General features: G+C 41.6%; 4 protein-coding genes and 1 pseudogene across 7 annotated transcripts; 2 read left to right on the top strand and 3 right to left on the bottom strand.

The window, feature by feature from the left end:
* Positions 1-15,990: 15,990 nt before the first annotated feature.
* Positions 15,991-21,855, top strand: LOC127779265 (probable DNA primase large subunit). 4 transcript variants are annotated; one of them, XM_052305997.1, is made up of 20 exons: positions 15,994-16,307; positions 16,424-16,485; positions 16,700-16,803; positions 16,936-17,017; positions 17,095-17,154; positions 17,244-17,298; positions 17,418-17,437; positions 17,542-17,625; positions 17,715-17,779; positions 18,034-18,082; positions 18,165-18,212; positions 18,334-18,423; positions 18,499-18,558; positions 18,657-18,716; positions 18,978-19,052; positions 19,129-19,214; positions 19,445-19,538; positions 19,622-19,729; positions 19,820-19,901; positions 21,248-21,855. In XM_052305997.1, exons 1-19 carry the CDS (start codon positions 16,151-16,153, stop codon positions 19,850-19,852), a joined length of 1,392 nt encoding a protein of 463 aa, XP_052161957.1. In that variant the 5' UTR covers positions 15,994-16,150; the 3' UTR covers positions 19,853-19,901; positions 21,248-21,855. The 4 variants fall into 4 exon arrangements, 3 of the variants coding, with proteins under 3 accessions (XP_052161957.1, XP_052161956.1, XP_052161954.1); XM_052305996.1 differs by lacking the exon at positions 21,248-21,855 and adding an exon at positions 20,841-21,152; XM_052305994.1 differs by lacking the exon at positions 21,248-21,855 and adding an exon at positions 20,737-21,152 and having other exon boundaries at positions 15,995-16,307.
* A 4,069-nt stretch (positions 21,856-25,924) lies between these two features.
* On the bottom strand, positions 25,925-33,617 carry LOC127780179 (phospholipase SGR2-like; annotated as a pseudogene).
* Positions 33,618-38,630: 5,013 nt separating this feature from the next.
* On the bottom strand, positions 38,631-40,144 carry LOC127779798 (NAD(P)H-quinone oxidoreductase subunit 1, chloroplastic). Its single transcript, XM_052306700.1, has one exon. It carries the CDS (start codon positions 40,142-40,144, stop codon positions 39,581-39,583), a length of 564 nt encoding a protein of 187 aa, XP_052162660.1. The 3' UTR covers positions 38,631-39,580.
* LOC127779797 (NAD(P)H-quinone oxidoreductase subunit H, chloroplastic) lies at positions 39,937-41,461 on the bottom strand. The gene has a single exon (XM_052306699.1). The coding sequence runs from the start codon at positions 41,325-41,327 to the stop codon at positions 40,146-40,148; it is 1,182 nt and encodes a 393-aa protein (XP_052162659.1). The 5' UTR covers positions 41,328-41,461; the 3' UTR covers positions 39,937-40,145.
* A 13,426-nt stretch (positions 41,462-54,887) lies between these two features.
* LOC127779532 (glucose-6-phosphate 1-dehydrogenase 2, chloroplastic-like) lies at positions 54,888-60,645 on the top strand. The gene is made up of 10 exons (XM_052306333.1): positions 54,888-55,199; positions 56,625-56,860; positions 56,943-57,037; positions 57,149-57,263; positions 58,046-58,251; positions 58,388-58,537; positions 58,616-58,736; positions 58,957-59,186; positions 59,586-59,786; positions 60,166-60,645. Exons 1-10 carry the CDS (start codon positions 55,043-55,045, stop codon positions 60,419-60,421), a joined length of 1,767 nt encoding a protein of 588 aa, XP_052162293.1. The 5' UTR covers positions 54,888-55,042; the 3' UTR covers positions 60,422-60,645.
* Positions 60,646-72,089: the final 11,444 nt, after the last annotated feature.

Here is a 72,089-nt window from a genome sequence, read left to right as displayed (position 1 = left end):
CTCAAAGTAGGCAGAAGAGCTACGCCGATGTCAGAAGATGGGAATTGGAGTTTAAAGTGGGTGATCAAGTACTTCTAAAGGTATCTCCTACCAAAGGTGTTGTGAGATTTGGAACGAAAGGTAAACTCAACCCCAGGTATATTAGTCCATTCTCGATAGTGGAAAGAGTTGGAATCCTAGCCTATCGCCTCGAGTTACCAGAGTCCATGAAAGGTGTACATGATGTATTCCATATTTCTATGTTGAGAAAATATTTGACAGACCCTTAACATCATATTACCGTAGAGCCGGTGACCATTGAGCAAGATTTTACATTTGAATCCCGTCCTGTAAGAATATTGGAGGAATCTGAGAGGGTGCTGAGGCATAGAACTATCAAGTATGTCAAGATTCTCTGGACGCACCAGACAGAGCGAGAAGCAACCTGGGAACTTGAGTCACAGATACGGAAGAAGTATCCGAAGTTGTTCACACCTGGTGATTCATATAAGTCCTACCTATGAGTTCCTTTCTGTACTTGTTCGAGGTATAATTGGACAAATTCGAGGGCGAATTCGATTGAAGGAGGGAGGAATGTAATACCCAGTGTTCTAGAGTATGGTTGGGCGAATTCGAGGGCGAATTCGATTGAAGGGGGAAGAATGTAATGCCCCGAGTTTCGAATTAATATATTTCATGGAAAATTAGAACAAATGTTGACGGTCCTTAAATCATAATATTTGACCGTCAATACCTGCATATAATGAAATAAAACATGGTATCCAACTTAGTGGTAGGTATCATTATTAAACATTTTCACTAGTGTTGGTGAAATATGTGTATGTAGGTAATTTGAGGAGAAAACACATCCGTCATATGATAAAATGCACCTCCGCGCATTCAGGACGTGTTTACATGTATTGGAGGCCCAATAAGTTAATGAAAACCATTTAGGATTGGGACAAAACATAGCACAGGTTATTGGGGGCCCATTAAGCAACCTCCCGGCCGAAGGAGAGGCCGAGAGCAGTGTTTTTGGGTTCGGCCGAACCCACTAGTTCGGCTGAACCCGTTCTAGCGCCGTTGATCGCCATTTTTGACGTGGACGGCCCTGATTACTTCCTGATGGTGGTTCCGGGCTATTTTGGACATTTCGCATAAGCTGTAACCATCATACTTGCCTATAAAAGGAGTAGCTCACTCTCATTTCCAACACACAACTTTGAGCTAAATTATAAGAGGCTCTATTGTATCTTTTGTACATTAGAGATTGATAGAGAGTGAGGGGAAGCTCTGGAGGAGTGCCCGGAAGTTTGGCGCCCATCCGACTTCTACCTCGACGAGTGTAGCTTCGTAGGAGGAATTCTGGAGGAGTACCGGAGCTATCGGTACACTCCGCTCCGGGTTCGGAAAAGTTCTTCTATAAAGTAAGCATTCGTGTTCCTTTCTTATGTTATTTAATTACTTTGTCCAAGTAAGATAGATTTCCATCTTTGCAGGTTCATTGTTTAGTATTCATGCTAAGTACTCTAGTACTAGGACTCCGGATAGAGAAGGAAGTTCCTGCGCAAGTATTAGAGTAGTACTTAATAACTTAGGCGTGGTGTCTAGGTTAGAGATTACCTTTGTTTGTTGTGTATCACACGGATTTGTCAGAGGTAGACGACAGGTGGTGACAGCCCTGAATCCCACGCTAGTAATCCTCCACGTTCGGGTACATAATAGAGCTATAGCCGGTACCACGCTGGCAGACCAGTAGGGGTCGGTGCCCGAAGCAATAGATAGGAATTTACCTTTGCTTAGCTTAGATAATTAAAACACATAGAAAGTCCTCTCTAGTGTGCCTACCTATAGTTGACGTCCTTGGATAGTCTTAGCCTTAGGTAGATTACACATGTTCTCCTGAGTTCGATATCCTTTTAGGGTCACCCGAAGGTGAAGTGCTACAGCGGTATTCCGTGCGCTTGCGGATTTTTCTGTGGTCGTAAGAAATACCAACAACAAACGCACGCAAAAGTTCAACTTTTAAACCATTGTTCGAATAGGCGATCCGGAACCAAGGATGTGTAGAGCTCGTCGAGTAGTGCAAAATAGACTATAAATTTATAGTAATCGGAGTACGAACGAAGTCCCAGGGATTGAAATGACGTGGGCCGTTAGATCTCCTTTTAGTCTCTTTATATATAAAAAAAGAAAAAAGAAAAGGAAAAAGGAGAGCGCTACAGCCAACCATAGCCGCCACGCGCCTGCGGTCTTGCCACTGCCGCCCTCGTCCTGGTTGCCGCCGCCGTCTTTGCGCCGCCACCACGGCCATAGCCAGAGGCCACGGACGTCGTCATCTATCGCCACCGGTGGTTTCTTTTCGTTTTGCTTCTTTGCGGTGAGTTCCTGCTACTGCTCCTTCTTCTTTCGTTTCCCTGCTGTAGCCGATATGATGGCTTGTTGCTGCTGCTGCCATGATCTGCTACTGGCTGCTGCTGCCGCGATCTGCTTTTTGCTGCTGCTAGGGCTGCTGTTGGCTGCTGCTGCGTGTGGAGATTATGAATACCCCATACCTACACGGCATGTATAACCGACTGGGTATGGGGTGCCATGTATAGATAGAATATCTTTAAAGGGACTCGGGTTAAATATTAAACTTGTATGTCAAGGAAATATCCAGGGTTCTAGTCGGTTACGATTGTATTTTATCTGTAACTACCTATTCCGTTAGGGATATGGTCTGTACTTTGTAATACAGACTCCTCCCCTATATAAGGAGGGGTCCGGGTGCCTCTAGGGGCACGATCTTTTCTCCCAGATCATACAATCAATAATATACTCGGCAGATCAATCCCCGGACAGGAGTAGGGTATTACTTCTTGAATCAGAAGGCCTGAACCTGTATAAAATTCCTTGTCTCTGAACCCATCTACTTTTCCAGCTTGATAGCCACACCCTTTCAGTATTGCCGAAATCTTGTTTTGACAGTTGGCGCGCCAGGTAGGGGTAGCGTCAAGTTCTTCGCCGACTAGTACGATGGGTTCTGTCTCCGGCATCAACGACTTCGTCTTCCCTCCCGGGCAGGCATTCTGATTCGGCGGCCTCGACTTCATCACCAACGACTTCGGCAAGATTTCTCTCCTCGACTCGGATTCGAACCAGTCGGGAAGAGGCCAGATCTCTGCCCCGTTCGGTATCCCGAACTCGGCCGAGGTCTACTCCAAGATCATCTCTCCCGAGTTGGCTTCAAACCACTCGGACGAGATCCAATCTACTCCAACACGACCAGATCAAGATGATGGGTCCTATCCCCCAATCCTGATGAGAGTTCCCGACGATCTAGCTGTTGTCTTCACGACCAAGGCGTCTCCCATCCGAAGACCTAGACGGGATTCGGCTTTAGCCCAGATCCAATCTAGCTCTAGGGAGGTCGGCGGTATACTCCAACCTCTCGGGACGGTCTCGACTGAAGAATTGGATGGCTACCTCAGCTCCCCCGGCGTCAGTTCCCGACCAACGGAGATCCTCGAGTACGACGACTTCGGCTACCACTACGACTACAGCAACTTCAACGGCTTCGACGATGGCTATGAGGACGACTACACGCCTCTCTTTTTCGGCGTATTTATGGCCGACAACGAGACAGCAGAACAACGCCGAGCCCGAGAAGCGGAAGAAGAGCGCACGCGACAAGAAGCCGAATGTTGCCGACTGGAGGAAGAACGACAACAACAAGAGCGAGAACGACTACAGCGTGAACAACAAGATCGCGAACGGGTTGCGAAGGAGGCTAAGGATCGACGACAGCGCGCCTTGGAATCCGGGCGACGAGCACGAGATCTCATCGGGCAACAAGACGTCGACGGGACAGCGGTTTTCCACACACCCCAGCAAAACGCGGTTGCAGCAATCACCCTCCTCGACACCCTCCTCAAGGAAGATGCGCTCAATCAGGCCGATCATGTCGTCAACATCTTGAATCAGACGAAGACCATGATCGCCGCCTCAGTCCCGGCTAACTCCGCAAGCACCCGCACGCCGACTGGCAGCCGAGTCCTCCCTCTTCGATCTCAAGACTATCACCAACCAAGCCTTAGCGTCGTCGGCACCGGATCTAGTCGCAGGAGCAGGGGTCGCGACGAGCGATCTGTCCATTCACCTCCCGAACGACATAGGGAGCGCCGAGTTGAACGACCTCGCAGGCACCCCATCGATCTTCGCGATACCATCAACCAGCGCCGCGCGGCAAGAGGCTACGCTCCCCACCGTTCACCAGACTGCTACGACGACGACATGGATGGTGTAGCTGCCTTCACGGCTGACCTGCGTCGAGTGGATTGGCCAGCCGGCTTGAAACCAACTGGAATCAAGAAGTATGACCGCACCACTAACCCGGAGTCCTGGCTCACCGTCTACGGTCTCGCGATCCGCGCTGCAGGAGGAGATAGCAAAGCCATGGCGAATTATCTGCCTGTGGCCCTAGCGAATTCTGCCCGGTCCTAGCTTCACGGGTTACCCCGTGGCACAATTGGATCTTGGGCGGAACTTCGCGAACACTTCATCGCCAATTTCCAGGGCACCTTCGAACGCCCTGGCACTCAGTTTGATCTTTACAACGTTGTCCAGAAGTCCAGAGAATCCCTGCGAGATTATATCCAACGTTTCTCTGAACAACGCAGTAAGATATCCGACATCACCGATGACGTCATCATGCCGCCTTCACCAAGGGCATTCGCCACGAAGATCTAGTCGGCAAGTTCGGGCGTAAGCCTCCCAGGACAGTCAAGCAGATGTTTGAAAAAGCTAATGAGTATGCCAAAGCCGAAGATGCTATTTCTGCGTCCAAGCAGTCGGGGACCACTCGGAAGCCGAAGAAAGATACGCCGACTACTGGGGGGAGTGGAAGTACTCATCACAAGGATCGCAAGCGTAAGCCCGAGGAACTTGTGGCAACTACTGCGCCATCCTCCCGACAACGTTCGCGCGTCAACACCTTCGACAAGATCATGAACTCCCAATGTCCGCACCATCCAAATTCTAACCACGTAACCAAAGATTGCTTCGTCTACAAACAATTTGCAGAGCAGTACGCCAAGAATACACGCAAAGGCACTGACAGAGATCAAAGTACGTCAAAGAAGAAGGATGACGAAGATGATGCCCCGACTGATTTTCAAGACCATCGCAAGGAACTCAACCACATCTTTGGCGGACCCCTGGCTTATGAATCCAAGAGAAAACAAAAGTTGATTGAACGAGAGATCAATGCTGTCCAGCCCGACATGCCCCAATATCTTCGGTGGTCAGAAACGACAATCAAGTTTGACCGCTCGGATCATCCCGACCGAGTGGTCCACCCGGGGCGGTACCCCCTGGTACTAGACCCAGTGGTTCGCAACGTCAAGCTCCGCAGATCCCTCATCGACGGTGGCAGCGCACTCAACATCCTTTTCGCCAAGACCCTGGATGACATGCAGATCCCTCGAGAGGAACTAAAGCTGAGTAACGCGCCCTTTCACGGAGTCATCCCAGGGCTATCTGCTACACCACTCGGCCAGATCACTCTTCCGGTTACTTTTGGCACTCGGGAAAACTACCGCATGGAAAACATATGTTTCGAGGTTGCTGATTTCGAGACGGCGTATCATGCCATACTCGGACGCCCGGCGCTAGCCAAGTTCATGGCCGTTCCGCACTATACCTACATAATGATTAAGATGCCGGGTCCTCGAGGAGTCATATCCCTTTGGAGCAACATCAAGCAAGCCGTCACATGTGATAAGGAAAGTTGCGAGATGGCCCAGACCCGTGAGATCGCGCTCTCCCGAGAAGAAATCCGACTGGCTGCGTCCACAATAGGCGAAGGAGAAGTGCCCGCGACCAAGATGCCCAAGAGTGGAGAAAGCGACGCCAAGACCAAAAAGATTTCTTTAGATCCCTCTGATCCTACTAAGACTGCTGTAATAGGCACTGAGTTAGATTGTAAATAGGAAAGCGCGCTCATCACCTTTCTTCAAAATAATAAAGATATCTTTGCGTGGAAACCATCTGATATGCCTTGTATTCCTAGAGAGGTGATTGAGCACTCTTTACATGTTAAGGAAGACGCTAAACCCATCAAGCAACGACTCCGCCGTTTTGCACAGGACAGGAAGGATGCGATCAAGGAGGAATTGACCAAGCTGTTAGCAGCGGGCTTCAATAAAGAAGTCCTTCATCCCGACTGGCTGGCTAACCCAGTCCTGGTTCGGAAGAAGACGGGGCAATGGCGCATGTGTGTCGATTACACCGACCTCAACAAGTCCTGTCCCAAAGATCCTTTTGGGTTACCTCGAATTGACCAGGTAGTTGACTCAACGGCCGGCTGCGAGCTACTCAGTTTTTTGGATTGCTACTCGGGATATCATCAGATCCGACTAAAAGAATCCGACTGCTTGAAGATCTCATTTATTACGCCTTTTGGGGCCTACTGCTACATCACCATGCCCTTTGGATTGAAGAACGCAGGAGCGACCTATCAACGCATGATTCAGAGATGTTTTTCAACTTAGATCGGCCGCAATGTTGAAGCTTATGTTGATGATGTAGTCGTCAAGACCAAGCAGAAGGATGGTCTGATTGCGGATTTAGAAGAAATCTTTGCAAGCATCCGCGCTTTCAGGATGAAACCAAACGCTGAAAAGTGCATCTTCGGAGTACCGTCAGGGAAGCTGCTTGGATTCATGGTGTCTCATAGAGGCATACAGGCCAACCCGGAGAAAATCAATGCCATCCTCAACATGAAACCGCTGAGCTCCCAGAAAGATGTCCAAAAGCTGACTGGTTGCATGGCGGCGCTCAGCCGGTTCGTTTCACGACTCGGTGAGCGGGGGATGCCCTTTTTCAAGCTGCTGAAGAAAACCAACAATTTCCAGTGGGGACCCGAAGCACAAAAAGCTTTTGAAGACTTCAAGAAACTTCTCACTACTCCACCAGTTTTGGCCTCACCACATCTGCAAGAGCCACTATTGTTATACGTGTCGGCGACTTCTCAGGTTGTGAGCACGGTCCTGGTTGTTGAGCGTGAAGAAGAAGGCCATGTTCAAAAAGTCCAACGACCAATCTACTTCGTTAGCGAGGTTTTGGCCGACTCCAAGACAAGATATCCTCAGGTTCAAAAGTTATTATATGGTGTCTTAATTACCGTCAGGAAATTATCTCACTACTTCCGAGGTCACTCGGTCACGGTGGTCACATCGTTCCCACTCGGGGATATACTTCATAATCGCGAAGAAAATGGACGAATCGCAAAGTGGGCCTTAGAATTGATGTCCCTGGATATATCCTTCAAGCCACGAACTTCGATTAAGTCCCAAGCTTTAGCCGACTTTGTCGCCGAGTGGACCGAGTGCCAAGAAGACATGCCCGAGGAGAAGATGGAGTATTGGACCATGCATTTTGATGGGTCGAAGAGGCTTTCAGGCACTAGAGCTGGGGTTGTTTTGATCTCCCCGACTGGAGAAAGATTGAGCTACGTATTATGGATACATTTTTCTGCGTCCCATAACGTGGCAGAGTATGAGGCGCTGCTTCATGGATTAAGGATCGCGATCTCTTTGGGCATTCGGCGTCTGATCGTCCGTGGAGATTCTCAGTTGGTTGTTAATCAAGTCATGAAAGAGTGGTCCTGCCTTGATGATAATATGACTGCTTATCGGCAGGAGGTACGCAAGTTGGAAGACAAATTCGACGGACTTGAGCTCACTCATGTTCTTCAGCACAACAACGAGGCAGCCGACAGATTGGCTAATTTTGGTTCAAAGTGAGAAGCAGCTCCTTCTGACGTATTCGTCGAACATCTTTATGAGCCGACTGTACCAAGGAAAGAAATAATCGAGGCCGCGGACACCCAAGATGTAAGCATGATTGAAGCCGACTGGAGAGAGCTCCTCATAAGATTTTTGACCACGCAAGAACTCCCTCAGGATAAAGATGAAGCCGAGCGGATCTGCAGGCGCAGCAGACTCTATGTCATACATGAGACCGAGCTGTACAAGAAAAGTCCATCAGGAATCCTGCAACGCTTTGTGTCTTTGGAGGAGGGAAGACAATTGTTAAAGGATATACATTCAGGCATTTGTGGCAATCACGCTGCCGCACGAACCATCGTTGGCAAGGCTTATCAGCAGGGTTTTTTTCTGGCCTACAGCTGTATCCGACGCCGACAAAATTGTGCGAACATGCGAGGGTTGTCAATTTTTTGCTCGACAAACTCATTTACCATCTCAGGAGTTGCAAACCATCCCGTTGTCTTGGCCGTTTGCGGTTTGGGGGCTTGACATGGTCGGCCCGTTCAAAAAGGCAGTCGGCGGTTATACTCACCTCTTTGTGGCTGTTGACAAATTTTCCAAGTGGATCGAAGCTAAACCGGTCATTACAATTATGGCACACAAGGCTAGAGATTTCTTCATCAACATTGTACACCGGTTCGGGGTACCCAATCGGATCATCACTGATAACGGCACCCAATTCACAGGCGGAGTATTCAAAGATTTTTGCAAGGACTTCGGCATCAAAATTTGTTATGCCTCTGTAGCGCACCCCATGAGCAATGGACAGGTTGAACGTGCCAACGGCATGGTACTCCAAGGAATAAAAGCGCGAGTTTTCGACCGATTGCGTCCTTATGCCGGCAAGTGGGTAGAACAGCTGCCGTCTGTACTTTGGTCCCTACGCACCACTCGCAGTCGAGCTACGGGCCAGTCGCCTTTTTTCCTAGTTTATGGAGCGGAAGCAATGTTGCCGAGTGAGGTGGAATTTGAATCTCTATGATTTCGCAACTTCAGCGAGGAGCGCTATGGAGAAGACCGAGTTGATGATATCAACCGACTGGAAGAAGCCTGTGAAGCAGCCTTAATTCAGTTGGCTCGGTACTTGCAAGGGTTGCGTCGTTATCACAATCGCAATGTTCGCTCACGAGCTTTTTTAGTCGGCGACCTGGTTCTGAGAAAAATTCAAACTACACAGGATCGGCACAAATTATCTCCCTTGTGGGAAGGACCGTTCGTTATATCTGAAGTCACTCGGCCAGGTTCTTATCGACTCAAACGTGAGGACAGTACTCATATCAACAACTCTTGGAATATTGAACATCTTCGTCGTTTTTATGCTTAGGCATTACTTTTGTATTTTCCTCTTTGACTTCTAACATCAAGCCTTTCCTTGAGTTATCAGTCGGGGGCTACTATAATAATAACGGAGTGTGATTTTTATCAATTCAATTTGCTTACTCGATTTATCATTGCCCTGTTTGATTTTTTGGCTTAGTCAATGAGGACTGAAAGTTTTTTAATAACTTTTGTGGGTTTTAGGCTCAACAAGGTTTGATAAAAACTTTTAAGAAATCAGGAGCTAAGTTTGGAATATCAAGCACAACATAAATTCATCAGTATTGTACAAATTGTGCCTCCATCATCATCAAAATCACTGCTACAATATAACATCAATCGGTGTCAGTTTTTTCATCATCGGAGTTATTAGAACCAGTCGGCCGGAGGTCGTTATCCTGGAATCTATCAATTACATCAACGGCTATCTTATCGGTAGCTTTCTGCGCATCGTTGATGAGGTCAAGGGCGGCTTCTTCGCTCGTCCCATCTGCGAATCCATCATTGGCATCGACATCAATCTTCGGATACAAAGACTTGGTCATTACCAACGCCAGACTCGCTCCCATACTCCCAGCTTCCTTGATGTTCTTAAAGTATGTATCCGGAGCAACTCTTAGCTTGTCGAAGATTTCGGAAGCATCGAATGCACTCGGACCATTGTTATTAAAGAACATAGCCTGAACGAGTGGTGTAGCGGCGTTGGCAACCTCATCTCTAGCTCCCTCAAGCCTCTTGATTTTGTTCACCAGGACATCAAATTGGGCTTGGGACTTGATTTTGCGATCTGCACAAATATACTTATATCAACAAGTGGGCGTAAAGACATGAGGAATTAATCACTAGTACCTTCAACATCTTTCAGAGCCGAGTCTCTCTGCTTTGCCAATTCAACTCTGTCTTTCTCCAGAGTTTGGATCTGCTTCTCTAATTCAGAAATCCTGGCAGCTTGTACTGTATTGTTTCCTGATTAATTGATATGACAGGGATGGCAACATGAGTAAGTTAGACAGAGGTGGTACTTACCTTTTGATGAACCGAGTAGTTCAAAGTTGGACTCCTGGAGCTCAGCAACTCGATCCCTCAAATCATGCTCAGTTTTTCTGGCGAGCTCCTTGACCTCGTGCAGCTGGTTCCTAGTGGCCTCGAGAGTTCCAAGATGAGGAACTAACTTCTCAAGAGTTGTGGCCTTCGCCTCGTTCCTGAGATGGATTCTCTGCAATACAAATTTATCGGCATTTGATCCAAATAGGAAGCAGGATAGTTGCGGCTGCGGATAAGGAAACTTATATTTACAATGCGAGTGGCTTGGCTGAGTGCCTTTTTCAGCAAGCATACTTCCTCATCTTCTTTTTGTCTGTTTATCACGATTCCCTGAGGTTGCTTGTCGTCATCCCACCACTTGACTAAAATGGGTGGGCATGAATCTTCAGCTGATTGAATCCTCAGGACTTCTTCTTCATCGCCGATCATCGGGCCTTAGGCATTTATGGATAAGTATGAAGCAATTGAAGAAAAGTCTGACATACCAAATTGAGTTCGGAGGATGTGTTTACCTGTGATTATTTCTGGTCGGGGACGAGCAGGCCCTTGTACTTTAGCAGGAGAGCTAGACCCTGGATCGACATTGGCATCTTTTTTAGGAGGACTGTCAGCTTGAGCTTCTACTTCGGGGATGTCCTTGTTTTGCTCTGTACCCGACTGGTTTCCACTCGGGGGCTCCTGATTAGCGTCGACCCCAGCTTCGGCCAACTGGTTTCTAGTCGGGGGCTCGTTGCTGGGACCTACATTGTCGGTTGCCGGCTGTTCGTCACTCAGGCGATCCCCTGCAGTCGGCTCGGTCTCTTTTGAAAAACCTGTCTCCATGCCAGTCGGTTCGGAGTCTTTTCTAGAAGGATCTATGTCAGATGGCTTCCTACAAGTTTGAGTTATGCTATCAGTATAATTTTAATGAATGAGCGTCAATCCAAGGAAGACCGCCAAATAATTTGTACCTGGAAGACTTCCTAATTTTCGGCATGGGACGACTGGATGTTTTCTTCTTTGGGTTAGCCTGCCTTGGATGTTTTCCAGTCACCCCTTTGCTGCCAGCCTTTTCAGCATCATCGTCGTCACTCAGGACCAATTTCCTCTTACGGAAATCTGATTGGTTGGCCGACTGAGTGGTGGTGGGATGAGAGTCAGAACGGATTTTTGGCCCTCCAATAGTTTGGCTAGTCTTCCCACGAGGAGTGCGGCGTTGGGTAATCGGAGGATCAGACTTCATCAAGGTAAACTCCTGTATATTACAAGTTTTTAGTCAACCTCGCGGAAGATAAAAGCATGCTTTTTAGAAAGGCTGAGATATTAAATACATACCGGTGGAGGGGGGTTGAAAGCATTGTATGGTACAACTGGCAGCAGATGTGAATAGCTGACAACGATAGCATTTGAGAAGATCTTGTACATTCTTTCCTTCATGACCTTAAAGTCAAGAGAGTCTGGATCTTCACGATTTGGATCATGTTTGCCATCAAATTCAAAAGCCGTGCGGGATCTCTCTTTGATTGGAGCTAGCCGACTTTTGATGAAGTGCTGAGTGATCTGCTCTCCCTGCAAACCTTGTTCCTTCAGTTTTAGCATGCGCTCCATTAGTTCCACTGCCTGAGCAGCTTCATCTCCCATAGGCAATGAATTCCATGTGTCCTGGCAGACCGGAGGGAGACAGGAGTACTCGGGGAGTGCTGGTTCAAGATTCTGAACGTAAAACTAGTTTGCGTGCCAGCCTTTGTTTGAGGTCTTGAAGGGCATGGAGAAATACTTTTGACTTAGTGTTCCTCTAAGTTGGAAACCAGCGCCCCCAACAACGCATGGTTTGCTCTTGTTCGGCTGGGGCTTGAGGAAGAAGATGCGGCGGAACAAAGCAAAATGAGGCCTAATGCCCAGAAAAGCTTCGCAGGCATGAATAAAATTGGCGATATGCACTATGGAGTTTGGATTCAGATGATGCAGGCTAATTCCATAGAAGTTCAGAGTTCCTCGGAAAAATCCTGAAGTTGGAAGAGAAAACCCGCCATAAAAGAAGTGAGAAAACACCACGACTTCATGTGTATCGGGGGTCGGGAATGCCTCGCCGAACGCTGGTCGCCACCTGATGATCTCCTTCACTGGAAGAATGCCGTGCGCTACCATTTCTTTCAGATTCTCCTCCGTCACATCGGAGGGCGCCCACTGACTCTCAAAACTTTCTCTCTCTCTTCCGCCATGGATGCGTGTTGAATGGTTTGATTTGGTCCGAGATATAGCTGGAGGGGAATGAGGAATCGGAGCGGAGGACGCGCAGAGAAGTTTCGTGGGATTTTTGAGAATGGATTGGGGCGGATTGATGAACCCTAGCTTCGTCGGTGCAGTTTTGAACTGTAGCAAGGAGTGGGGAAATGGCAAGAGTCTCGGCGGGGAAGATGAAGCGTCTCTTGGACTTCGGTGTTTTGTTAGGGTATCGGGAGTACTAATGGGCCTGGGCCTGTACAGTACTTCAGCCCAATATTATTATCAGCGTGGCCCGTTGTGATCCCTAGGGACTTAGGCACTTTTTGCTTTGGCAATTTGTGCTCATAATGATGTGACCCGATGCTGCTAAAATCCTTTTTGATGCAGTTAGATAATTCTTTGGAATTACTACGATGCAAATAAAAAGGTGCCCAACAGAAAAGTGTTATACTAATTTTGTAGGCCTTTTAGGCTGCAAATGCTGTTCAGGTTTTCTTGAGATGATTGGTTTTAATGCAGTCATCCATTCGGCATGTTATATGCTTATTTTGATTATGGCATGAGTCATAGCCTAGGCTATTTAAACTCATCTTTTATCAAATTTTATGCCACGTTTGATAGGTCTTTTGAGAGTTTTTACTCGGCCTTTTATCATCTGTATTGATTTATAAATCTTTAGAGTGCTTCTCGCTCAGGTTTTTCTTTATGTTTCTTTGGCGCATTAAAAGCAGTCGGCAGAAGGTTTTATCAGATGCTGCACATGCTTAGCCTTAGACCGTTTGGTTTAAAACCACTCGGATGGATGTCTTGATGCACTCTGACTATATGTTTAGTTTTATTTAACTAACCACATAGTCGGGGGCTACACCTAATTAGGTGCATCTAGTCGATGCACCTGATTTTTTCTATTCTTCAGCCTTCACAGTCTTTGATTTTATTACTCGGGAGACCAAAACAGAGGAAGTTAAAGCACTCGGATTGTCTTTTTGGATTATGAGAGAAGACTATTTCGTCGACTGTAAAGGTCTCAGGGGCTACTATGGAGATTATGGATACCCCATACCAACACGACATGTATAACCGACTGGGTATGGGGTGCCATGTATAGATAGAATATCTTTAAAGGGACTCGGGTTAAATATTAAACTTGTATGTCAAGGAAATATCTAGGGTACTAGTCGGTTACGATTGTATTTTATCTGTAACTACCTATTCAGTTAGGGATATGGTCTGTACTTTGTAATACGGACTCCTCCCCTATATAAGGAGGGGTCCGGGTGCCTCTAGGGGCACGATTTTTTCTCCCAGATCATACGATCAATAATATACTCGGCGGATCAATCCCCGGATAGGAGTAGGGTATTACTTATTGAATAAGAAGGCCTGAACCTGTATAAAATTCCTTGTCTCTGAACCCATCTACTTTTCCAGCTTGATAGCCACCCCCTTTTAGTATTGCCGAAATCTTGTTTCGACACTGCGTGGTCAGAGAGGAGAAGGGTGTAGGAGAACAACAGGAGGAAGAAGGGAAGGTAAAGGCCAAGCAATTTTGGGGTTTATGGTGACTTCGCAACTAGTGGGTTTGTTCTTAAATTCTAGTATCCTCGCTGCAACGGTACTTTTGTTTACTTTCTGGAAGCATAATATTCAAATAGAAATTGATTCGGTAGCCGCTTACGCAATTTTTTTTAGGTTCTTGTTTACGGGCTGGGAAACGTATTTTCAAATCTGGTAGTAAACAATCAGGTTTCGGGTTATGCATCCTAAATAAAGTTTGTAGTAATCGTCGATATATTTCTAACACCGCTGGTTTCGCTCGATTCCAATAAACGGTTTAGGAGAAACAACAGAAACAGTATTATTGACCGGGTCTGTTTTAACATGGACAATAATTAGTTTTACTTCATCTGAGACCAATAGAGGCTTAATCTGATTTTGTGCCCAACATGAAAGATTTAGACAATTTTATCTAAATGTCTGAAGTTGTATTATTTGCTAGATTATATTCCGTTAGACGGCATAAAACAGTAATAGAACTGCTGAGTATTCTTTACTCACTCTTGTGCTTAATTTGGTTTTTAGGTACCAAATGATATCGATCTGCATGGGACGAGAGTAGGACCCTTGGACTACACATTTTATTACACTATTGAAATTTGGTTTTAGATCATGATTTTGCTTAGTATAAGTTTTGCGTAGAACTTGTAATGGTCAATTAAAGTTTTGGTTCACATTTCCTTGTGGAATTTATGGAGTTAGGATGGCTAGCAATGTGCTGATTAATTCGTTATTGATTTATCTTATGACTTCCTGTCGTGGATGTCCCTATTTTTAGGTGAGGCTCTGCCAAAATTTCTAATAATTTTGGGAGTTAGTGGTTTTGAGTGTATTTTGGTGTGGCACTTTAGGTACGTGGTTACCTAGGATGTTACAGTTGAGACCAACATCGATTCGGAGTCGGCACCGGCGTCGCTCGGGCTGCCCCACGCCGTCGCCACTCGGGCCGCCCAGCACTGTCGTCGGATGGACCGCCCCGCCAGCCGCCGCTGCTCACCTCCAGCCTTCGGCCTCATATTGTTCTGCCGGTTGGGAAAAAAAAGAGAGGAGAGAGATAGAGTGGAGGGGAAGATGAAAGTGAAAGAAGAAAGAGAGAAAGAGGGGTAGATGAAAAGTAAAAGAAATGGTATTGGTGGGACCCACTATAATCAACTTGCACAGTAGAGCATTTAGCTTACAATGTTCTTAGTCTACGTGGCATGTGAAAAACAGCAAAAATGGAGGACACCCTGCTAATACCCGAATGCTAGAGCTGCTGGAGCAGTGTGGACTGGTTTGGATCGCTGCTTCACTAGGGAGTTGGGTTGGAGGGGGAACGCTAGTTGGCGCGTATGCGCCACCGGCGTGCATTTTTTCTAGGGATAAGGTGGTTAGACTAATCTTTTAGTTTTAGATAATGACAGTTTGAGATAATGATGGTAGTAGATAAGATTTTCTTTTTCCCGCGAGATTTTTTTAACGAACAAATTGAAAAAGAAAATCTATATCTGAAGTCAAATTTTCAAAATTTTAAACCTATATTTGAAAACTTTCAACTCGAAATTTGAATTTTTAATTCAAATTTCAAAAACTTTCAACTTTTCATCCCAAATTTGAAAACTTTCAACTTGAGATTTGAAAATTTTCAACTCAGATTTAAAAATTTTCAACTCGAGATTTGAAAATTTTCTACTCAGATTTGAAAACTTTTTAACTCAAGATTTAAAACTTTTAACTTGAGATTTGAAAACTTTCAAGTCCAGATTTAAAAATTTTCAAGTAATGATTTAAAAAGTTTTAACACAAAATATTTGAAAACATGCGTGCTGAAAATTTAAAAAAATAATCAGAAAAAAGAGAAAAAGAAAAGAAAAAATCGTGAAAAAAAAAAACAAAAAAACGCAGCGCCGGGGAGGGACCGCCACCAGCTGGCACGCGCCAATTAGCTTTCGCGGGGTTTGGAGCAGTTTTGGACTGGATGTCAACCCACTAGCTGACTAGAAGGACCCAGCTGTTCGCCACGTGTGCGTGTTGCCTTCCACGTCAGCCTTGCCCTTCATCAGGCTCAGGAGCTCTAGCATCGTCAAAAGTCCTAGCGGCGGGAAAAGCGCGGCAGTTTCCCGCCAAAACGCCACCAAAATCCCCAATCTCGCGCTATCCCGCGTCCCACAAACGCGCCGACGGAGAGACGGGAGGGGAACGGGAGGGCTTAGCGCGTCGCTCCCAACGGTGATTCGAGCCAAGACCTAGCCGCCGCCATGGAGATCGTGAGATCCCACCGGCAGATCGCGGCGGAGGCGGCGGCGGGCGTAGGATGTGGCGGCGGGTCGGGAGGCCTGCCAACCTACCGGGTGGCGCCGCAGCTGGAGGTGCGGTTGGAAGAGTTTGAGCTCTTCGCCATCGACCGCCTCCGAGGTGCGGGCGCCTCCTCTCCCCTCCCCACTGTGGCGGCGTTTGTAGAGTCCTTTTTTCCTTTCCTTCCTCGCATTCTGTGAACGATTTGACATCTAGACTGCTGCTGTGTTGGTCAGTATTGAAGGGGATCGCCGACGGGCTCTCGCGAGGGAAGAGACCGGAGGAAATGGAGAAATTGGTGAGCCGTCCTCTCTCTATATATCTCGTTGCAATTCTACCACGGAGATGCGAATTCCTTCATGTATTTGGGGCAAATTAAATTCCATTTCTTGCTGGACTTTTCGATTTCAATCTTGAACATAATTTCGCGGTTAGAGTTTCAAGCTCTAGTTACCAAGTTTACCATATTTTCTTTAACAGTAATCCTATCTGTTTTCCCTCCTTGTGCTTAGATCAAGGAATTGTGGAAAGCCCATATGAGGCACCAGGATCCTACAGAGACTTTGAACAAGGACATAATATCTCACTTTGTTCTCCGTCTTGTCTACTGCAGAACGTAAGCTTAACATTCGTTACACTTGAGTACTTGACATTCCATAGACAGTAAGCCGGTGGTTTGCTTCTGGTGCTTTCAAGTTTGAACCTTTGACTAACTTCTCAAAGGCTTTGTGCTATACCCGCATTCTAGGGAGGAGCTGCGGAAGTGGTTTCTCTCCATGGAGACTACGCTTTTTCGCTATCGCTTTCGACTCGAGAGTCCTGAATCACAGGTGACTTTCTGTCCTTTTCTTGCATACAAGGAAAGCTATCATGCTTTAACCGTTCCTTGCCACACTGTATTTTTCAGAGGATGCTTATGAGTGAGTTTCAACTTCCATACAAAGCATTGCCACACTCGGAATTTGAGGTATGTGTTATGGTCACTCTGTTGACTTGGACCTTGATGATTTCAGTAATATTTACAGTAGTGAGATGTTCTTGTTTTCACGTTTTTAGGCTGTCAAAGACAAGTTGAGCCAAGTTGCACGCACCATTGGTCAATCTGCAGCTGGTATGGAACATCTTACTATGTGATACCTGTTCTTTATGTTGTTTCAGCACAATGGTGCTTCGCTGCTTGCAGGTGTGATCTTTCACTTGCTAAGTTTGTTCTATGTTTTCGTTTTGCAGTTGAATCTGTGTTCTTCAAGGTATTTGCATCAGTTTATTTTACCTCTTCAATTCCATATCCAGTAGAAAAAAATTGTTCGTGTGATTACCCAGTCTAAATAAACCTTGTTCGTATCCATGTAAGGTGCCTTTTGAAGAAGTTCCAGATCTTGTTGCCAGCCGCCGAGTATTTCTTTCAAAAGGATATGCTTATGTTGCGATGAGTCAGGTTTGCTGCGAAAACGAGACTGGAAACTTCTATGTACTTTTTGGATGTTGTTTCCTGCCCATTCTAAACATACTTGTATAATTTAATAGGTTGTTTCGCTTGTGGTTACCCAATTCCGCTGCAATATCTCGAAGGCACTTGTTTTAACAAATAGGTACATGGTACAAATGTTCTACTTTACTCTGCCTAGCTACATATCATGTCCGGGAAGTGTGCTTTCTTAGTTCTTTGCTGGAAAAATTGTTGCACTCTTAGGTGATATAATTAGGAACATTAACAGCATTGTCTACTATTTGCCAATAATTTACATAGAACAAAAGCCCCTTGACAGTTGGATTTATTTCTCAACTTAGAACACTCTTTAGTACAGGCTGTACTAAGCTATAATATAAATAATTCGATGTACAGAAAATGGACGGCCACCATTAAGGAACAAGAAAAGGATAGGTTGACTCCTGTGAGTATCAATTAACCACTTCCCGTATTCCTCCAGACAATCTTTTCATAACTTTTATAATCCACACTTTTTATCTTAACAGATTGTCGAAGCATTGAGTAATGCATATTTTGGACCTGATTACTCTCAGGTATGTTGCTTTATCTATAGGTGTTTTTCCAGATATTGTTAATGGGATTTTCTTCAATGCTAATGTTTACTATATTTGTTATTAATTGTCTGGCTTATCAACTATCCAATATTCTATACAGCCAAAGGATGCTGTTGAGATTTCTCTGAAGGATATTGACCAACTGGCTAAAACTTCTTTCCCTCTTTGTATGCGCCACATGCTAGAGAAGGCAAGGCACCTTAAAAGTTCACATACTTTGCTTACCTTATGATCAGGTTATTTAGTGATTGCTTTTATTTTTCAGTTGAGAGAAAACCATCATCTGAAGCATGGGGGCAGAATGCAGTTTGGTCTTTTCCTTAAGGTAATAACTTAATGAATTATCTTAATACTGGTTCTGTTATCAGTGAACACTTATTTTATTTATGTCACATTAACTTGCTTCTTAAAACTATGGTTTAGGGAGCTGGACTAAAGTTGGAAGATGCTCTAGCATTTTGGAGGGCAGAGTTTTCTCAGAAGGTGCCTAATTTTCTTTCAGAATGTAAACAGCAACTATGTTTTGGAAATATCACATGCAAACCTTTTCTGTTTCTTTACAATACAAGTAAGCCGTGTCAAGAAAATTTTCTATAGGATCGTGTACTGCATTCTTATCTATAGTGTTGAACATTGAGTTAACCAGTAAGAAGCCCCAAACTAAACAAGTAATACCCCGTGTTGCATTGTGCAAGCCATCACAAATTATATTGCTTCACTGATGTTGGGTTTTCTTTGGATAAGGTTGGCTCTGAGCGATTTGACAAGGAATATGCCTACAGTATCAGGCATAATTATGGAAAGGAAGGAAAACGAACAGTAAGCCCCTTGTTCTATTTTTGTTGCTTGTTTGGATAATCAACTTATTCATCTCTCAGACAAATGGCTCCTCCAGGATTACACTCCGTATTCATGTCAAAAGATTATCTCTGCAACACCTGGTGTTGGTGATCACCATGGTTGCCCTTATCGACATTTTGGGTATAATCTCATTCTACCATGCCATTAACAGAGTAGTTAAGCATTTATTTGTTTTATGGTTAACTTTCTGTTATCAGTAGACTATTTATCGAATATGTCAATGGGACATGGGATTTCATATCCTAAAACTCTCTGTTAGCTGTAGACTATTTATCGAATATGTAAAAGAACCTACAGCTGTCACTGTCTTTGTGAGTTACATGTGTCCTTTTCTTGTGTGATATTTCTAGTGAAGACAACTTGAGAGCAGCTCTCAATAAAATGGGAATCAGTGGTCATCCATTAGAAGAGATAATGGATAAAGTGAAGAACAGGCACTACCAGGTACTGCACCTGACAGTTCTACCTTTAATAAGCAATCTTCTAAACTTCGTCTGCTTGAACCATCTGAGTTATGAAATACACAGCTAGCTTGCACGATGACTTTCGAGGCAGAACATGGTGTCTCATGTGATACTGGAATCAATCATCCTAATCAGTATTTCAGTGAAAGCCAGAAAGTCTTGAAAGCAAAGGTGAGTCACCATAGTTGATTTGCATCCATTTGTGCATTTTGTCAGCATATGAGATGTTCAAATTGACAGTAATTTCGTTTTATTCCACAGAATCAAGCAGTGCAGAGCCAAGGAACAACCTAAACTGTAATGCTGCTGGCAAAAGTCAGTCCATCCAATTGCGGAATTTCAGGTTTCGACACTACTAGTCTGTCAGCTGTTGCGATGCATTGTTTTCTAATATCTACTGGTTATTGGCAACAAATTTCTAATGTTCAATTGTGCGAACATAAACATCATTCTCACCCTTTGCTTTTTTATAGCTATTTTTCAGTATTCAGCAATCAAATCCATGATATGTGTACAATTGGCAGCAATTCTAAGTTATTTTTCTTTTAATTTCTGTTTTTAGTTTTGATGAAATAATTTTGCTGTTTTTCCATATGAGATGTTTTTACTCCTAGATTTAACCATGAATTAAAGTTTTACTCATGGTCACATTGGACGATTTTCAAATGCCCATTTTTTGATTCAGCGGTAGTTTCTAGGTTTGCACTACAAATTTTCCCATTTATCTTTGGCTTCTAAATTGCCCATGAAGTTGTGGCTTTGCATTCTGTTCAAGTGTGCCTCGTCGTTTGGCCTGTCTATTGTTATTGGAAAGGGGATATAACTCTATGCTAAGTTCTGATCTAGATTTTAAGAGAGTATTTTTCTGAGTTGGTTTCTATGAACTTCCTGCAAAATTCTTACTCTAAACAGGGTTCAAATATCAGAACCTGCTATTCCTAAACTAAGGATCATTGCTGTAATTTATACACTACACTAGCAAGACTCTTTAAAACTTGTAGAATAATAATAATACCGATTCATTTGCTAATACTACTGGGATATCTGTAAATAAGATTTGCGTTAATTGTGTAATCATGCCCAAAAACAGCATGCAGAATTTTTGCATACAAGGTAATTTCTTTCCTAGGAATGCTACAACTAATTCCAACTGTCTAATTATTCTATCTACTTGACAGTTCGTATCAAGATTTCATCCTTGCTGCTAATGATATGGAGAACAACAATTACTAATCTTTATTCTGATGCCTAGATGGAATTCTATTGCTTTGCACGGTTTCAGAATTCCAACGGCTGAATATGTCATCCCCCAAAAGTGATGGATGTCCCTGTAAACATGACTTGAGCACAGAAAGTAGATAGAACCGTACAAGTACGTACTTGTCAAAACCAAAGGAAACCATGATTATGGATATCAAATTATTGTTTGTGTTGGTAAGTGGTAACTATGTAACCATGGTAACTATGACCAGGGGGAGTTGTGAACACCTCATCAGTTAAGTTGCGCTGTAATGTTTCTGTAATCGAAAACTTGTTCGACAAAACAATTGCGCTTCCAGATATGCAATTTCATTAATCTGCTTGAACTATTCGATCTGGCTGCCTTGACCAGTCTGGGCTCATGATCCTGACTAGCCAAAAAAGTCTGGAGGTAACCATTCAATAAACTGTGGGGCACTGATGCTGCAGGAGTTCTGATGCTGTGGTAGTGCAAGCAAGCAACCCCGGCGGCCACGGCGCACGCGTAGAGGAAGGGAGCAGCCCCGGCGGCGACGGGCACGGAAGGAGGAGCCATGGCGGTGGGAACGCGCAGAGGGAGAAGCCCCGGTGGCAGCGCGCGAGGAGAGAGCAGCCGCGGCGCGCGCGGAGGGAGAAGCGGCAACGGCGGCGGCGCGCACGGAGGGAGAAGCGGCAACTGCAGCGACGAGCGGGGAGGGAGGCGGAGGCCGGCGCGCGGAGGGCGGGCGGCGAGCGGCAGCCAGTTCGCTGAGGGAGGGATGTTGGGATCCGCACAGCGCCCGCGCTCACCGGCGACGAGCACAGAGGGAGGCACGGGGAAGGAGTCGCGATGGGTCATTCCTCGCGCCGCCGCCGCCGCCGCTGCCCCCTTCCACCCCGCGTCGGCGCCGCATCTCCCTCCCTCCCTCCGAGCGGACGCAGCCAGTGTCGCCGCCCCTCCGCGCACTGATGTCGCCGCTCCTCCTCTCTCTCCGCGCGTTGGAGCAGCCCCTCTCCCTCCCTCCGTCCCTCTGTGCAGCAGCAGCCGACGCTGCTGCTCCTCCGCCGGAGCCACCCCATAAAATTTTGGATTGCTTTTGTTAAAGTTCAATATTTCTTTTTCAAACTGAAGTCAATTTTGTCAAAAAGAAATTTAAAAATCAAGTTAGATTTGTCAAAAACCTATCAAATCTACGTTAATTTGGTCAAAAAAACTCGTGAAACCTAATTCAAATCTGTCAAGCCTATGACAAATACGTCATATATTTGGTTGAATAAAAAAAAATAGAAACTGGGTCAAATTAGCAAGGGTATAGACGTCTCTTTTTCCTTGAGTTAACACCGTTAGCTTGTCTTAACGGTATAGGGTCATATCTGATCTTCATTTTTTTAAAAAAAGGGGTCAAATAAGCTAATGGTATAGGGTCATATCTGATCTTCATTTTTTAAAAAAAAAGGGTCAAATAAGCAAACTAAAAAGAGTAGAGTCAAATTGCTAGTTACATTTCAAAACAAGGTTAAATGTGCAATTGCCCCTATGGATTAACACATTTGTTTGCTATTCAATAAGAGGAGTTTCATATGTCCGCTCACCCCTCCCACGTTCATCTCCCCGCTACGTAAAAGAACCGGTGTACACTCTAAAAGATCCATCAACCATGAAATGACCTGCCATCAATTTTTAAAAGGACCTTGATGTCGCCTAGAGGGGGTAAAATAGGTGTTCCTAAAAATTATCACAACTTCATATCATATTAGAGATATGAGAACTTTCGGTTCAAATAGGAACTTCCGGTATGAGATTGGAAGTTCCGGTCTCAACCGAAAAGTTCGGCGGATAACGGAATAAAACACTAACTATGAATTTGTAGCTTGAATAAACAAAATGTATATGAATCAAAAGGTGACAAATAAGGTATCTAAATAAGATATAAGGTCACCAGCTATATTAATTAAGCATACAAGTAGATCGGATAAAAACAAGCTCAAGCACAATATGAGATATGGCAAGAACGGACAAACCAAGAGAGTAGACAAGTTGATTTGTTTCCCGAAGTTCGGATCCACGGATCCTATGTCTCCGTTGAGGGGCCACAAGACCGGGTCTATTTCAACCATTTCCTCACGAGATTGCACAAATGCACTCCTCGGTTTCACTCTTGATTTCTTCCCTTACGGAGGCGAAATCGAAATCTTCACAAACTTTCTATGGCACACCACAACCTTGGGTGATCACCGACGATGCCTAGCCATCTGGAAAACCTTAGTCCCCAAGAGTAACAAACACAATCGAAGATTTACTTGCTATGAACTCGAGTGCTCAAAGTATGGAGTGAAACTCACTAGCTCTCAACTTCTCAATCTCTCAATCCAACTCTCTCCTCTTCTCAAATCCCTCTAACAAAGAGGCACCACAAAGGATGGAGTGAAACTCACTAGCTCTCAACTCCTCACTTTCTCAATCCAACTCTCTTCCCTTCTCAAATCCCCCTCACAAAAAGACACCACAAAAGGATGGGAAATGGGGATGGTTGTTTGGCTTTGGATGTGTTTAGTGTTGCCCAAGAACAGCAGCCCCTCAAAGGAGGGGTGTAGGTGTTTATATACCCGAGCCTCTCAAAAACTAGACATTGCAGGTCAAGAATGTAATTTTCGGAAGTTCCGAAAAGCATTTTCAGATATGTCCGAAAATTTACAGAAGCCAATCTCAGATTCGTGGCCATTTTTGGAATTTCCAATAATTTTCGGATATTTCCAAAATATTTTCAGAATTTCTGAGAAGCACATAGTAAAACGACAATAACTTTTCGCTCGGGAGTCCGTTTTTTATGATCTTGGACTATATGGAAAACTCACTCAGAGGACTACCCAACTCAACCAAAAACAATGTCCAAAACCACTCAAAGGATATGTTAAAGCTTAGGTTTCTCTCAAGGTAGCACTATAATAGGTCACTTTGAGCACCAAGACATATACAAACACCTCAACGTTGCATCCGTCTTAATAGTACGGCATTCCTAAACTCAAATATAAATAGGAAGAGAATTATACCAATAGGAATGCATTCTTTCCATCTTTCTTTCATTGTCTTAAGGGACGCCAATGCCGAAACCGTTTCACCATATATTCATGAAATGATTGATGAGGTTACTTCTAGCTTCAAATGGCCTTGCACGGTCCATCATGACAAAGCCGTCACTCGCCCTTCACCACATGATTTGGTTCTTCGGCGCCAAGCCCCTTGCTTGCCCTTCACCACCACATGGTCCATCGCGACCGAGCATCGCTTGCCCTTCACTGTCTTGCCATAGTAGCCACTTCATATCCCATATCTTCAATATCTCCACTTTGTTATTCTTGGTATTTTAGGTGCAATCATATCACTTGAGTGTCAACACCTTTTCAATCCTTGGAACCTATTTTTCTCATTCAAGTCAATGAAATTATTAGTCTCAATGATCCGGTGGTCAACCTCCACATGTTGACCAACTGATCGCATGTATAAAAGGATATAAATAAATGATGAGTATTAATCAACACCACAAGTGTCATATACTTAAATATATGCTCAAATGTAAATATCTTAATTAAATAAAAGTGAATAACTTGGATCGATTACATGCATAACTAAAGTATAGGATTTGCTACCCCTAAATGTATGCATACAAAATGTTTGTTGTGTGAAGTAAGAATATGCATAAAAGAATGAAACATTAGGAGCTTATCCTATACAAGAATAGAAGGCATTTATCAAATATAGGCATTAAAATAAAAACATACCTTCATCATCTCCATGTGCTGAATGTAAATAGACTAAACAAGATATGGCTCAAACAAAACATTAGTCTCACATGCTTATGTAATCACATGAAAATATTATATATGAATATATTAATATATGCACGGAGAGAGAGTGTCATATATATAGCTGGATCTCCATGCATTTCATCCTTGTTATTTAGGTACACCATCAATGAACGTTTCTCTCTCATATTCCATTTTCATATCCATATGAGACTAGTAGACAAAGAAATGTTTACAACAATGTTAGTCTCATTTAATTGGATTTGTCATTTATCACCAAAACTAAATTAATGGCACTCGAACTTTCAATTTACAAGTAGATTTTCTTGACTCGAAACTAGCCGAGTCGTCTAATGTAGTAGCGAGTTGAATATACTTTTCTCCTCTCCTCTTTTTTTTGAAGTGAAAGCGGCAAAGCATTGTCGAATATATTAGAAGGCCAGAAATAAAGTTTTTACAATAGGGTGATTACATATAGCATTTGTGAGCATCTAGGAGATGAATAACATATTAAGAAACTACAATTGAGGCGTTTGGAAAGCGAAGTCACACTCATGCAGATCTTCCGGGACTGGGAAAAGGAGAGAAAGCAGGGAGTTATAGATAAACAAACTGCAGCACTAATTACATATATGTATTTCGATACATAGGAGTCTTTAATAATAAACATATATAGATGGTAGTATGTAAGATATGTAAGGCAGCTCAGTACTTCTGATAAGAAGTGAAGACGCAGAGCTAATTAGCATAGTAATAGTGGTAGGGTTGGTGAGTGGTTCATCTTCATAGCGATGAATGTGCTTACTGCTAGCAAAAGGATGATCCTAATATAGTTATGATCGTTCAGATGCTGTTCACAGAACATCGATAGTTACTTCAATGTGAGTTGCCTTGTAGAAGTGGAAGATGCAAACTAATCCAGCATATATGTGATTGTGCCTTGCAAACTTCATCCACCCTTTCTTCAAGTTGCAGCGACCATCAGATGAAACGTGGAGGATCACGTTGGTTGAAATACACTGATAGGTCACGGCAATTGAGAACAACAGCTCCCAAATTCAGCACCATTTCGATCAACATCTGAGTAGATCCTCCACAGCTTCCACTATTCCAGTAGCCTGGCAGCATGTAAACAAAATTTTCAATGATAATTAGTTTCTCACTCCAAACAAAAACATACAGGAGGCGCGCAATAATTAGTTTCTCATGATAGCTAAAAACTTTAATCAAAGAATGAAGAAGGAGATGCGGGCGGCGGCGGCGGCGAGGGCGAGAGAGGGAGAATGACCATATCAACACGCGCCTGAAAAGATATGAGAAGAATACAATTGGTCGTCCATACCATCAGGAAGATTCACAGCTTGAATCGTTCTCCGATTTCTTGAATAAGTCATCACTTTTCTTGAGAATTCCTTAACTAATGAATTATCTGAAAACGTCAAGGGAGTCTCTCAGCAATTGGATCCCTCACATAAAACAGTCGAATAGGCATCCTTTCAGGATCATCAGTTGGAGTTTCTTCAGGTATATCACGGTACAGATGTTTGAGAATGAAGAGAGCAGTATCATGATCTCGCCAATAATTGCTACAAGAATAAACCTGCAGGCCAGTTAAATGGTGAAATAGACATGATAAAACAATTAGCAAACAACAGGATTGGTTATGGAACCTACATATGAGATCCAAGGGCAGATAAGTATAGGTGTTGAAATGTTTTCTCCTGAAATCAGATGATTCAGACTGTAAGCTACAACATATTTGTACTGACAAATAATATACAAGCCAGAAAATAAAGGGGTCAAGGGAATTGGTGATGCTGACAAAAGGGTTCGCAGACCTGACACAGGAACCACTAAACCAGCAGAGACTGGGGAACCAGCCAATTAAGCTTGCCAGTGGTTATATGATTTCCACTGTCAGTTCCTTCAAGGCACAGTAGTTGGTTAAGATAGGTTAGCTAAAGGGTTACTGAACATATTAGGCATATTTTAAATCATGTTCTCACTCATTTGGTATATAAGTGCATTTAACAGTATTTAACCTCTTGGATTTATGTGCTCTTTTATGAGCCAAAATTTAACCAACTTTAGAGTTTATGGGTTTAACTCTCTTGTGAAGATTAACTCTGAAGCTAATTTAGGGTGTTAAACTAATCACTTATATTGGTTAGGGTGATTTAAGCTCTCACCATTCATGTCAAAAGCAATGTACAGTACTTTTCATATCCACAGCAGACCACACAATTTCAATGCTTACACATACACCAGCAGAGAGTGAAATTGAACTTGCTTTAATAGGAAAAGTCTGATAACCTGAAGTACATGGTCAATCCGACCATCTGGTGAACCTGTCAGCCTTTCCATCATCATGTAACCATATGACTTCTCTTTCTCATTATTGCTGTCAACATCCTCTGAACAACCAAAAAACGTACTCAGAACATTGCTTTTTGTGACTTGCAATGCGTAGAAGACAAAAAAAATCTACTATATGCATACCGGCTGTGTCATTTCTGCTCAGTGATAGCAAAGCAACTACTGCTTTAACCTAAACACAAAAGGGAGATTAAAGGTCCCAACTCATTAAGAAAGAGCTACGTGAACAGCTATGTTTCTAGATCATTCACAGGTAACAAAGCATTTATGTACCAAGGCCCATGTCTCATATTACCATCGCCAAAGAGCAAACCTTACCTTCAGTGACTTGAACTGGCGAGCAACAGCTTGAGACCGTGCAGCAATATCTTCAGTGAAATAGTTAATTCCTGCATGACATGTCAACCCAAATCAGATAAATCAGATAAACAAGAGTAATTTACTATAACAGAGACATTCGCCTAAAAGGTGTCCGAGAATATACTGAATCACTCACCTGCACTCCTACATGTATCCTCTTTCCCCCTCTATGGTAGGGTACAATTACAGGGCACTTGCTTATGTAATATTCACATACAAGTGGTTCGATCCTGTATAAAAGCCAACTTAGATTCATGAGACAGCTCCTCGCTTTGCAACAGATAAGGACAGTCTTCTCCAGTACATAAAGAGAAGTGATGAAAACACCATTAATACATTGGTGGTCAGATATATTTATAACAATGGAAGCTATGAATTTATCGTTTCCTTTCTATTAGAAAATGTCATCTTAAAAAGGAAAAAGCAAAATAATAGCCAGGTTGAAATTATAAGTATTTCACAATATTTATGTAGGGTTTTTTGGTCTTACAGATAAATTACTCTCTTGGTGTGACTGTCACATCTAACACCCTTCCAATTGCAAGGATCCACATCTTGTTCACACCAGTTGAGAAATATCCCTTCAGAAGTTGTAATTGCCTTCTTGAAGGCAAGAAGTGCTTCACCTGTAGGAAACCGTCAATAGAATCATAGTAAATGAGCACAGATTGTCAAGTGGACCACACAAATACCAACCATAACTATGAACTGTCACATACCATCTGAAATTAGATGATGAAACTGTAGGGAACAAAATTTTGTGCACATGAGGCGACAAAAAGAACATAAGTATTGAGGGAAACAGGCAATATATATGCTCACTTCGTCGGGAATGTTTGGATCTGCCCCAGATTCCACCAAGCAATTGACAAATCTGATGGAGCCGGTATGACTACATGCTAACAGCAGAGGAGTTGCTCCATTGAATCCAGCGCCATTAACGTTAGCATCGGCCTAGTTCATGTGTTCAGCACAGTAGATTCTTTAGAAAGCACTGTAAATCCAGAATGATGGTTAAGGTATAAATGCCAGTAAACAAAATTGCAAGAATAATGAAGTTAGTGGTACAAGGATGTAAAAAAGCATGGAGCTGGAGAAAAAAAGAACGAAGATAATTAGCAGAAAATCTATCTGAAAGAGCAACTTCATGCATTCCAATGATCCCCCCAAAAGTGACGAAACCAACGGTGTGAAGACGAAATTGGCAATCCTGTTGGGCTACAAAATCCAAAAGAGATTTCAAATCAAAACTACCTGCCTAATACATTGTATTTGTCAGGATTGGAACAATTAGCATTTCAGGGAACCAAAAATATAGTTAAAATTTGTCAGAATTGGAGCAATTAGTTCCCTAAAATACAGTCAAGAATCATCATCACTGCGTCCGCCTACATCAGCGCCATGGTTCAGCAAGACGCTGACGACGGCGGCGTGTCCCCACTGCACCTCTATAGATAAACCTAATCCCAACAACTCGCTCAAGCTCCTCGATCTGCAACAGATTCCAATCCACAAACTAACAAAAATAAATGTTGGGAGGAGAATCACAAGTCATATGAGCTCATGAGTCATGTACCTGCGCTATGGTTGGCGGAGCCAGAGCCGGAAGATCCATCGCTAGTTAGCGAAGCTTCACTTCAGTGATTGCCCAGAGGAAGGTGACGACATGGACCAGGTCAGGGCGCCCGCTGCACTGATGTCAATGGCTTCTTCGTCTCCTTTGGCATCGACCCGAAAGATCGCCTTGCATGGATGGGGAGTGGCGAGACTGGAGGTTGAACGACCGCAACCAATCGAACGCCATCCCCACAGGAAACTCATCTGCTCCCCATCTCCTGCATCACCACCCCAACCCACCATTCGACAAGAAAATCAATATTCAGGAGCGAAATCGAGTAAATCGATCCCAAGTAGAGGGAAAAGGAGGGCGCTGGAGGAAGTGATGACTCAGGAAGGGTTTCCTTTTACCTCTCATGGCAGCCATCGGTTCTGCCTGCCGGTGGTGTCGATTTTTTGCGAGGGGAATGGACAGGAGGTGGAGGCGCTCGGAGACGGCGACGCTACGGCGATGGCGACGGCGACGGCGGCGGAGGCGCGAGGCGATGCGGATGACGATGGCAACGGCGCGAGGCGGAGGTGGCAGCGCGAGGGGAAAGCGGAGGCGGCGGCGAGAGAGGGAGAGGGCGAGACGAGGGAGGATGGGATGCGGGCGGCGGAGGCTAGGGTTGGGGGCGTGCGGGTTAGTGCGCGGAGTTTTGCGAAAAAGCCCCTCGGCTTTCCTGTTTTACATCGCAGTCCCAACACGCGATTTTTCCCTCCTTATCACGTAATATCCATCTTTTTCTAAGGTCCTTTACGTAAAAAACCACCTCACAGGTACTTTCCTCGGGGGACTGCGGCCGAATTACGCGCGAACCGGAGGGCCTTTTCGAAAAAATGCCACCCGCGCACTGTACATACTGTAACAAAATCCTGACGTGGCACACCTCCTCGCCCGCCCTTTCTGCGCCCTATAATGTACTCCGATTCTAATGATTTTGGTTATTATTGATTTCTCTTGTTGCCGCCACCAAGTCCCAAGTCTGTCTTGTGAAATCACATTGTCGAAATAGATGATCTGTGATGAGGTAGTTAGATCCCGATCTTCCGATAGGTATTGATAAACAGTCGATTTGAGCGGAGTCTCGACACAACTCGATCCGGCTTCTGAACGAACACGCTACTGAGCCCCGCAATCGCAGCACTACATCTCCTCTGGTTATCAACCGTGCCAAAACCCAGTTGACCTCGCCGAGAAGGCTAATCCCTGCATGCGAATTGAAGAACACAAGCAAGAACAAGATAGATTGCAACCAAATTGCATATGAATGATTAAGCACACGAATTTGGGGTTCTACAAACCGATCTAGTGGCGAAACTGTTCTTGACAGAATAATCTAAGCAAAACCCAACTCTAAACGATGACGGCTACTGAATTAATATGATTAGAGACGTCGTAGGGTTGCCCTAGGGCGCACACCCCCTTGGGCTAAGCCCACGACACAATTACAAGGCCCAAAACCCGAGTCAGATTTAGACTGGATGAGATGCGTGGCTTGTTTTGCAAATTCCTGGCAGCTCGGTAGGAATTTTGATGTGGGAACAAAACCATCTAAAAGTAGACTCCATCAGCTTTCCAACAAGTACTCATGGGCCCCGAAATTCCTTCTAGATCAGCAGCTAGGTCCGTTTGAAGTTGATGCTGTCAGGAGACCCGAATCCGAATCCAAAACGTGTAGAACTTTATCTCTTGTCTTATATGGGCCAAAAGTGACGTGATGAGATGGAAGTGGACTTGGAGAAGGTCTTGATATGGTCCCCAATCAACTTCTTTGATCATCCATGAATTCGTTACACTCGGTCTCTTTTCCTAAGCCCAAGCAAGTACCTTTGCAAACAAAAACACAGGAAACTCATTGTGTAGCAACGTTTGTTCAAATATATAACATGTAAATTTAATGTAGAACATATGCACCTTTGGTTGATTAATACATAAGGTAGTCATGGTTATATCCGAGCTAGTTGTGTCCTCATCATCCTCCCCTTCTTGATTGGAAACCGTCCTCGGTTTCACCTTGTCATGGAGCGTATTGTACTTATCTTTGTCTATCACAACATCCTGTGCTGAACATTTCTTGTTGACCATATGATTGGATCCTAAAATCTTTGTAGTCAAAAAACCACAACACTCTCCTTCTTGCAAACCAACCTGTAACTCATTTAAATAACTAGAGGAACTAGATAGATAATTACTTATATGCATGCGGTCCTCTAGACAATACATTTCATCATGAAAAGAAGGTATAGTCAAATTCGAACAAATATATACTCGATGAACATTATATTCTCCTTTACTATCATAATTGCCAATAATATGAAAAATCACATCAGAAGGGCATGGCAATTCCAATCTAGCAAATAGTTTCTTCTCTAAACAGTTGAGTGGACAAAGATCATCAAATTGAATATAACCCCAAGTATTTAAAGAAGATAGCAATTTAAGCTCTTCATTCTCGCTAGCAATGTGAATAACATGTTTAAACTCAACACATAGTGGTTCTACTATAGAATTAACATGTTCATTCACTAGTTGTGGCATGGATATAAGTGAAGCATCGCACAACTCTTCTTTATCACTAAAAACATCAAGCAAATTGTTTTGTGACAAAGGTATTTCAACAATTGTTTCCACTATGGGTTGCTCTAACGTAGCATAAGTAGTGGACATAGTTGGCACATCATAAATATGCATACCTTGAATAGCTATAGCACCATTATCATTACCTTCTTTCTCATCTTCCTCTTCGTCTTTCTTCTCTTCCTCATTACCTTGGTTGTTCTCAGATGTCTGCAAAATATTAGTATCCAAAGCAATAGGCACAACAATACGTTCATTTTGTAATAATTCAGGAGGCCCGAATCCAAATCCAAAACGTGTAGAACTTTATCTCTGATCTTCTATGGACCAAAAGTGACGTGATGAGATGGAAGTGGACTTGGAGAAGGTCTTGATATGGTCCCCAATCAACTTCTTTGATCATCCATGAATTCGTTACGCTCAGTCTCTTTTCCTTCGCCCAAGCAAGTACCTCTGCAAAACAAAAACACAGGAAACTCATTGTGTAGCAACGTTTGTGTTGGCAACTTTTTTTGACAAGTTGACAAGCACGATCGCAACACCTAAACGCCTTGCGGTGATATGGAGTCGCCAACCACCTCGATCTAGCCAAAGGGCCAAATCAAGATGGGTTTTGTAGAAAAACAACTAAACCGGCTACCGGCTAGAGGATAACTACCCGTCTCGTGGGCAAAACGAAAGGTTTTCAGGACAAACCTACAAAGAGGTGTCGCACTCTCGCAGCGACGGCGGATGGTTTACGGCGCAAATCGACAAAGATGGACTAAAACTGGGGTAAAATAGAAAACATAGTAAAAGAACGATTCAAGTAGATTGTATTCGGGGGTTTTACAATGAACCGGCCTTGTCCCTTAAATAGGGGTTGGTCTTGCCCTATACAGACCCTTCTCATCGTCCAACTCGGGATAGAAACTAAAGGAAACACGAAACATGCCTTCCCGAGCAAGGAAACCCGAGACCCGACGAAAACAGACTCGGACTCGGACCCTGCCGGTCTGACCGCCCATATACCTGCGGTCAGACCGGCCCTACTAGCCAGTCTGACCGCCCACATACTTGTGGTCTGACCGGCCCTGTGAAGGAAGCCCGGCACTTTCCAAACTTTGGCAATTTTTCCCTATTTCGTCCATAGGTGCCAAATTTGGGTGTAAACACATGCCCCCCTGCCTTTTTGGTGAACATACGTGAACCTAAAAGCATAGAACATGTTATCTCAGGGCGATAATCCAATTACTGGCCATAGGACTTCCTAAGCATCTTACCAAATGCTCGGGAAGTATTTCTTCAAGCTATCTCCCATTAATTGCTCTCTGAAAACACCGTCTTGAAGTGTCTTCATCTCCTTCAAAGTCTTCAAACGCTTGTCGATGACGTCTTCAAATTTGCTTCCCATCAAGGTCTTGTAATCTTCAACCGACAAGTCGTCTTGCTTAAAATACCGAAGAGAGCCAAGATTTACCTCAACTGGCAAAACGGCAATTTCAACAATGTTTTATTACTCGACTCGGCTTATCCATTAGCCCGAGCGTAGTAGAGAAAAGAACTCAACAACTTAATATCATAAAATTCGGCAAAACCTCTCACCTCCTTAGACATAAAAGAAGCTCCTCGATCAAAGTTTAAGGAATACCGAATCTATGAACAATATGCTTCAAAATAAAGTCAATTACCTTCGTACAAGTAATATTGTCGAGCAGCACGGCTTCGGCCCACTTAGTGAAGTAATCCATTGCAACTAGCACGAACCAATGCCCTTTTGATAACGAAGGATAAATCTGACTAATGAAATCCAAAGCCCTATCTCGGAACGGTCATGGTTCGATATGCGCCAAATGAACATTGTCGATCCGTTGACAAGCTTCACTTCCTCTGTAGCACTTGAAATAATCATCAATTACTTTCGGTTCTTCAGCAAGATATTGGGTATTTCTTTTTTTTTTATTTTGAATCTTTCTATTCTGAATTCAGTTAACGACAAGATTTAGTATCCTTTCTTGCACTTTCATAACTCGTGAAATGCCGAGTTGGTACGAATTCCCCCAATTTGCGACCTACCATAGGATTTGTTATGTAAATAGGTATACGTTCCTTTCCATTATGAATCGCGATTGTATGGCCAACCATTGCGGGTAGAATGCTAGATGCCCGGGACCACGTTACTATTGTTTCTTTCTCCTCCTTCATATTGACCTTTTCTATTTTTGCCAATAAATGATGAGCTACAAAAGGATTCGTTTTTTTTCGTGTCACAGCTGATTACTCCTTTTTTTCCATTTTAAAGAGTGGCATTCGATGTCCAATATCTCGATCGAAGTATGGAGGTCAGAATAAATAGAAGAATGATGAATGGAAAAAAGAGAAAATCCTTTAGCTGGATAAGGGGCGGATGTAGCCAAGTGGATCAAGGCAGTGGATTGTGAATCCACCATGCGCGGGTTCAATTCCCGTCGTTCGCCCATCCCATTATTGCAAATTCCAAAAATGCAATTTTCCATATTCCTAGTTACGTATTTACTTACGGCGACGAAGAATAAAACTATCACTATATTTTTTCCTTTTCCTAGTTCTTCTTCCAAGCGCAGGATAACCCCAAGGGGTTGTGGGTTTTTTTCTACCAATGGGGGCTTTCCCTTCACCGCCTCCATGGGGGTGGTCCACAGGGTTCATAACTACCCCTCTTACTACGGGGCGTTTACCTAGCCAACACTTAGACCCGGCTCTACCCAAACTTTTTTGGTTCACCCCAACATTACCCACTTGTCCGACTGTTGCTAAGCAGTTTTGGGATACCAAACGGACCTCCCCAGATGGATAATATTTGTAAAATAGCTCCATTGAGTCCAATGTTGGTTATGGAACCAATTCCTATAATAATGAAACCCATGTGAGAGACGGAGGAGTAGGCTATTCTTTTTTTGAAATTGCGTTGGCCAAGAGAAGTTGAAGCTGCATAGATTATTTGCATCGCTCCTATTATTACTAACCAAGGGGAAAATAGATAATGAGCATGAGGTAACAATTCCATATTGATCCGAATCAATCCGTATGCTCCCATCTTTAATAGGATTCCCGCTAAAAGCATAGATGTACTGTAATGCGCTTCCCCATGGGTATCTGGTAACCACGTATGTAGGGGTATAATCGGCAATTTGACAGCATAAGCAATAAGGAAGCCAAAATAAAATAGTATTTCCAATGTTGCAGGGTATGATTGATTAATTAATCTTTCCAAATCTAATCTTGGTTCGTTGGAACCGTATAAGCCCATACCTAGAACTCCGATTAAGAAAAAAATGGAACCACCTGCAGTATACAAAATAAACTTTGTAGCTGAATAGAGACGCCTCTTCCCCCCCCCCACATGGATAAAAGTAAGTAAACAGGAATTAATTCTAACTCCCACATGATAAAAAAAAGTAAAAGGTCTCGCGAAGAAAATAATCCTATTTGACCGCTATACATTGCTAGCATCAGGAAATAGAATAATCGGGAATTCCGGGTAATCGGCCAAGCTGCTAAAGTAGCTAAAGTAGTCATAAATCATGTCAATAAAATAGATCCTAATGAAAGTCCATCGATTCCCAATCTCCAGTGGAAATTGAAGACATCTATCCATTTAGAATCCTCTTTTAATTGGATTAAGGGATCCTCCAATTGGAAATGATAACAGAATGCATAAGTCATTAGAAGGAATTCTAATAAACAAATAGACATAGTATACCACCTAACGATTTTGTTTCCCCTATGAGGTAAAAAGAAAATTAATGAACCCGCAAATATCGGCAAAACAACAAGTATTGTTAACCAAGGAAAAGAACTCATGATAAAGTGATAAAGACAAGATACGTTTTGACCAGAAAAGCCCGTGCTCGATTATTTTGAGCACAGGCTTCTTCGGTAAAGAGGAATCAGACGATTCAAGTGGAATTTTTTGTAACGTATCAATAAGATAGAGCCATGCTGCGGGTTGTCTCAGGTCCTAAATAAACGCGGACGCTTAAAAAATCTGTTGGGCAGGCGGATTCGCATCTCTTACAACCCACACAATCTTCGGTTCTTGGCGCGGAAGCAATTTGCTTGGCTTTACATCCATCCCAAGGTATCATTTCTAATACATCTGTTGGACAAGCTCGTACACATTGAGTGCATCCTATACATGTATCATAAATTTTTACGGAATGTGACATTGGATCTATAAATTTTCCTTTTCAACATAAAAATTTTCGATCTGGTCAAAATGAAATTAGTACTATATCAATCAAATGTATTGTAGACACCAGACGAAGCAATGGTTTATCCAAACTTCAACAAATAATGCAATATATTTCTTAATCCGTTTGTGAGAAAGCATGAAAAGAGCCAAGAGACTTGAATTTTGGGCTTCAACAATCATAATTATACGAATTGTATATACGAATTCGAATTAGCCAATAAATTGGCTATCGTCTTTTCAATATAAATTATTGCAATATTCAAATTGCAATATCAATGAATTGCAAAAATTCAACTAAGTAAAAAAGAATACTATGGAATAACCTACTCAAAAAATAGATATTCTCAAATAATAAATAGTATTCATGTTAATATTTCATCAAATAATAAATAGTATTCATGTTAATATTTCATATTATTATTATATGTGTCCCTTTGTTTAGAAGATTCTATGTCTAATTATTCAAAAAATTAGATTGATTGATACGAGTTGATTTCCTATTACGATGGATGGAAGAAGGAATGGATAATCCAATAGCTGCTTCAGCAGCCGCAAGGGCTATAACAAAAATTGCGAAAATGTCTCCTTTTAATTGGCGGCTATCAAATAGATCAGAAAATGTTACGAGATTTAGATTAATTGAATTCAGTATAAGTTCAAGGCATATTAGAGCTCTAACCATGTTTCGGCTTGTGATCAATCCATAGATACCAATCGAAAATAAATAGACACTCAAAAAAAGTACATGCTCAAACATCATTAACTAACTCCTTATCAATCTCGATTCATTTCAATATGGGGACAAGAATTGAACCGATTGAATTAATTAGAATAGAACAATTACACAACAAAAGAGAAAAGAAGGTATTTGTTGGCAGTAGATGGGTTTTACTAAATCAAAATTGTGGTTCTTTAGTGATTTATTTTAGATTTGAAATTCTTATAATTTTGACTCATTCTAAGTATTTCTTATTGCCGAGCCATAGTAATTGCACCTATTAAAGAAACTAGAAGAATTATGGAAATGAGTTCAAATGGAAGATAAAAATCGGTTGCTAAATGAATCCCAATTTGTTGAACGTTATTTATGAGACCCTGTTCTACTATTTGGTTTGATCTTGTAGTCCAAAGAATTCCATACCATGACGTATCTGGGATAGTAGTCATTAGTGAAAAAGGAATAGTTATACAAACGAGTGAAGTGAACCCATCTCCAATAGTCCAAAAATTCTTATCTTTAGACCATTCTGAGCCATTTACGAACATTACGGCAAATATGATCAAGACATTTATAGCTCCCACATAAATAAGAAGTTGTGCCACAGCTACAAAGTAGGAATTCAATAAAATATAGAATAAGGATATACAAACAAGAACTAATCCTAGCGAAAAAGCAGAAAAAGTTGGGTTGGTAAGTAATACCACCCCTAGACCCCCTAGTAGAAGAACAAATCCCCCAAATAGCACAAGAATTTCATGTATTGGCCCAGGTAAATCCATTATGGATAAGAAGAAATTAATAGTATAAATTTTTTCATGAACTGACTAAAACTAAAAGATTCAAGGAAGAAAAAAGGGATTAGGAAATTTTTTTGTATATTGTATATAAGTTCTTTCTATAGTTAGAAATCACATCACGAAAATCTACTTTGGTTTAAAATCAGGAATAATTTGCAATAAGCAGTAGGTATTCGTTTTTCTTTCTAGTTAGTAAAGAACTTTTGGATTCTAACAAAAAAATTCTAGTAATCAGTAATCGTTCTTGAATTCCAAGATTTTTCTTCGTTGAATTCCTAATTGTTTGAATTGTGTAATCTCCCATTATGGAGATTGGTAACCGACTCAAAGCAATTTGATTGTAATTCAATTCATGACGATCATAAGTAGAAAGTTCATATTCTTCAGTCATTGATAAACAGTTTGTCGGACAGTACTCAACACAATTACCACAAAATATACAAACTCCGAAATCAATACTATAATTAAGCAATTGTTTCCTTTTAATATCCTTTTCAAATCTCCAATCCACAAGAGGTAGATCTATAGGGCATACGCGAACACATACTTCACAAGCAATACATTTATCAAATTCAAAGTGGATTCGCCCCCGGAAACGCTCCGATGTAATTGATTTTTCATAGGGGTAGTGAATCGTTATAGGTAAACGATTTGTGTGGGATAAGGTAATTATGAAACTTTGACCAATGTACCTTGCTGCGCGTATTGTTTGTTGACCATAACTCATGAACCCAGTTACCATAGGGAACATATTCGAAATATCTATGAAAAAGGTATGTTTCTTTCTCTTGTTTGAGAGGACTTTTGTGTTGAAAATATTCTTACTGTTATTGTATTATCTTATTTTATAGTGAAACAAGTTGGGAAGAAGTTGTTAATAAGAGATTGCCCAGGGAAATAGGTAAAAGAAATTTCCATCCAAGATTTAATAACTGATCCATTCTCATCCTGGGTAAAGTCCATCTTATTGTGATAGAAATGAAGAGAAATAAATAAGCTTTAGTTAATGTAATAAAGATACTCATTGTCATTTCTAAAATTCCAACCATTTTATTCATTTGGAAAAATCCAAAAAAGGATATATAGGGAATAGACAAATTCCACCCGCCTAAGTAGAGAACTGTTACAAATAAAGAGGAAACTAATAAATTTAGGTAAGAAACAAGATAAAATAAACCATATTTGATACCAGAATATTCGGTTTGATAACCTGCTACTAATTCTTCCTCCGCTTCTGGTAAATCAAAGGGTAATCTTTCACATTCCGCCAAAGAAGAAATTAGAAAAACCAGAAAACCTATGGGCTGACGCCAAAGATTCCATCCAAAAAAACCATATTTTGACTGTGCTTCAACTATATCAACTGTACTTGAACTGTTGGATAATCATAGTCGACGATAACATCACAGTTCCCACCGCTATTCCAAAACCGTACATGAAACCTTAGTTTCATACGGCTCCTCTATGATCAGAAAAAAGGAAAGTACTGTTTCATTTCGTTATTATCTTCTTGGGCGTAGTTAGAATTATCTAAGATAAAATCGATTTCAACGTCCTAAATTAGACCAAAGGAATTCTGTCTACTAGAATAATAAAAAATGCTTCGGAATTCATCTCATCCTTTATAATATAAAGGTACTTTTTCTTTGTTCAGCAATAACTTAATCTTGGAATAAAACACTCGTTATAACAATTAATAAACGAAAAGAGTTGGGTATTAGTTCATGAAGAATTCTGTATGAATATGGATAAACGACGGAAAGAATAAATAAAGATCTTTTTTTTTATTGCATTCCATATCTTTTGTCCTATTCTTCTTTCCCCGAGGGGTATTTAAAAAGAAAAAAGGAATAAAGGGTTAATTCGTTCTTGATAGCCATTTCCTTAACAAGTGAATGGGAACATACTCTGGATCGGAATCCGAAGAAAGTACTACTTGCTCATTTCCACCAATTTCAAGTCCTTATTATGATTCCTTTTATGAGGAAAAATATCTAATGCTTTAGATTCCCTCATTACTAATCCTTTATGTACTTTAGTGTTTCTAATCCCTCACTAACTTTTGATGGATTCCCTTATGATTACAACTTTCTGTATCGGGAATCCCTTATTATTGCCCGCTTCAAGATATGATGACTAATCAAAAAATCTCAACCTTGGGGTAAAGAATTTACACCGCTTATGTTTACTTCCATTTTTTCTTGTACATAGGAAATGAGATTTTTTCTTTTTACTACAAATTAATAAGCAGTTTTGTTTCACTCATATAGCTATCTAGTTTAACTTACTAACCTGAATATAGAATAAGAAAAGGAGGATAAATATTCAATGAATTTCAGAGGAAAAAGATCCTATTTTAACGAATCGCACGTAGAGATATTGCTAGTACACAAAAAGTTAATGGGATTTCATAACTAATAGATTGAGCGGCAGCTCGTAGACCACCTGAAAAAGAATATTTATTATTTGAGCTATATCCTGCCATAAGAAGACCAATAGGAGCAATACTTGAAATGGCAATCCATAAAAAAACACCAATACTAAGATCCGCTAAAACAAAGCGATATCCCAAAGGAATAACTAAAAAACTTAATAAAATTGATATGACTGCTATAGACGGTCCAATGCTAAATAAGGGAATATCCCCTCGGGATGGCAAGATATCCTCTTTAAAAAGTAGCTTAGTTCCATCTGCTATAGCTTGAAGCAGTCCCAGGGGGCCAGCATATTCAGGACCAATACGTTGTTGTATCGATGCGGATATTTCTCTTTCTAACCACACAATTACGAGTACTTCTATTGTGATTCCCAGTAAGAGGGTCAAAATGGGTAGAATCCATATCAGTCCATAGACTTCTTTTAATAATTCCAAGTTCGAAAAAGAATTGATAGCTTCTACCTGTACCCTGTCTATTATCATTTCAACGATCAACTTCTCCCATAATGATATCTATACTACCTAATATCGTCATGATATCAGCCAATTTCATTTTTTTGACTAGCTGAGGAAGAATTTGCAAATTAATAAAACCGGGTGGACGAATTTTCCATCTCCAGGGGAAAAGACTATCATCTCCTACCAGATAAATTCCTAATTCACCTTTTGGGGCTTCCACTCTTGCATAAAGCTCTTGTTTTGACAATTCAAAATTGGGTGAAGGTTTTTTACCAAGAAATCGATATTCAAAATCATTCCATTCGGAATTCTTTGCTTTCTTAAAGCGTCGGACTTCTAAATTCTCATAAGGGCCCCCCGGAATTTTTTCTACAGCCTGTTGAATAATTTTGATTGATTCCCTCATTTCACCGATTCGTACTAAATAGCGTGCTAATGAATCCCCTTCTTTTTGCCATTGGACTTTCCAATCGAATTGATTGTAAGACTCGTAAAGATCAACTTTACGAAGATCCCATTGTATTCCAGAAGCTCGTAACATGGGGCCCGATAAGCCCCAATTTACAGCTTCTTCTCCGCTAATAAAACCAACTCCCTCAACTCGTTCCAAAAAAATGGGATTCTGTGTAATAAGTTGTTGATATTCAATAACTCCTCGTAAAAAATAATCACAGAAATCTAAACATTTATCGATCCATCCATAAGGCAGATCGGCAGCAACTCCTCCGATGCGAAAGTAATTATGCATCATTTGCATACCTGTAGCAGCTTCAAATAGATCATATATTAATTCTCTCTCTCTAAAAATATAAAAAAAAGGAGTCTGCGCACCGAGATCTGCCATAAAAGGTCCAAGCCATAACAAGTGAGAAGCTATACGGCTCAATTCTAACATAATTACCCTAATATAGCTGGCTCTTTGGGGTATTTGAATATTCTCCAAGAATTCTGGTGCATTTACCATTATTGCTTCTGTAAACATAGTAGCTAAATAATCCCAACGTGTTACATAAGGTAAGTATTGTATAATAGTTCGGTTTTCCGCGATTTTTTCCATTCCTCTGTGTAAATAGCCTAATATGGGCTCACAATCAATAACATCTTCACTATCGAGAGTAACGATCAGTCGAAGAACACCATGCATTGATGGGTGCTGAGGGCCCATATTGACTATCATGAGATCTTTTCTTGTAAGCGGTAGACTCATATCCTTTCTTTCTTAATTCATTATTCCATGAAAATGGATTATTCCATGAATTCCTCAAAACGAGGCTCATCAAAATGCAAAATCTAAGACTACTATAAGACTACTAATAAAATAAGAAAAAAAATTCGAACGATGAAATTACCGCTCCCTAATATCCAACTGACTGATTAATTTCTTATAACGTACTCTATTTTTCTTTGCCAAATAAGCCAGCAAACGTTGACGTTTTCCCAAAAGTCTTCGGAGACCTCTTTCCGATGAAAAATCTTTTTTGTGTAATTCCAAATGTGAAGCAAGTCTCCGTATCTTATTGGTGAAACTGAATACTTGAAATTCAACAGAACCCCAGTTTTCTTCTTTTTCTTCTTTAACCATAAATCCAAAAATTTTTCTACCTCCTTTCTTTTTCATGTATTTTTCTGATCAGGAAAAATAAAAAATTATGTCAGTTATTTTGAAGTTATTCTAATCTCGTACACACAAAAATTTGCAATTATTCATCTACTACTGGAATTTGGATTTATTTTATCGATGCAAATTGGATTTGGATAGAAGGGTACATTCTTTTATTTTAGATAGAAGAAAAGTTTCTTCTATCTAAAATAAAAGAATTTTGCTGATTTATTTATTGCTATATCCAATTTATGGAATTGATACACCGTTTAATTGATATCATTTAGCAAAATGAAACATAGCATATGCATCCATCTTTCGGCTCGAGAATTTCACGGGATAGAGATATGGTATAAGAAATAGGCTATTAAGTAACTCTAAATGAATTGTGGATACATCTGTATCCTTAACATACTGAAACAACTGCCATTATTCGTATCAAACCAATAGCGATTCATACAAGTTAAATCTTCTAATCAATGGTGGGCCAATAATGAATTTTTTTGCATATGTATTAAGACGCTTGGCCTGATTTCGAAATTGTCCAGAGTTTTTTATGTAGTTTTCATTGCAAAATGATGGATCTCCTTCCGTAACTTTCCAATTATGAGTACGAGAATTGAAAGACATGAAAATTCTCAATTCTCTACGGCGTCTAGGAGATAGATAGAATATTTTCAGGAACAAGAAAACCAGAAGAATCTTTCTCTCTATTCACTACCATTCCGCGTCTTCGACTTCTATTAGTTTCTTTTCTTCTTTAATGCAATAGCTATAGTTTGATATAGAATCCATTTCTCAAAGTAATGGAAACCTTTCTCTTATAGGAAATGGTTCGAAAATCGCTATTCCACCTTTTAGGTATCGTGAAAAGTGATACCTGTGAAGATCGTGCATTTCAGTCACATTCAGATCCGTTTTTTGAGTCCATGATATAACCAAATTGGATGGATCTTCCACCCGTTTAGCTAAGAAAGAATAGATGCAGAGGTGGATAATAGATCGATATGAAGATCATGAGCTGCCCCATAATGAAACCACCAGGAGTCGCGAATATCTCCTTCTTCCCTAATCCAAGATTGGAGAAAGAAGATCTAAGAGGGACCCTGGTTCTCCTGTAGCTGGATTCCCCGGAACCACAAGAATCCTTAGAATGGGATTCCAACTCAGCACCTTTTGTTTTGAGATTTTGAGAAGAGTTGCTCTTTGGAGAGCACAGTACGATGAAAGTCATGTTCGGGGGGGAGTTATTGTCTATCGTTGGCCTCTATGGTAGAACCCGTCGGGGAGGCCTGAGAGGCGGTGGTTTACCCCAATAGAATTCCACTCTTCTAAGCAACCAATGCATCTTATGGGCCGATTAATGAATTCCACAAATCCCTTCATGCACATCTCCCCTAGCAACTTTAGATTGATCATTGTCTAAACACATCAATAGCATTCCATCTATATTTCGGCGATATAATATTTGAATGCTTGCCGCCGAATCTTCCGGTCAACCCCAAGACTAGGATCTTTCAAATATTCTATTCAAAGGGATTCTCCAATCTATTTCTGACTTATGGGCACAAATGTCCGAATTCACAATTAATTCGGTCTTTAAATCAATTGTAACGTGCCCCCCAGCTCTCTACCCGGGATCGGTCAGACCGGACACACAATGCCGGTCAGACCTCCCTATCTATCCGGTCGGACCGGCCATGCAGAGCCGGTCAGACCACCGGTCATCACCGGTCAGACCGGCCGTGCAATGCCGGTCAGACCGCCCCTGGTCCGTGATTTGGCCAATTTCATCCAAAGACTTAAAAATCAAGCACCGACTTTTCTAGTAAAAAAATACTCCTTTCTCCATATTATAACCAGATGCTTGGTGTATCAAACTATTGGACCAAAATCCCTCCTCTCTAGACATATGAAAAAATTATAACATCCAACTAACATGTCTAGATGAATACTAATTCAAATGGCTTTTGAAACAATAATCATCACGGCATCAAAACACTTAGCCAATTGAAGTATGATCAATAATGAATCACCAAAGTCATATGTGTCACATGCATAGATTCCAATAAACTACAAATGTAAGTAATCGGCTTGAGCATGTATGTAAAATATTAACAATGCCAATGTTCCTAAATACAATAACTCTAGGACAAATCATCACATTGACCATTGACACTAGCCGAATTACTAATAAGCAAAACTTTCATGGTGCAATAAATATGAAATCTATATATTATATGGTGATCCATAAAAACACATATGATTTGGCTCTAAATAAATATCAAAGACTCATGAGCCAAATCATACTTCAAACAAATTATATGCCAACCTACCAATTCCACTACCTAGAATTGGCATTTGCAACATGTATGTATAATATCAATTTGATAAACAAAAACACACATGTGCTAGATAGCAAGCAATGTTCTAACATGGCATAGGCATATAATATAACGTTGAACACAATAAACCAATAAACCCATACCTTGCCTTAGCATCCAACAAATGGCGGCTCAAAGATGTGATGTTGTTTCCATCACCATTCATCTTCTCTTGGTTCCCTCATAAGCATAATAATGTCTTGCCCCCCAAGCAAAATCAGCTTTCTAGATTGTGCGATTTCGAAGGCAAGACGGATACCGCACTAACACCCATAGCATCATGTGAAGGAGACTTATCTCTAATGACCGATGATTCTTCTCTCATCAAATTGGATTTACCTCTACTATGGGAAATCACCGGTCTCTTAACTTTTACCTCTTTGGATCTCCACACTTGCCTAGGTGTCGTTCGAGGCTCTAAATTATTACATGTTTTGTTCTCCACATCTTCGGCCTCCTTTTCTAAGAAGACGTTGTAGCCTCCTCTTTTGAGAGCGAGATAAGCCAGAAGGTATCCACTTCGGCTGTGGTTGTTTTCCAGGAGCTAAACAATGATTCTTCATATTTTTGGTCGAAGTGGAAGCTCCTATGTTGCTCTCAATCTTTCCACTCTTCTGCAATACCCCCCCCCCGGTCAGATCGGCCTCTGGTCCCGGTCAGACCGACCACAAGCCGTCGGTCAGACCGGCCAGGAGGGTCGGTCAGACCGGCCGTTGTCTGGCGGTTAGACCGGCCAGCTGGCTCGGTCAGACCGCCGATGTCGACAGCAACGGCGTCGGCTTTAGTCTTCTCCGCTTGTATAGTTTTCGCCGCATCTCTAGTAGGTACATGAACACCTTGATATTCCTCATTGATAGCAATGACCTCCGGAGCTTTGGCTTCTTTCCTCACCCACACCTTTTTCACCTTTGATCCACCGGACCGATTCTTTTGTGAGAAACGGTCTTGTCCTGAATTAGATGAATGATTCGGTACTGACCTAGGTGATTCCTTCCACTCTTGATAATACGGCATAGGTGGTTGAGGCATCCATGGCATATAATACATAAAAGGATAACCATATAGTGACATTAAATATGGATACCATGGTATCACAACCGGAGGTTTGTATGGAGTTGGTATGGTTGATGGCTCTGATTGCTTTGATGTTTGACCAAATCTCTTCCTACGAGATGATCTTGGTCTTTTCGAATCACTAGTTTGGTTATCAGATCGTTGACCGGCTAATCCTTTCTCATACTTAGCCATAAGCATCTCAAAAGTGAGCTTCGGCTTTTTAGTCTTTTGGGAACTAGATGACTCATCCTTTGCAACTTTATGATCTTCGGCCTTCGCATTGTTGATCCTATTCTTGGGCCGAGGATCCCCAATAATAACACTTTTCCCTTTCTTTTTGTCAACATCAATATGACTAACAGGGAGAAGATCACTAACAATTCCGGTCTTAGGCATAGATGTAACCGAAATAGTTTCACAAGTGACCGATGAAGTATCAATCGGTCTTTGCTCCATCAAGCTTGCATCTTTAAAATAATCATGAAACTCATGCTCCATTTGTGACCATGTAGAAATTGAATTAGGAGCAAGTAAACTATACCATGTAGATGCAAAGTTTGACAAAGAAAGAGGAAACAACTTTAACTTAAGCAAATCATTACTACCGGCCTTACCACATTGATCAATAAATTGGCCGATATGCTCCATTGTTGTTCTAGCATCCTCACCTGTAAATTTTGTGAAGTTGGGCACCTCAAATTCTTGCGGGTATGGGACCGAATCTACGTGTTCAGGATATGGCCTTTGATATGTATGCATAGCTTCTTTGGATCCTATTTCACTATTATCCTGCAAGACATTGTCATTATCTTTTCCAACATCCACATGACCGATTTGTGATTCGGTCTTAGGTGACAATGCTATTTCATCTTCGCTTGTAATACAATCCGAACCGTCATTTAGTTTGGCTATATCTTCAATGATGTTATTCTCTAAGCTAGCAACACAATCCGAATCACCACTTGGTTCAGCTATTCCATCATTGTCTAAACTAGTAACACAATCCGAACCAACACTTGGTTCGGCTATAATGGTTGTTGCATTATTATCCAAGCTAGTAAGACAATTCGAACCAACATTTGGTTCGGCTATACTTATTATGGCATCATTGCACAAATTATTAACACAATCCGAACCATCGCTTGGTTTGGCTACACATGATATTACATTTTCATCTAAACTAGCTTGTAAGCTATTGTCATCCACTCGGCTTTCCTGAGCCAGAGCTTCATGCAACACATGATCGACATCAAGAAATATCTGGCCATTCAATTTCTCTTTAATAGAATCAAGCAATCCATCATATGCAATGTTGGACAAATCTTTGTCAGTTATTTTCAAATTGAAACATCAGTTTTTAACATCTCTAAACCTTTCAATATAATCAGCAACGGATTCATTGTATTCATGCCTAACCGATGTTAAATCAGATAACTTAAGCTCAGTTTCATTAGTGTGAAAATAATCATGAAATTTTTGTTCTAATTGAGCCCAAGTATCAATAGAATTTGCCGGTAAAGAAGTAAACCATGTAAAAGCAGTACCGGACAAAGATAAAGAAAACAAGCGCAATTTAAAAATATCACTATTAATTCTACCACATTGCGCTAAGAATTGATCTACATGCTCGCATGTAGTCCTACTATCCTCACCACTAAACTTGGTAAATTCAGGAATTTTATAATCACGAGGATATGGGAAAATGTCATAATAATCAAGATACGGCTTTTAGTACTCCCTAGCACGATTCCTTAGCTTTGCTAAATTCTCCTTGATAATATTTCTAAACCAATCCTCCACAGTTTCAGGCCTTGGTGGATCTGGTGGTAGACTTGGTGGCCTAAAAGGTGGTTGTTGCGGCACAATATTGTTATATTGGCTATACCTAGTATCGGGAGGATATCCCCTATTAATATCATTGTAGGCATTAGGGATATGTGGAGTAGCATGACTAACAGTATTAACAGGTGATAAATAATAATTAAAATCAATATTGCTAGTCGGGGTATGAAAACCTGGAGACACTCCCAGGGAACCGGTCTGACTGGCCCATGGTCCGGTCTGACCAGTGGTCAGTGGTGCGGTCAGACTGGCCACAGGAGGTCCGATCTGGCAGAATAGGGCACGGTCTGACCGGCGTAGTACACGGTCTGACTGGCCATGGTGTCTGCAGTCTAACCGTCATAGGATGCGGTTAGACCGGTGCCATGACCAGTCATACCGTTATCTAGGTTTTGCCTATAGCCGATTTCTGTGTAATCGGCCGTATAAACACCCGTTGACCCCCATAGCATTATAAGCATATTGTATAGGAGCAAAACTAGAAGTAGTATATGCATCTACACAATGATTATTAATGTTTTGAATAGCAAAGGACGGGTTGGGCGAATCGGAGGTTACCTTTGATGAAATTACAACTTAAGGTAGCGGGACGTTTCCTCTCATGACGCCTTGATCGGTCCTAGTGTATTGTATAGCAATATTGTTGAACCCGTTCCCGCTCGTCATAGTTGATGAAGAAATTTCTTGATTAAATCCGACCATATAGGTCATAGTCAAAATTTTTGACCGAATAAATTAATATACACTTCCTTGGTATACTTGATATGAGCACGTAGCAAAAACAATTAACCGATCTTTAATCAAGATCGGCTGTTGCTTTCCCTAATTAAAAATAGCCGTGTACTGCTAGGGTGTACGAGTATTACTGCCTTGCTCCTTATTCACACGTGTACCTCTGGATGACCGTGTGCAGTAATAAATCGGCTTTAATAGCCTGATTTTTTTTTATACCGTGTGTAGCAGATTGGCTTGTATAGAAACAATCCGATTGCTATTGCTATTGATCACAAATTCCGCCGAATCAAAACAATTCAGCCATAAAACTAAACCGACGACGACACCCGAGCGTGATCAAGCAAGATCACAACGCGAACAGTAGATCAAAATATTCGGCTATAATAAAGCCGAATAGATCGATTACCCAGCGGAGTCGCCAAAAATCGTGTTAGCAACATTTTTTTGACAAGTTGACAAGCACGATCGTAACACCTAAACGCCTTGCGGTGATATGGAGTCGCCAACCACCTCGATCTAGCCAAAGGGCTAAATCAAGATGGGTTTTGTAGAAAAACAACTAAACCGGCTACCGGCTAGAGGATAACTACCCGTCTCGTGGGCAAAACGGAAGGTTTTCAGGACAAACCTACAAAGAGGTGTCGCACTCTCGCAGCGGCGGCGGACGGTTTACGGCGCAAACCGACAAAGATGGACTAAAACTAGAGTAAAATAGAAAACATAGTAAAAGAACGATTCAAGTAGATTGTATTCGGGGGTTTTACAATGAACCGGCTTTGTCCCTTAAATAGGGGTTGGTCTTGCCCTCTACAGGCCCTTCTCGACGTCCAACTCGGGATAGAAACTAAAGGAAACACGAAACATGCCTTCCCGAGCAAGGAAACCCGAGACCCAACGAAAACAGACTCGGACTCGACCCTACCGGTCTGACCGCCCACATACCTGCGGTCAGACCGGCCCTACTAGCCAGTCAGACCGCCCACATACCTGTGGTCTGACCAGCCCTGTGAAGGAAGCCTGTTACTTTCCAAACTTTTGGCAATTTTTCCCTATTTCGTCCAAAGGTGCCAAATTTGGGTGTAAACAGTTTGTTCAAATATATAACATGTAAATCTAATGTAGAACATATGCACCTTTGGTTGATTAATACATAAGGTAGTTATGGTTATATCCGAGCTAGTTGTGTCCTCATCAATCTATGTCCTCAAAAGCACTCCTACATAAAGGGTGGATCCAATCACATTTCGAATGTCTGATCAACAAATTTTCTGCTGTTACGACTTTGTGGTGTAATATCAGCCAGCCCAAAAAAATTTGCTTTTGGGATTGCTTTAGCCTTCCAGTTTAAGAGAAAAACTGCTTCCTGTTGTGATCCAAAGAACTGAAAACGATATGCACTTTGGGCAGTATACCCTCCAGTGTTGTTCCTTGTCCAGCAGTCTTATCCTCCTCATTTTCAGTCAGGGCAATTTGGCTTTGAAGTCCTCCTAGCTGGACAAGCTCGTGGATAGTTTCAACATCCGTGATCTGCCTGAAAGAGTGAAGCCAATCATTTTCAGCGATCGCAGTAAAAGCATCCCTGTTTTTTCTCTTTGCCAGCTTGAAGAGGTTTGGAGCAATGTCTTTTAGGCACAGTCCCTCAAGCCAGTTATCTTTCCAAAAATAAAATTTCTTTCCATCCCCAATCTGGATCTTGTTACAAGCTTGAAACAACTGGATGTCTCGATCATTGCAAGGTAGTTCCATCTTGTCCCATGGCCTGGATTGGTCCTGCCAGCGCATCCAAAGCCACCTCAATCTCAAAGACGATGAAAATCTTTCCAAATCAAGGATTCCCAATCCTCCCATTTCCTTAGGACCCCCTAGGTACCGTAATGGTGAGGGCCCGGTAATTAACTTGACCAATTTTTTAAAAATGGGAAAACTAAATGGTGAGTACAACGGTATGTGTGCATGTCCCGATGTCTCTCTCACGCATCGCTCAGACTGCTCCTTTAATATTTCATTAGAGTCTGGGGGGTGCCTTGGCACGCTTCTTGTACAAAGCTGGGTTAATTAGGTTATGCGTAGAGCTGCTTAATCTTGTTCAAACGACACACTAACAATCCATCACATTAACTTATGGAAAATGATTTATTCAATTACCACTTGGTGATAAAAAAAAAAGCAACGCGCTTTTTCGATGTGACATCCATATGGGACACTGAGGAAAGATAGTGCACAAGCAGAAACAAACTTTATGATCTCAGACATGAATAGCTTAATACATAACCATACATTAATATATCTTGCCCCCAAAAGGTACCCTGCCATCCTTATATAGTCGGAGGAGGCTGGTTTACAAGATAGAGATTTAATTCCTTACGATCCAAATCTCCATATCTACTTTACAATCTTACCAAACCAAGACACTACAGACTGTTTCCTTGATATATAAGTAAACATAACACCCGAGTCCTAATCCTGTACATATTCTACTTATATGATCTATCCCCCTATAACTAGTCGGATAGTCCAGCCATGTGGGTATATGGTACCCATAATCTCACAAGATTTTTATCGTGTTATTTACTTAGGTATGTCTTAATCGTATTAGAAGAGAGATAAACTAGACTAACTCATGAAATAGCGCAATTAATCAAAAGAACTAAACATTTTTTTTGAACAAGATATAGCAGGAAAAAAACTACAAGATTACAACCTTGGGAGGCTACAATCAGGAAAGAAAAGAAAAGGCACACCAACATGAAACTGACGATCCTGTTAACAGTAGAATTTGGTAAACCCCGAAGTCACCATCGGCCTAGAGTCAGTATCGGCTTCAAAACCTAGAATCGGCCGATGAGAATTATCAAGTTGTCAATAGTCGGATTCTTGCTATATTCGGTTAAGGAAATTAATCCACTAAAGGAAGTTTTTCTAGAAGTGACCGAGTTCAAGGAGGATGCGGCATGGCAATTTCTCTATTAATTAGGAAGAGTATGTTAGATTCCTTTTAATTTTAGAAAAGTGTGTTTAGTGTCCGATAAGGACTTTATGTTTTCTTTTTATCTTTAGGAAAGTTTCTTTCTTGTCCGACAAGGACTAGTATCCACCCATGGGTATAAATATGTGCACCCGGGGTCATTGTAAACTATCTCCACGATCAATACAAATTTGGCGCATCATCACCCTTTTTACTTTTCTACTTTTTCGACGAGTTTATACTTGTCATGGCTGTTTGCATCAGCGGGGCTAGGGCTTCGACACTATCTATCATATATCTTAGCTAATCTAGTTTGTTAGTTCAATTTATTTGTATCGACTAAGATTCGTTTTAGGGTTTATGCCGGTACCGGCCTAAATTGCTTTACCAGATTAGATTAGCTAAGGTATCGACCACCCTAAAAATCAGTCAAGGGCTTGATTGTCTAGATATTATGTTTATTTTCATACTTTGGGCCGCATCAGCCCTAGTCACGCTTAGAGCCATAATCTCTAGCCTGCCTTTTGATTGCTAATAAGGGTTTCATCAGAGTTTCAGCCGATGAGTTATCTGGACGTTGCATCGGCTTATAAGGATTACATACCAGTTGGATTTAGCCAATCGCAACAAAGTTTCATTGTTTATCTAATCATTTGGATTTAATGACATCGGACTTTCAGCCGATGTATGTTTTAACCTTTAGGTCAGTGCTTATTCTATCATATTGTTAGCCAATGGGTTTCTACTGGATTATATTGTTGTTTTGTTACATTATCATCAGCCGATTGTCTTTATTTACATCAAGTGTTAGATTATACATCAACCATATAGCCGATAGCTCAAAATCCTATCGCTATCGACTGGTATCGGCATCGGTTGGAATTACTCCATCGGCTTGTCAGCCGATCGGGTCATTGATATGCTATTTGTATATCTTGTCAGTTGCAGGATCAAACTGAATGGCATGCCCACATCTCATCGACCTTTTGGACCTACACTAGAGCTAAGCAGATCTTCTAGGCCGTTGTGTTCGTCAACTTAGTTCGCGCCAACATAGACCCAACACTGTCGGCCGAGTGCGGATTTCTCGTCAACAGACCCTCAACCACCAACTTGAGGAAAGGAACTGACACCGAGCCGACCACCGCTATGTGTGGTCAGTCACCTCAACTCTAAAATGGGGCATAGGTGCCGTTCCCTACCTCAACTCCAAGATACTAACCAACAACGAACTTCCAATCGTCCCCATAGAAATGGATCGACGAGGGGCAGGGTGAGATAAAAGAAGATCCACTCGTCCCTCGCGCAACCCTGAAGGTGACTTCCAAGAGGGTCACCGAACGTCTAACAAAATGAAGCTGAGAAGAGATAGAAACATGACCTCCTAGACAACGCCTCTAGGGAGGTCACGACGCTAGGAGCGCCACCGCCACCCGTCCAAGGGATTGGACCTGGTTTTCAACAAGAGCGTCCTGCTAGGGAGAGGAAGAAGGGAGGTTTCACGACAAAGCCCCCAAGGGGGGATGTGACGCCCAAAGGCACAGTTATTGCCAACAAGAAAGATGACCTCCTAGCTGTTCGGAGCCTCCCATCCCTCCCCAATGCCGCAACCCTAGCACTCCCCACCAAACAACCTTCGCCAACACGTGAACTCCACTACACCGCCTTCGATTGTGGGGAAGGCCCTTTGGGGCCTCCGACTTCTACAGCCATTGTGCTAACGCCCCTCCGCCGGAACCTCCGCAACATCAACGCTCCCGCAGCCAGCCTCTCACCTCTACACGACACCACCACCTATGATCCATGCCATTAACAGCCTTGTTGCAAGGCAACTAGCCACTAGGCACCCCGCGTGAGGGTGTCCCTCCTTGTCATCAATGACGCTGGCCACACTCATTTTCGATGTCGTTGGCCACCGAGTCGTCGTTATAGGACTCGAAAGCCGCGCCCCACCAAGCCACCACACCATCTTCGCGCTGCCCCACCGACCCGCGTGGCCGCTCTCCGGCCGGATCTGGCAGAGAGGCGCCAGATCCATCTGCATCCTTCCCTTTGGCTCCACGGGAGTCGCCGTCGTCGCCCTACCAGGCTTCTCTACACACAGTCCTAGGCGGTGATAGCATGGAGGCCTGAATCTGCGGCAACTAACCTCATTCTCCGGCGTTAGGTCTAGCCCGCCACCAGGGTCATCGCGATCGCCCCTCCTCGCTAGATCTGCGCTAGGCACCCTCACCTTGCCGCCGATGGCTAGGGCTCGGCGAGGGCACGCTAGCTCCAGCCCACCACCATCGTAGCCGTCGCCGCCCTGGGATTGGTCGTGGGCTCCAACCTCCGAGGCCTCCATGGAGAAGGGGGAAGGCCCCACCGCCGCTGTCCTTACACCAATTTTTTATTTGTAATAATTAATTATATCTAAATTAAATAATCAGTAATTGGAAGCTGGGATTTATCAAAATAAGAAGGACGCTATTGGTTGTAGCGTCTAGGCTTGGATGCTGTTGCGCTCCACATCTAGGTTGGGACGTTGTTTGGAACGGCGTCCACATCCTGAACTTTTTTCTTAAACGGCTACCAAGATTCTTCAGGTGAGGATTACATTATATTTGGAGAGTGTCGTTTTGAGTAGCATCTAAAATTTATTTATCATGGCCTAGTTTTGCAGTAGTAGTTGTAAAAATTGCTTACTACTCCCGACTAATAACAAAACAAGAGATGGACAGCGAGATCCATCAATGATTCGATGCAGCTGTTATTCATGAATTTTATGGGCGGTAATGTTAACTGTTAATTGAAATTACTCCTACATAAACTTAGCGCCTATGAATCTGAACTACTCAGTAATGGAAGCTTCAGTAAAAAAAAAATAAACTGAAGGAGTTGGATTAGAAAAGGACACTGGCAGAAAAAGAAACAGATGGGAACCGCCATGGTGACTTGGTGAGGGACAGCGGGCTCGGCCAACAGACGACGGCAACAACCTCAAAGCGTGAAGACGAACTGCTACAGCCTTAGGATGGACAGCGTGAAAACGAATTGCTACAACGTCGAGATAGACATAAGTCGCAACAGTCGGGGAGGAGGACCACAGACGGTGGCCGCCTCCTGGGAGATGAGGTGGAGGGCGTCTGCAGCCTCCCAGATCGAGGAGGGCAGTGGCAGCGGCACCTCGACCTAACCCCGCCACGACATTGGGTCCGATTGCCTGCTGCGCAAAGAGATTGCGGGCGGGAACGCCGGATAAGATCAATTTTATTTTTATCGCTGTTTACTTCCCTTTCATACTAGAACAGTGGAACAGTAGTCAGCAGAGTATCAGATTGGACGCCGTTTGGAATAGCGTCCACAGGCGGACGCTATTGACAAGTATGTCCACATCTAGACGCAACGTCCATCCTACTTTTGTAAAATCAACATATGATTTATTAAATATTTAATTCAAGGATTATTAATTATTAAGAATAAAAAAAAATCGGATCCTTACAGCTACACGGTTTTTGGCGGCTACTCGAGCAGTGGTGAGGCGGGAGGAGGAGGAGGTAGCGTAGAGGCGGGGGTGGAGGGGTCGCCCCTCCCTAGGAATGACGTGGGGGAGGGAGTCATGCGGAGTTATAATCATTCCTTAAAAAAAAAAACTACTGGACTATAGAAAAATTCTAGTTGGTTTTCATAATTTTTTTTTCAGAATCCACTGTTCCGGGCTCTCACTTTTTTTTTCCGAGGTTATCGAACTAAAAACTTGTAAGAAAGAAAAAACAAAAAACTAACAGAAACGTTGATAGCAATTTGGCAGCTCGACGGCAGTCACGGTGGCAGACCCAACAATTAGTCTAGCGAAACCAAGAGGCCAACACCCATCATCATCATCAATATTCATCATCCATCATTCCATCTCCACTCCACGTGCCGATTGAATTCCAACTGGAACTGGAGGGAAGCCGACTGCATCAGAGTGCTAATATGGCCACGATGACCACAAGAGCAAGCACACAGCTCGTCAGGGTCAGCCGAGCAAAGCCAACCGCGGCTGCCCAGCGGTGCGAAAAGGCCACACAATATACCGTGCGCTTTTGACCCCCGCCCCCGATCGGCCCAGCAGCCACCGCACTCGCTCCCGTCCCGCGGCTAATATTATTGTTATTCCACGTAATCCCAGCCTTGTCCCTCGGCGATCTCAAGAGCCCCCTCCCTCTTCTTCTTGTCCTGTTGGCGGCTAGACTTTCGTCGATATCCCCGATAAAACCCACCCGTCTCCCCTCCTCCCCACTCGCCTTCGCCTCCATCCTCCTCCTCCTGCCGGCTTGCATCCGCTCTTCCTTCCTCCAGGAGGAAGGCATACAGGCATGGCGCTCTCCTGCATGAGGTGCTCCCCGGCCGCCGGCGCCGTACGACGAGGATTGGCATCGGCGGCTCCGCCGGCGGCGCTCTCCTTCGCCAGATGCGGCCTCCGTAGAGCGGCCGCGCTCGGGTGGCGCGTCGCCGCCGTCACCACTACGGGAGGTCGGGTCCCCTTTCCTTTTCCCTTCCTTCCTGCTTCTTAGTTCATTTGCTCGTCTCCGCCTTTGACCCTTCGTCTGTCGTTTTTGAAAATCGAGGGGACACCCGCCCCCTTTTGGATTGCTCCTCGCATCCTGCGTGGGCTGACTTGCTGATTCGTTTGCCTTGTATCCCTATCCGCCGCATCGCATCCTATCCGCCGTATCGCATCAGTTTCTATGATGATATTCATCTCCTCGCAGTGCCAGATGCAAATGTAATGGCTAATTGGCTATGCGGAAACAAGCCTTGTTGCTGCCAAATTGCGGCCGTTATCTTATTTTAGAGCCGTAATTAGTGGTCATGCAGTAATTCTTGTAAAAAGAAACGCCATATGTGATGAGATAGGTCTGTGTGATACCATTTCAAGTAGTTAATTCCTTTTTTCTGATATGTTTAAGGTTTATTTCCACCAATTCTTGAAATGTTTTCCAGAACACAACATTATGAGCATAGTGCATTAGTTGCTGAATTCATATATGCAATGTTTTAAGTGTCTGTCTCGTGGCATCATAAATTTCAGAAAACTGCAACTATAGTGACAAAACTATCAGTTTGCTGCAACATTAGCAATATATTTCAGTGGGAAAACTGCTACTTTTATGTGGTATGCTACTACAGGACATGTAGGTGACAATAGTAAGCTTGGGCCATGTAAAAGTTGCAGTTTTGTGATAATTTACCACGCCATTGTTGCAGCAAACTGAAATAGGTCGTTAACGTTGTAGCATACTGATAGTTTTATCACTATAGTTGCAGTTTTCTGAAATTTACTCGTTTTTTTTAACAAGATGACATCATTGTTCATTCAGAAAAAAAAGGTTTATATATTCACAACTCCACCGCCACTGCTCGGCTCATCTCTCCTTGAAGAATTGCCATTGAAGGTTGAGAACCCTAGGTAGTTGTATTTTGAAGTCAATGATCTTCTGGGGATCGTAACCCTTTCTGCATGCTATGGGTTGTGATTTGTGAAGCAGCAGTTGGATGAATGTTAGATTACTGTAAGGTGACTTGAAGTAGAACTGCACTAGGTGAAGGAGAGCATCAGTCTGGGAGGAACATATTTAGAATAGAACTGGACTTTAAGGACTATGTTTATTCCTCTTTTGCTTGTTTAACGAATGTAGATACAATCCCATCCTACAGATATGATGATTTGATCCTTATTAATCCCTAAATTAATGGGGGGCGATAATTGTGCGATCTTATCTTAAGGCTGAAACTGTTCTGCTACAGTACCGTTCAAGCAAAGCTCATGCATGAACATTAATACTGCACGTGAAAATTCATCTGAAACTTCCAGCACATAGTGGGTATTTCATGTGATGAAGTTCGTCAAATAGCTATCACATAGTCACTCTTTACTTATCTTATACCTATCAATAGTGCAAGGTGCCAAGGATGCTGGTCTGGAGAAGGCTGCCAGAAGTGCTTCCCAATCAAAGGTGGAAAATGGCTCACCTTCAGAAATCATTTTAGATGATTTTGAAGACTTGAGCCCTCTATCAGAAAATGATGACTCCACTGTTAGTATCACTGTAGTCGGAGCATCTGGTGACCTTGCCAAGAAGAAGATATTTCCTGCACTTTTTGCTCTATACTATGAAGATTGTCTTCCAAAGGTTTGTGTAAATATGCTCCAAACTTATGATATCATTTCAGCTACTCTTGTTAAATCTAAGGGAGAGTATTTTTCTTTCTTAGCATTTCACTATCTTCGGATATGCACGCAGCAAGATGACAGATGCTGAATTGAGAAACATGGTCAGCAAAACACTGACATGCAGAATAGATAAAAGGTGCTTAACTAGGCTGGACTTATTAACCATAATTCTTAACATCCTTAGGTAAATGGAGCCTTTGTGCATACATTTTCATCAGTGATGCTTGAAACTATTCTTTCTTTCCAGGGAAAACTGTAATGAGAAGATGGAAGAGTTTTTAAAGAGATGCTTCTATCATTCAGGCCAATATGATTCAGAGGAGCATTTCATGGACCTTGACAAGAAGCTGAAACAACATGAGGTTTGTATATGCACTTCATGTTAAAACAAGAATGAGTCATTAATCATGCTTCTAAGAAAAAAAATCATATGGTAACATTATTTATTTTTGTTTGGATAAATTCTTCATAGATCCTGCTTTTCAGTTACATAATCTTACTACTTTTTTTAATGAGCATTAATATCTAAAGATGTATTATCCCTAGACTGTAAATACACTAGTCCGTTGAGAAAGCACCAGCAAATTTTTGACACATTGAATGCAGAGAGAAACATTGCAAAACAGGATCCAATTAGCTAGCATCTAAATCAGAAAAGCATTTGTGGGTTACTCTCCACTTCTGAAAAGCAGAAATTGCTTTCTTGTGCTTATTCTTTAAGTTGCTGCGGAAAAGCATCTGTGCATAATAGTGTAGCTTACTCCCTCCGTTTCACAATGTAAGTCATTCTACCATTTCTCACATTCATATTGATGTTAATGAATCTATATAACATCAATATGAATGTGGGAAATGCTAGAATGACTTACATTGTGAAACGGAGGAAGTATTTGAGAAATCTAAGATTAGACAAATTCAGCTATCCAACCATTATTTTGTGGGTTGCCTTTTGAAGCAGAATAGTTTCTTTTTACAACCTGGGTTAGAAGAAAAGCTATTAGTGAAACACCATAATTGCTAAATTCAGTTGCTCCAATCCAGACTATAGTGATCTGCCTCTATGCCAAGAAGAGCTTAAATTCATGCATGCCCATGGCCATTTTAAATTTGACAATCTGAATGTATTCTTGTACTTCATCTGCAGGGTTCCAGAGTTTCTAACCGTCTTTTCTACTTGTCAATACCACCAAATATATTCCTTGATGTTGTAAAATGTGCAAGCAAATCAGCATCATCTGGGAATGGTTGGACAAGGGTAATTGTTGAGAAACCTTTTGGTCGTGACTCAGATTCATCTTCTGCATTAACAAGGGGTCTGAAGCAGTACCTGGTAGAGGACCAAATCTTCAGGTGGTACATGCTTCTAGTATTTGAGATTGTGTTCATCAGAATATATATTCTAAATTAACATATAAATCTAGGTTCATGATTATTCATTTCACAGAGATAATTATGCTTGTTATGTTCCTTTCAACTTGTTATGCAGGATTGACCACTACTTGGGAAAGGAACTAGTGGAGAACCTGTCTGTCCTTCGCTTCTCAAATCTTGTTTTTGAACCTCTATGGTCAAGGCAGTATATAAGGAATGTGCAGCTGATATTCTCAGAGGATTTCGGCACTGAAGGACGAGGAGGGTATGTTTTTGTTGGTTCTTTTATGATATAACCTTAGTTCCCTAGGATTGTCTCTCATTTTATTGTTGAATTGCACAGGTACTTTGATAGGTATGGTATTATCCGTGACATAATGCAGAATCATCTTCTTCAGATACTAGCCCTATTTGCAATGGAAACTCCTGTTAGCTTGGAGGCAGAGGACATAAGAAACGAAAAGGTTTGTGCCCGCTCCTTCAATAATCATCATACGGCAGGCGGATGTACCAAATTAGGGAGGGTGACCCACTTCAATTCTTTCATTTAAGATGTTTCTTACATGTGTTGTATACTTTCAAGTATGACACATTGATCTTGTTACCAGTGCTGTACGTCAGATAAATTTACACATGAAATCACCATTTATTGATCATGTTATATTGCTTTATATTTTCATCCAGGTTAAAGTTCTGCGTTCCATGAAGCCCCTGCAACTGGAAGATGTGGTGATAGGACAGTACAAAAGTCATACAAAGGGTGGTACCACATACCCTGGATACACTGAAGATAAGACGGTGCCCAAGGATAGTGTAACCCCAACATTTGCTGCAGCTGCACTTTTCATAAATAATGCTAGATGGGATGGAGTTCCTTTTCTTATGAAAGCTGGGAAGGCTTTACATACAAAAGGGTATGTATCAATAGAAATAGTTGTCATCACAAATCACACCTTACCATATGACTCTAACCAGTGCCACAACATCTTCCCGTTTAGTGCATTTAATAAGAGTTTGGGGAGTTTTTGAATTAATATCCTGAAGGTGATTCTTGTTTCTGTTTTGTTTCTATTTATGTCTTATTATTTGTTATTTTTTAAGTTCTGCAGTTAGATTAATTTGATAAAACGTTTTCTACATTTGTAAAGATTTTATTATGTATTACATTTGATCTACTTTTTAGACCAAATCAAGAAAATATGAGCACTACTATTAATTAATTAGGGTACTGTACCATAAAAAGATCTTATGGATTATTTTGTATGTAAAAGATCCTTGCTTGTTCTCTTACATGTAAAATATATGAATTCCAGGGCTGAGATTAGAGTACAGTTCCGACATGTTCCTGGTAATCTTTATAAGAGGAGTTTTGGGACTGATCTTGATACAGCCACTAATGAACTTGTCATACGTGTGCAACCTGATGAAGCTATCTACTTGAAGATTAACAACAAAATTCCTGGTCTTGGTATGAGACTAGATAGAAGTAATTTGAATCTTCACTATGCAGCAAGGTAAGGTTAATTTTCCTTCTTTTTTACATTTGTATCCAAGATGTTTTTTTTTTGGTTCCAAGAAAATTGAGTATTATACTTCACTAGATATTTAAGTTAGGTCGAATTGGTTTTTAGTAGTTGTGGTCCTAGTAGCAAATACTAAACGGGAAGTTTTATCTCCTGCTATATCTCATAATTTATTTATTTGTACTGCCCTTTTTGAGTTCATGTTTCGAGCCTTAGCACGCTTCTGAGTTCTGTCTTCAATCACACCGTGGCACATGATGTATCATCTCAATCATTTCCTTAGTAATCTGTTAGTATCATTCAGCAATCTGGTACTTTGGAGTGCTTATTGTATCTTGCTACACTTGTATAAATTGAACTTTTGCCTCAGGTACTCCAAGGAGATACCAGATGCTTATGAGAGGCTCTTACTTGATGCCATTGAAGGAGAGCGAAGGCTTTTTATCCGTTCTGATGAGTTGGATGCCGCATGGGAGCTCTTCACTCCCTTACTCAAGGAGCTGGAAGAGAAGCGGATAGCCCCTGAGCTATACCCTTATGGAAGCCGCGGTCCTGTAGGGGCTCACTACCTTGCAGCAAAGTACAACGTCAGATGGGGTGATTTGACCACAGAACAGAAGGCATGAGACAGATGATATCTATTTTCGCTCCTTTTTTTTCTTTTGCCATTGCATTTCTGTAAGATTGCATGCTCAGTTAGTGGGACAGATGGAAAATAAGGCAATCAGTTAGCTTAGGTTGCAAGGCCTGTAACCATTAGACTATAAATAGCTTTGTGGTATATTCACTATTGGATAGAATTTTGGGCTTCCTGGAAGGCAAATATAAGGTCGCGAAGTCTTTATTTTCATTGGGTGATCCATATGATAAGTGGCTCGATCATTCGGTGAGTTGAGATAACTACGAATTAATTTGTTGATCCGACTACAACCATACGATTGTTTTGTTTTTTTTGGAAAAGAATACGATTGTTTTGTTGCATCTCAGTGATCGATATTGTAGTTGGTATGGAGTTTGGATGACGGCGGAATTTAGGTCCAAATTTAGGTGATCGGTAATTTAGAATTTGAATTTAGATAAATTTAGGTCCAAATTTAACCGGAATCGGAAGATATGGGCTTCTAAAGAATAGGTTTTTAATTAAGTAGAGAAAATAGGAAAAGTTACTGTAAAGGGTCCCACCAGTCAGTACCTTCTTTTTCTTTTTCTTCTCTTCTTCTTTCTTCTCTCCTGTTTCTTCTCCCCAGGTCGAGCAACAAGCCAACAACAGAGAGGGAGAGTGACAGGGCGCCGGTGCTCTGGTGACTGAATGGCCTTGACGGTGGCAGCCAAGCGTGTTCCCGCTCACTGCGCATCCGAGGAGAGTGGTGGCCGGCAGAGGAGGGTGGCCGGAACGGCGGGTGGAGGAGCTCGGCTCCGGCCAGCTATAGTGGTGGCGGTAGTGGGTTGTTTCGGAGGGGGAAAGGGAGGGGAAACTAGGAAAATGGGTTCTCCTCGTCGAGGCAAAGCAGACGGTGTGAGGATTCAGCTAGAGGGTCTCCGGTGAGGGAGATCGGCCCGTGGCCGGTGGTGGCTTGCCATGGCAGGAGAGAGAGAGAGAGAGAGAGAGAGAGAGAGAGAGAGAGAGAGAGCGCACTTGATGTGTGGAGGGAAAAGGGGACTTCTCCGGCTATTTATAGACGGCGGAGGTCGGTTGCTTGAGGTGGTTTGTAGAGGAGGGAGATTTGGCCATGGCGGCGGCGACGTGGAAAAGAGGAGCACAGCGCTGGCCTCGTCCATCCATTGGCCGGCCATGGTGGCGCGCACATGTGGCGGCTGCAGTGGAGTTGGGCGGCGGTAATGGCGGAGGAGGAGGAGGAACAAGGCACGGCGACGGCGGCTCCGGCTAGATACAGCGGGGACAGGGAAGAGAAAGGAGCGGCTGCCTCTGTTCGGCTGGGCTGGGTTGACTTGGGCCGAAGGGAGAGAGGGTGGCCAGTTAGGGTTAGTTGATGGGCTGAGAAAGGAATGGGCCGGATTAATGTATTTTTAGCCCATAGAAGTGAATATTTTTTGAATTTTTGAAGGAAATTTGGATTAATATATTTGAAAGGAATTTATATTTGGAGATAATTTCCAAAAGAAATATTTTATAGTTTATTTGAGTGCAATGCTTTTAGAGATGGAATATAATGGAATTTATTTGGAAGCATTCAAATAAGAAATAGGAATATTCAACACCATAAATAATAAGGCTCCTAATATGGATATATTTTTGGGATTGTGGTATGAAAATAGGTGAAGGAAAATAAATAAGATTTGAGCCCTAATATAGGTGGTATGAATTTTAGAGAATTATTTGTGTCTAAATGGAGGTTTGGAACTTTTGGGTAAAAGGATAAAATTGAAAACTATTTTCTTGGCACAAAAGCAATCATTCATAATATTTGTAGTAATACTATTCTTATGCCAAAGAGGAAATCAAGCCACATGAATTAAATTGGCGGCTAGATCAAAAGGAGGAATTTAGATATTTCGATCGAGAATTAAGGACATATTTAAAATCAAAGGATGGGTCAACAATTAATTCCAATAAAATTGGAATTACTTTGGTTTAGGTTCATGGGTTATATTGGAGGGATTCTTGAATCATAATTCATAAAAGTAAAATTGTTTTTAAATATATTTTTATAAATAATTTTTAGTCAAAAGAAGGTTTGATATTCAAAAATAAAATCCAATCAAGAAATACCTCAATTTAACAAGATACATTTTTAAAATGAAAACCACAAAAGAAATTAAATACCAGGGAGGGATTTTATGCAAGTTAGTTTTAGGTGGTCACATCTAATTATATTTTCCTAAGTTTAGGACATTATTAGAAGCATAAGAATCGGCATGATGTACGATTAGAAAATAGTTAATTTTCAAGAGGTTACAGAGGCAAAGTGGACTTCGTGAGAGAGGGAGGAGGCAAGCAAGCCAAGGGAGAGAGGAAGAGAAGCTGGTCCGAGAGGGAGGAGGGAACGGTGTAACATACCGAAAATTAACCATTTTCTAATTCTGCATCATGTCTTATGTTCTTAATAACTTCCTAAACCTAGGAAAATATAATTAGAGGGACCTCCTAAAACTAACTTACATAAAATCCTTCTCTGGTATTTAATTTTCTTTTGTGTTTTTCATTTAAAAATATATTTGGTTAAATTGAGGTATTTCTTGATTTGGTTTTAATTTAAAACCTTCTATCGACTAAAATTCTTTTATTCAAATTTAGTTTGAAAACCCTTTTTACTTTTATGAATTATGGTCCAAGAAACCTTCCCAATTTTACCATTGAACCTAAACTAAATTAGTTCCAATTTTATTGGGATTATTTGTTAGCCCATCCTTTGATCTTAAATATATCCTTTGATTCTTGATCCAAATTCTTCCTTTTGATCTAGCCGCTGATCTAATTCCTGTGGCTTGATTTCCTTCTCGGCACAAGAATAATATTATTACAAACATTGTGAATAATTGCTCTTGTGCTAAGATAATAGATTATATCCTTGTCATCCAAATCTCCTATTAGCCTCAGACAATTCTTTGAAACCCATGCCATATATTTTGAGGCTAAAAATCCTATCTATCTTCCTCCATTTATTTCCTATCCCTCTCATTTGAGTGCATTAAATAAATTCCGTTATATTCTATCTCTCAAAATATTGCACTCAAACTAGAAAATAACTCTTTTGGAAATTATATCAAAATATAATTTCCTTTCAAAATTCCCTATTCAAATTCCTTCCAAATACTAATCTCATCCAATTTCTATCATACAAATAACCTACAAAATTTAGAATTGATTTCTAAATTTAATTGGGCCAAAATCCCTTTGTCTCTTACTTTTGGCCCATCTTCCTCTTCGGCCCAGCCCAGCCGAGCCGCCCCTTCCTCCTCCCGTGGGCGCTTCCAGGCGCCGCCATGCGCCGCTACTGACGCCGTGCACGACTCAGCTGCCGCCGCCGCCATATTGCCTTCGACGCAAAGGCATCGCCGCCGACGTCATCTGCCACCTCACGCCGCCGTCGTCAGCCTCTGGAGCAAACCGCCATCTCCAACCAATCACAAGCCACAGCCAGCGCCGTCGTCTTCCTTCTCACGCCGCCGCCAACCCTTCCGTCGCCGCTAAGAATCAGAGCCGGCGCCGATTTCTTCTCCTCCACTCGCTGGCGCCGTGTTCCTCTCCTCCTCCTCCTCCGAACCGACTTGAACCGCCGCCTATAAATACCCGGCGAAGTCCCGTTTCTTTCCCCCATCCAAGCTCATCGAGCTCTCTCTTCTCTCTCCACCATGACCGGCCACCACTAAGTCATCGGCCGATCTCCTCCTCCATAGCCCCTTTTCCAATTCCCTCTCACCACCAGCCTCGCCTCGCCGAGGAGATCCCATTTCACCAATTTCCCCTTCCCTTCCACCTCATATCAAACTATCCCCGAAGCTCTCTCTCTCCTGCCGGTTCACGCTATTGTGCTCGCCGTTCCGGCCATTCCCCTAGCTTCCTCTGCCTGACACCGCCCTCCCTAGGTGCACCGCATCCGGGAACATGTGTGGCCGGCGGCGTCGCAACCTTCCGGGCACTAGAGCGCCGACGCCCCGCTCGTCCTCTCCCCTCTCTGTCTCGGCTTCCTGTGATACAGAGAAGGAGAGAAAACGAGAGGAAGAAGGAAAAGAAAAAGAAAGAAAGAAAGACTGACAGGTGGGCCCATGAACAGTATAGTTTCATATTTTCTAGATTTAATTCAAATTCCAATCTTTAGAAGCCTATATCTCCTAAACCGTAGATCCGATTCCAATGAAACTTGGACCTAAATTCATCTAAATTCAAACCCTACCTTTTGAAGCCAAATTTGCTATTTAAATATTTTATTTGAATTTCCTTGATTTATTTAGATGTCATTTGCTTTTCAAATATCTCCTGTTACTCCAAAATACCCTTTAGCCAGTAAAAAGCCGTCGATTGGGACTTTACGCCTTCTATGGGGACGTTCGCGGTCTATTGGCCCCGACGTCGAACCGTTGGTTATAAAGCCCGGCAAAACTCAAACCCAAGGTCGAAGTGCTGCTCCTGGCACCCCACGCCTCGATGCGTACAACTGTCGGAGCTTCACTATTCCCTCGACCTCCACAACACGTCGCACAATTAGCTCTCGGGTTCTGTGTGATCCTAGCCGCTCCGCCGCCACTCATGGTCGTCGGAGTAACACTTTCTATACAAACTTCCTATCCCTCTAGCCGTTATACTGTCCGTCGACACCGGCTAGAGAAGACACCAAATCTAGTCGTTATGCTGTTCAACACTAGCATCGACTAGCACACAACCAAACCCTAGCTAATACCTTGCTAGATAAATCCCAGCCGTCATCCAAATTCCACACCCACCAGTATCGCCTATCCACCCTACTCTCAGTCACCTACTCTCCAAACAACCAAGACCCACACATGAAATATAAGCGACATTTGTTGCTTGATCCCCTTTCTATCTTAGCCTCCAACCCTTTAGAACCCATACATGAAATATTAGCAAATAATCCCTATACCTTATAAAGGAGATATTTATACCCCAAACCCAGCCTTTCTTGCCCTTCATCGCTTTCTTGTTATTTTGTGACTTTTGTTGAATTTGGTTCTTTCTCTTCTTTAGTAGAGTCTATTTTGGATGGCAGCCTGTGATATTTCGAGGATCGGATAATCAGGTTGCCTATCTTGGATTTATTTCCGTTGGAGCAAGGCAAGTTATTATTCCTTCCCTTTGAGTATAAATGCTCTATATTCTATATTCTATTCTATGCACTAGCCATACATGATTTTGAATGCATAATCTGAACATATAGCGAACCAGTTATATGCTAGCTTTTGCTTAGCCCTGCCTAGTTAGACTGCATAAAATATAATGAACTTAGATTGGGACAGTACGTAAGATTTGGTTGATTTCCGGGTGGCTAGTACTGTCTCGATCGATATAAGTTTACCAAGTACTTATGACAAACGAACGAGTACGACCGCAGCTTCTAGAATGGGGACAGACCTAGACATTATGTTAATTAACAATGTGGTACCTCTGTATAGTGGTTCTTATGTAAGTACTCGTGAAGGAGGCAAACTTACGCCGAGCAGGGCGATTATAATATTTACCGAGGTGCAGGTAAATATTTGAGATAAATTGTGATATCACGAACTGTGTGTGTATTGTGAAAACCTGGTTGAGATGACGGGGGTCTCTCAACCAGTTCTCTCCAAAAACCCCGGGAACGCCAGAACTCCTCTCGTTGCTGATAACGTTACGTTCAGAGCGCATGGGGACTCAAGTTCATGGAACAGGTACCACAATTGTTGATAACCTAATACCGTGCCATGACTAAGCTAATGAATATTGGCAAGTCGTGGACTGCGTGTAAAGCGTTCATCTACTGCAGTAGAATATTTATGAAACTATTCGAATAGCCGTGCTCACGGATTTTAGCATCAGGACTCATATGGTACTTTGGTTAGAAATATAATTCAAGATTTTCTTAAATACTGTTGCATATCAAACATTTCAGGATTTCTACTTCTTTATTCTCAGCTTTCTGCCAGTAAACCTAGAACTACTTAAATACTATTTCATGCATTCATTATTTGATATAATAGCTTGCTGAGTACGTTGTACTCACCCTTGCTTCAACCCGCTTTTTCAGAGTCAATTTGATGTTCTTGCCGAAGCTGGGAGTTCAATCATATAAGTTAGTTCCATTCTAACTTAATTCTCAAGTATAGGCTAGATAAATGGTTTAAGTCTATAGCAAAACAATAGAGTTGAGTCATTCTATAGCTTCTGCTGTAATAGTTAGCTACAAACTTGTAAATACCCTAATATTATTCTGTGATAATATCTCCTTTGAAACCTTGACCAAATGTATGCAATGAAGAACAAGATTGTTGAACCTGTATCAATCTACTGATCCAGGGTTTGATACAGTCTAAACATGTCGGTTTCCGAATCATTAGTTTTGGGACCCGACAGTGCTGGTTTCAGAGCATATGTTTTTCTATAGCCTTAAACCCATAGGTTTTCTAACCCCTTTAGGAGAAACCCTCCCACCTATATGGAACGATTAGGCTAAAAACTAAAATTTTGCCTAATAATTTTGCTAAGGTCCTTGCTAGAATGAACTCCCCTTCATCATTGGTGTTATTTCTTGCTTTTATCTGTGCATCATACTTCCCTTCAAAAGAATAGTTATTTTACAATATTAATATAATCCCCTCCGAAGACTCTTGTCCTTGGTATTTCAAGAAAGGCAGGAAATATAAGCCTTTGGTTATGTCAGTATGAGTCAAATTTATTCCAATCCAAGCAACAAGATATACAAGATTTGAGAAATTATTTGGTGAAGCAACTATTTATCCTATTTATCAATACAATAGAAGAAGATTTGTATATAAGTGGATCTCTTTAAGGGGGGGGGGGGGGGTAGTCCAATGTAAGAATTATCAAGATCTGGGAACCTACAAACTCAGGAGTAAACGAAATACTATTGAAGCCTAGGTGTATATCACGGAATGTTGGAATTCTGAAGCTTCCAAGCATCATTATTTAAAGCATTGGCTGATCAAGGATAAATAATTGGAGATATTCTATTAGTCCACAAGACATTTTATGTGCCTAGGTCATGATGTAGAAATTGATGAGGAATCTATTAGATTGGAAAAACATTTGCAAGATCAAAAGAAAGGATGTCACATTTTATTTTATGCAAAATAAAGGATAGTCTTGATCTCTTAATCCCTATCAAGACCTACCGTCAACATCCATGCCATTAAAAAGACATACGGTATGAAGCTAAGTGACAGTTTAAATGCTTGAAAAGCATGAAGATATATCCAGCCAATGAAGCAATCCGAGTGAAGAATTACCAAGATAATAGAAATACAATTGAAGAACCTATGACTATGGAGATTCAAAGAATGGAGATCAACAGACATGGGATGATGGCAACCATTCCAATTCATGGAGAACACTTTGAATACACTCAATCAACTGAGAAGACTCTTATTCCGGGAAGATATCAGTAACGTTCGTGAAAGCCACCAGAAACATTTATAAACCACTTCCACTTCCAAACCTTCTCATATTTCCACCAAACCTAATTCTACAAATACTATAGCCAAAACCCAAACACCACAAAAAAGCCTGTGCAAACAAGATTTTATAGCCAAACCATCACCTATTTTATCCAGAAGCAGCTATACCTAAAAAGAGAATAACCTATTCCATTCATATATATATAAAAACCCTCATGCCATCAAAAGCCATAGGTAGAGCCAATTTTGAGACGACACATCAAGTGAAAGCTACAGGTGCATAATAAGAAGTAGATATACCTATAAACATCATATTATTGAGTAATATATGGAGTAACAAATCCAAGAAGCAGAGAACTCCTATTGGTTAAGGTAATTTCGGATTTTAAGATGAGATAAAGGAGTTGCATTTTCTATACGACGAAGAACTTGGAAACTAACCATCCTCGAAGATGAACAACTCATCGAGAAGAAGAATAAATGAAGCCTCGGAAAGTACAGTAAATGTTCGGTTTTGGAAAAGATCGTGAGCAAATGCATTCCTGCAACCAACATTCTGCCAAGGGATTAAGAAAGAGGTTTTATCTACGTAACATTCGCCAAATTAAGCTCAAAACGACAATCACTATGGAAACAAGCTTAAGATTAAGCAACATCTTGAGATATTTTATGAACAAAATATTCATGAAATATTTGTTGCCGCCCTTGATGAAGATATTCTCCTGGAGTATGCATGTACTTACATCAATAAGAATAGCTCTCTTTGTTAAGTTAAGACCGTGACTGAATGGAAGATATCAAGACCTACAAAAGGAGTCTGAATGGATGAATTTGAGTTACATGACCATATTATGCAAAAAGGAATGAAGATTCACACAAGAGGGAAGAATAGTAACTTATGTGTCCTAATAATTACGACACACAAACGCGATGCTTTCAACTATAAATTGAAGGTTATAAATCAAGGTGGACACAAAGGAAGGCTAGAGACAACCAATTATAAATATCTAACAATAGAGATGTTCTACTCAAAGTCTTGATCTAGAAATATGGATATGAGCCGGCATATATTCTACTGAAGAAACCCATTGTACTCATTTGTCCTAAAAGTATAAATGGGTATATCAAACCAGGAGAAAATATCTGAAGAAATTACATGGTTGCAACAATATTGGTCAGAAATATACAAGATCCTGTCAAGATATGACAAACCATGCCGCTACTCAAAGATATTTGACTAGAGGAAGAAATTTATAATTTTGTCGAGAACAAGGAGTTTAAACAGTGCCAGTGACATATTTGAATAAAAAGGACATAGAGAATCTACGGCTAAACTCCTTATCTCAGGTTGAAAATCAAGTTACAAATTTTCTCAACAATAGAAGGACTAGCATAGAAGCTCATGAATTCATAAGAAGAAAGTATCATGACAAACACTTACAAATCAAGAAAAACCTAGATATTTATATTGCATGCCAGAAATTTGAGAAAGAAGACTGTTAATGTTCAACAAGAATAAGATGGTTACTAAAAGTGCGACTGAATGGAAAGTATGCAACAATGGAGTAATCTAAGAATAAATTCACTACCATGAGTCCTATGGATTTTGAAATATCTTACGGCGTTTCCTAAGTACAGGTAGTGAATTATGCATCAGGATTGCTAAGACAGACTTTCTTATATGATTCGCAATAAGCAGCTAAGATTCGAAATTGTAATACAGAAGAAGACGATTGAACAGAGTTGAAAGAATATGAACTCAATATCGGATATTATTCATAAGGGGTAATGATACCATAGGAATACGGTATCTAACTACAACAAGGAATTTAGCCAAGGAATGCATAAGAAGAAGATCATTGCCTACAAAGAAAATTAAGGAGTTCAGCAATAGCACAAAAACAAGATTTTGAAATATAAGGTATGGAGTTATAAAAGGTTGGAAGAAAATGTTGAAGCCATCAAATAAAGCCCATTCATCAGCTTTATTCCAGGATACAAGCAAAAGTCCGACCACCCCAATGACGAGCAGAATTAGAAGATCATAGTAAACCTCATCGACAGTAGAGTTGAGTCATTCTATAGCTTCTGCTGTAATAGTTAGCCACAAACTTGTAAATACCATAATATTATTCTGTGATAATATCTCCTTTGAAACCTTGACCAAATGTATGCAATGAAGAACCAAATTGTTGAACCTGTATCAATCTACTGATCCAGGGCTTGATACAGTCTAAACATGTCGGTTTCCGAATCATTAGTTTTGGGACCCGACAAACGGGCTGTGCGGGGAGGAAATATGGACTTGGCCAGAAACGGCCCATAGCAAGAGATTGGATTTTCATTTTGTTTTTTCTATTTAATTAATTATTCAAAGGAAGTTTGTAATATTAAAATTATGTATTTAGCTCCGAAAATTCACGAAAAATTCCAGAGATGTTTTAGGGCATAGAGAATATTACAGAAATATCCCCAACCACGATTTTTTAAAGGAAATTTTAATTCCCACATTTATTTCACTTGGTAAATTGGTTTTCAATTTGATATAAATTGTAAAAATGATTTATTTAATTCTCACCTTCATTTATCTCAGCACCATTTAATTGACCTTGCAAACTTTCTTCATATATCGCAGGTGCTTCATGCTTCTCTTCTTTCTTCTCAAGTATTGATTCTTCTCCTTTTGTTGAATATTCTAAACTCCCTGCAAAACTTTAGTAATAGAAGGCAAAAACATATCGTGTTGCTTCTTCATGTCCTCCTCTATTTGACACTCAACACTACTCCCTCCATTTCACAATGTAAGACTTTCTAGCATTGCCCACATACATATAGATGTTAATGAATCTAAACACATACATATGTCTAGATTCATTAACATCTAAATGAATGTAGACAATGCTAGAAAGTCTTACATTGTGAAACGGAGGAAGTAACGAATAAGACATAAATCTATAAGTTTGACTACCAAGCTTGTCCTAATTTTTTTCTTAAGCTCATGTAAAAACCTCAACTTTGTAGATTCTTCGCATTTATCTAAACCACAGTGTAATAAACAAGAATGCATGATGAGGACACAACCAGCTCGGATATAACCATGACTACCTTATTTATGAATCAACCAAAGTGCTTCTATATTAGATTTACTTGTTATATATTTGAACAAACGTTGCTACACAATGAGTTTCGTGTGTTTTCGTTTGTAGAGATACTTGCTTGCGCGAAGGAAAAGAGACCGAGCATAAATAATGCATGGATGATCAAAGAAGTTGATTGGGGACCAAACCAAGACCTTCTCCAAGTCTACTTCTACCTCACCACGTCACTTTTGGTCCATAGAAGACAAGAGATGAAGTTCTACATGTTTTGGATTCAGATTCGGGCCTCCTGACAACACCAACTTCAAACGGACCTAGCCGCTGATCTAGAAGGAATTTCGGGACCCATGAGTACTTGTTGGAAAGCTTATGGAGTCTACTTTCATATGGTTTTGGTCGAACATCAAAAATTCCTACCGAGCTGCCCGAAATCTGCAAAACAAGCTACATACCTCATCCAGTCCGAATCTGGTTAGGGTTTGGGCCTTGTAATTGTGTCGTGGGCTTAGCCCAAGGGGGTGTGTGCCCTAGGGCAACCCTAGGACGTCCCTAGTCATATTTATTCAGTAGCCGTCATCGTTTAGAGTTGGGTTTTGCTTAGATTAATCTGTCAAGAACAGTTTCGCCGCTAGATCGGTTTGTGGAACCCCAAATTCGAGTGCTTAATCATTCATATGCAATTGTGTTGCAATCTATCTTGTTTTTGCTTGTGTTCTTCCATTCGCATGCAGGGATTAGCCTTCTCGGCGAGGTCAACCGGGTTTTGGCACGGTTGATAACCAGAGGAGACGTGGTGCTGCGATTGCAGGGCTCAGTAGCGTGTTCGTTCAGAAGCCGGATCGAGTTGTGTCGCGACTCCGCCCAAATCGACTATTTATCAGTACCTATCAGAAGATCGGGACCTAACACCCTCATCAATGCATATCATTATAGTATGATGTAATGGCTCCTGTATCTTATTTTAAACATTGTAATTTATTGAGCGTAACATCAACATAATACGTGGGAACATAAATATGTCTTAAATATTGTTTCAGGTCTTTTCAAGATTAAGGTATATTGGTATGCCTACAAAGATGTTTCCAATGATAAGTAACATTTTTAATTAAAA

The sequence above is a fragment of the Oryza glaberrima genome, chromosome 7 (genome assembly GCF_000147395.1).
Source record: "Oryza glaberrima chromosome 7, OglaRS2, whole genome shotgun sequence".
Lineage (NCBI taxonomy): Eukaryota > Viridiplantae > Streptophyta > Magnoliopsida > Poales > Poaceae > Oryza > Oryza glaberrima.
Note: the sequence above shows the minus strand (reverse complement) of the source record. Positions and strands in the feature narration are given on the sequence as shown.

Bases quoted from the DNA above. Each gene is read 5' to 3' on its own strand.
- LOC127779265 (XM_052305997.1), top strand. From the start codon at position 16,151: ATGGAGATCGTGAGATCCCACCGGCAGATCGCGGCGGAGGCGGCGGCG. The intron at 16,486-16,699 runs GTGAGCCGTCCT...CCTTGTGCTTAG, and splicing joins CGGAGGAAATGGAGAAATTG to ATCAAGGAATTGTGGAAAGC. The intron at 17,626-17,714 runs GTTTGCTGCGAA...ATAATTTAATAG, and splicing joins CTTATGTTGCGATGAGTCAG to GTTGTTTCGCTTGTGGTTAC.
- LOC127779798 (XM_052306700.1), bottom strand. From the start codon at position 40,144: ATGATAATAGACAGGGTACAGGTAGAAGCTATCAATTCTTTTTCGAAC.
- LOC127779532 (XM_052306333.1), top strand. From the start codon at position 55,043: ATGGCGCTCTCCTGCATGAGGTGCTCCCCGGCCGCCGGCGCCGTACGA. The intron at 58,252-58,387 runs GTGGTACATGCT...CTTGTTATGCAG, and splicing joins GTAGAGGACCAAATCTTCAG to GATTGACCACTACTTGGGAA. The intron at 58,737-58,956 runs GTTTGTGCCCGC...ATTTTCATCCAG, and splicing joins AGGACATAAGAAACGAAAAG to GTTAAAGTTCTGCGTTCCAT.
- LOC127779797 (XM_052306699.1), bottom strand. From the start codon at position 41,327: ATGAGTCTACCGCTTACAAGAAAAGATCTCATGATAGTCAATATGGGC.